The following is a 72,089-nucleotide window of genomic DNA, read 5'->3' on the forward strand; positions in this document are numbered from 1 at the left end:
GCTTTTATGCACGCATGATCGAAGATTCCAGCGTTATCAAGTTCCAGACTAAACTCAGCTACTCGTGTCCGCCATCTTATCCGAACATGCAAAAACGATAGTGAAAGTTCCCATGATATCTAGCTTGGTCTGCGCCGAATGACGGCATTTAGTTTTAGCACGTCACGCACGGTCACGATGAAAAGAAAACAAGTACTCGTAACAATATGACGGCGCCTCGTACACGACGCGCGTACCGTTTCCAGGTGCAGGCTTTGAAAAAAGGAACGAAGCTGCTAGGAGCGCAGCTTTATCTGCCTCCATAAGTGTCCACCAGTGGCGTACCAACTTGTTCGCGAGTGGCGGGCTGGCCTCCCTCACTCCGTCCGCCGCACAAACACACACACACACACACACACACACACACACACACACACACACACACACACACACACACACACACACACACACACACACACACACACACACACACACACACACACATATATATATATATATATATATATGTGTGTCTCTCTCTCTCTCTCTCTCTCTCTCTCTCTATATATATATATATATATATATATATATATATATATATATATATATAGAGAGAGAGAGAGAGAGAGAGAGAGAGAAAAGATATCTTCATTGGCACTAAATTTCGTGTGATTCTTCTCTACAGAGATAGAATTTGGTTTGCACTGTTCAATAACATCACATAAAAAGTACAGTCAGTTCTACGTAGCATACACTGGGGCAACCATACATGTATGTGCTACATGTAATAGTATTGCAAGCAACGCTTTTTATACAATACCAACACAACTTTATGCTTGATGGAAACTTCAGCGCAAACCAGGACGGACCACAAAGAATAGATGAGACAAGCACAGCGCCAGTGCTTGTCTAATCTATTCCTTGTGGTCCATCCGGGTTTGCGCTGATCGACGTTTTCATCTTAAAAAAAAGAGCTATGTACCAGCTAGGCCCGACAGAACTTTATGCATAAATACAATTATGCCGATGGCGGCCTCCCCTGTAGTATATATTTGTATCATTCAATGCAATTTCGTTAACGTACAGAAGCTGCTCACTAATAATTGCGTTTTTTAGTGTAGGCATTTTCTTTTCCGTCTGAACACTGAACTGAACTGAAACTGAACATTTTCTTTTCCGTCTTTAGTACTACACTTTCTTGCAGATATTGAGGTTCGCGTATCTTATATTTTGCCTTGTTTGCTCCTAGTCGAAATATTAATGAGCACTAACAGACAACAATGAGCACTAACAGACTTTCCTTGGCTTTATTGTCTGTTAGTGCTCATTAATATTGTGTATAAAAAAGAAAACGAGCCCTTAAAATTAACACTTCTTTCCTTCATTCCTAGTCCAAATAGTGTTTCTGGCGCATTGTTAGTATTAGTAATATTATTATATTACTATAAATGTTAACGTGTCAACCTCAAGTTCTTTTTAAGTAAGGTTTTGTGGCACTAGGGGCGTAGTACATTCTTTATACTAATCGTATTTGTATTTGCAGCTTTGCTTGGAGCGTGCGAACTTCATAGCAGAACACAGCGCATTAATAGAAGACAAGAAAAACCAAACAGGGCGCTGAACAGTACTGGTCCTGTTTGGTCTTTGTCTTCGTTGTATTGCGCTGTTTTCTACTTTGCTTGGAAGGCCCTCCGGCCCCTCCAAGTAAATACGCCTATGCAAACGATGTAAGCACAAATTTTACTTGAAAAAAAAAATGGGTGATTATAACGTAAAAATACCCTGCATTTTTTCTTTCGCATTATTCGTTAGCTGTTTATGATTGGTCGATATTTTCTGGGTCACACAGTGCACCTGCTCGTAACGCGATGCAACAAATGACCCCAAAATTGTCCTTTGCGCAATGACATATATAAGACGACTACATAAGAAATAAGAAAGTACGCTATTTTCAATACGGCATATTTTTGGTCATTGGTTTTTCGCCGTTCGTCAAAAATTTTCGGTGTGCGTTAAAATCGCGTGTTGCCCCGCCACGGTGGTCTCGTGTAATAAAGAAAAAATAAGAAAAAGTCACAGTTTCGCCGCAACGGCGAAGCAATGATTGCGATAGCAATAAATTGTAATGTAACGCGAAGAACGGAAAGCAGCTCAAAATTGCCAGCCCATCGCTCGAGACCAAAGGACGCACGAAAAGAACGCACACAGGACGAGCGCGAACTAATGCGTCACAGCTCGACACTTGAAGCGCACTGCTCAAACATAAAGCAGGACGCACGAAACAAACGAACAGGTACACACAAGACGAGCGTGAACTAATTGTCACAGTTGTTACTTATTTCTGTTTGAACAGCACGCTCCTTTCGCAAACGCGCCCGCTGCAGCGAGCGAAGCGAAGCACCCCACCGGCCGCCTCTTCTTTTCTTGAGATAAGCGCACGAAAGCGACGACGCCCTGTAGAGCGAACAGCAACGGCGTTCGCAGGGGCGGGGCGACGATCTTTAAAGCGCGCAACACGCGCGCACGTCGCGCCATCTATGTGGCCACTAAGAAAGCATGGTGAATTACATGGTGTATATAAATAGCTCGCCGTTAGCAGGCTGAGAGACGGTGCTGTCGTGGCCTAACGTCTAACGCGGCGGGCTGCAAAGCGAGAGGTCGCCCGTTCGATTCCGCGCGTCGGAAAGAATTTCTTAATTATTTTTCTTTGTGACCTTTATATATATATATATATATATATATATATATATATATATATATATATATACGGTGAATGACGGCGACGTGGACGGACATTTTCCAGCCGAGACTGCCCATATAATTGCTATCGCAATAAAAAAGCCACGGTGGTCTAGTGGTTATGGCGCTCGACTGCTGACCCGAAGGTCGCGGGATCGAATCTCGGCCGCGGCGGCTGAATTTTCGATGGAGGCGAAAATGTTTGAGGCCCGTGTGCCCAGATATAGCTGCACGTTAAAGAACCCCCGGTGGTCGAAATTTCCAGAGCCCTCAACTACGGCATCTCTCATAATCATATCGTGGTACTGAGGGGAACAGCGCAAAAAAAAAAAGAAAAAACGGGACGGAGAAAGATTGAACACACGACACTCCGTCCCGTTATTTTGCGCTGTTCCCCTCAGTATCATGTACCAACTGGCCCTTCAAGAAACCCTTCTGCATATCGTGGTCTTGGGACGTTAACCCTAGATATTATTATTATTATTATTTATTAAAATCGCGTGCTTGTTACGCGACGTCACAATCTGTGAAATCTCATGGCGTTAAAATGACGTGCGCACACTAAACAGCGCATTACTTATGCTGAACAATACCTAAATTTTTTTTGGAATAGCCGGACAGTGACTCATCCTGAATGTAACTCAAGAAGGCTGCCCGCCGATCACATTGGCAGCGGCTACTTATAGCAGCTGGCGACATGGATTCATATGAGTATAATAAATATTTTTTTTTGTAGTATGACCATGTTGAGTTTTCGTGCACGTGTACAATTCTGTGAACTCATCCTTGCTGAGAAAAAGGAAGAGAAGTAGAGAAATAAACAGCGTTGCGCGTGTGTACTTCTTTGCTGTCCGAGTTGTATTTTGCCTTGTACAAGTCAATTCGATATGATTCAAGACCAACTAGCCCGGCTCTCAATTCAGCCTCCTTAGTCCTGAAAAGCCAGGTCACGAGATCGAATCCCGGCTGCGGCGGCCGCACTTTCGATTGAGGTGAAAATGTTTGAGGCGCGTGTGCTTAAATTTAGGTGCACGTTAACGAACCCCATGTGGTCGAAATTACCAGAGCCCTGCACTACGGGGTCTTTCACAATGATATCGTTATTTTGAGACGTTAAATCCCAACAATTATTAGTCCAGGAAACCGTGGACCTTGAGCATTTCCCTGGTCGGTATATAGATCAAGGTGCAGGACAAGCTTGAAAACTGGGCTTCCCAATGTACTCGAGTCCACTGCCTTATTCCTCGCCTTGTTCCGAGCCGCCGCGATCGCTGCAAGCTACCATATGATAATGAAGGCCAAGGAAGGAAAAACTTTATTGGGCGAGTGAGTTTGGACGCTTTACGGACCCTGGGCCACCGCACGGCCATCACATTGCGCCTATGTGATTTTAGATTAATCTAAACCATGATCTAAACACGTAGGCAAGGCGAAGCAGATTAATCGGAAACTCAAGCGGAAACATTCTTTAGCTACTAAAACTGCGCTAAAAACACAAAGACAAAGACGAGGAAAACAGGACTCGCGCAGATGTCTTTGTGTTTTTAGCGCAGCTTTATCCGCCATAATGAATCTTAACCAACTAGCCCGATTTGGTGCTCTACTGCTAATTCTTTAGCTCCCCCAATGCGGCCCAAAAAATGCGGAACGCTTAAGCTCGCCTTTAATGGTTGAACGCGATAGCGATATCCGGCCCCATCCTCATCGCGCTCTGTTTCGCTTGTCATTATGTTCTCACACGCACACACACACGCACACACACACACACACACACACACACACACACACACACACACACACACACACACACACACACACACACACACACACACACACACACACACACACACACCTCTTCAACAGAACTTTTATTCATATACCCACTACGTGTGTGTAAGAGAGCGCGCACTAATGTGTGTTCCCTTTGTAATGTGTTCGTAAGGGAATATGCGCAGTAATGTGTGTGCCTTTTGTAATTAGTGGCCGGCTTTAAACCACCAACTCTTTATGCAATTCACATCCTGTTACTCCCGGTAGCAATGTAGTACGCTTTCAGCACGTTTTACTGCGATATTACATCTCGTACTGTGACGCCTGTACACAGGACGCGTAGGTTTGTGAAGCAGGAACGTCACTTTCAGTACAGTTCCAAGCAGTGGCGTGGTTCTATGTTGGAACACCTCTTTTGTCACGCCGATGACCGAGGTTCGATTCCACCTTGGTATATCATTTTTTTTATTATTTGCATCCATGGCGATTTTCTGGTCACGAACAATGATGTCTTTTCGCTCACAAGCAATGATGCAGAAGCCGACATCGAAATTTCTGCGACACCGGCTCTTTAACGCTATGGCGTTAAAACATTCAACAGTTCTACACACTCATCGACTCATAGCAAATTGGATATAGAGCAGCGGTGATGCTATTCCTTTCCTATGACTGAAAATGAATTTCACAGGAAGAACGTTTGATCGGTCCATGAAACGTCTACTGGTTCCTTCCCGTATTTGCGTCATCGATTATGTAAATTTCAGGCCAGGCAGAGCATAATAACGTCATGACAGAGTGCTCTAACGTTAAGAGCCCCTACTCAGCCTTCTCTGTAATGATGTAGCGCAAAGCGTCCCATAGGCGGCCTGCACCGCAGAGAACCTACAGTGCGTGGTCGTGACACACTGGCGACATTCTCCACAGCAGAAGCGCAGGACAAAATTCATTATATAATAAGTGATTGCTGTGTAGAAGTAAAAGTTTGCCTCAGGCCATGGTTTCCCAGTGTGCAGCCGACAGTGACCACTGTCGAAAGTGTGGAAGCTCCGCCCCCCTAACTTTTCTCAGTGGTGGGGCTTGCGCCCCCCTTGCCCCCCCCCCCCCCCCCCCCCCCCCCCCCCCGGTAGATACGCCTATGGCGTCCACGGTACTTGTGGGGCCAGAAAAATCTCTGGAGGACAGAACAATTTATTATTTTGGTCGTTTTTCAATGCTTTCGATTAATGCAGATCCAAGAAAAAGGCCGACAAGGAGCACAAGGTCATCTACTGTGTTGCACGCAGCTTATATTTGTTTTTTATTGAAATATATAGAAAACGAGGAGATGTAGTCATCTTATAATTATGCACTCACTTTCTTTCTGTTTCTCTGTGTTCCCGACTGGGGTCGTTGCCACGTGCGCTAGAGGAAGCGCGCTCGACGTCGTAATACACGCGCTGCGACTCTGCATGCGTATACGGCCGCGCTATGCGATCGAAGACGGCTTAGCGGCAACCGCTGCAGTCTTAACAGCCTGAAACCTTTCCGATGCCTCGGAACGACGCCCCTTGTATGGCTTCCTCCGGGTCGTTATAAGAGCTCGCGTATAGAGACGCCACAGAAAGCAGGTACCTGTCGAGGTCTAGCCGGTGCTGGTCTTTCCTGCGCTAACCCAGAGGTATACGGTCAGGTGCCGCGCAACAGTTGCTCGTAGTTTCTGCAAATAGTATTCAGTAGCCGCATTACGTGCGCCGATCCCGTGAGCAATTATCTAATGATTTTTCCGATTCACTTATACTTTTACGCTGCTATAATTCGATTCATCAGTTAGTTCTCAATTATTCAGATCACGTTGCCCATTGGCAAGTAAAAGTGACTTGTCGCTGTGAGTTTCTTCGTTTCTATTTCTTTTTTTTCCCTCAAACAATGCGCTATTTCTACGACTCTATAAAAATGTGAGTGTAGTGCCGTAGCGAAGCTGAATTAGAGGTGAAAAATACAACGACAAAACTATACTCAACTAGTAAGCAGTTTGCGAAAAATAATTATAGTCGCTAAGAATATTGGTAGCTGTACGGCCTCGGGTTAATGCCTTTTCCGTAGCCAAATTTGCTGTAGAGCACAAATGCTTGAAATAACCCAATGTCGCTCACGTCGCACATTTGTGCACTCAGTTTCTTATTCGGCCTTCCCACTGTACTGCACACTTAAATGACCAATATATAACCACTGAAACGACAATTAAAAGGCGTCTTTAACGCCAAAGTTGCTTTGCCTTTTATAGGAAACCCAGGGAAACGCGCGTAATCATGTCCTCTATCCCAGGTATGTGCGCAGCATGGACCTGTTTCACACGCTCAAGTGGATCATGTTGGTGATGATGTCAACGCTCTATTTTCTATGGATCCTACAATTTCTGAGTCCTTCGTTTTACGAGCGCTACAAGAGGTTCTACTGACGCTCGCAAGTACTGAATTATTCCTCTGCATGCTTTTGTAGTTACTACGATTTCGTTCTCGAACCAAATCTTCAATCACCAGGAAAATGACTTCATGGCACGGTATCGCCTCTTTTTCTCTCGCTCTATCTTTCGTTCTAAGTAACCTCGTTAGATAAACACGCTTGCTAAAGCACTCGTACGTGGGGCACTTTGATTAGGCCATCGCCCGTCGTATTCTCTTAATCAGCCGCCGACGTGTCTACACTCCTTGCATCGGTGTCTCAACTTAGGAGACGACGCCACTGCGTCCACTGGGGCCACACTCTGGGCACGGAGAACACACATCGCGTAGTATGCGTGCCTCGCTCAGGTTTGGCCAGCGGGTGGCGGCATGCTTAATTACGCTATGGTGACCAACCACCTGTAGTCTCGCGCGAAGAACCCGGTCTGCTCTCCACCTGCAATCAGCTCCCATTTTCTACCTATTGAACGTACGACCTTGCATTCTACGGGGAGCCACTATGTCCACTTCGCAGATCTTTATTAAAGAAGCCCCGGAGAGAACAAAGCTCGTAAATTGCTCGTCGCCGCCGGGGAACGCCCGCCGGCGGCTTCCTCCCGCTTTATCGCCCCAGCATTGAGCGAGGTTCACCGAAAACACGCTATCTTATCGTCCGCCGCGAAGAAGAATTCCCCCTGCCGGCAAGGTAGTTCTCTATACAGCGCCGCAGCGGTGCAGCGACGCCGACTGCCTGGGCCGAGCGCGCGATCGCTGCGCCGGGACTTGGCAGGTCGGCGGTGCGCGGATATCGTAGCGGCGCAGCCAGCGTTGCGGCGGCGGACGCACGCCGATGCTCGGGTATGTCATTGTCTCCTCTGCCGTCGCTTGCAGTCAGTAGCATTGTTCGCCCGGCCTTTGCACGGGAACTTCTCGTGCTCGCCTCGTCCGAGCTTCTTCGCAAGCGCGCATATGTGTATGTATATACCGTTAGGAGCGGCGGAGACGCACTCATTCGACTCGCCCCCTTGACACCCGTCCGTGGTGCCTTGTACTTGGTTTGATGTCGCGACGCGGCGACATTAAACTAAGGTATTAGCACCGTCATCCTGCCCCCCCCCCCCCAAAAAAAAAAAGTCTTCTATGTTCAGTCAGTTGAAGACTATACGTCAGCAGAGCGCGGCGCCTGCAGATTGAACGGTGTTGATCTGTTCTATTTCGCCGTGAGCCCAAAGTGAACTCGCGAGCGTGCTAGTATGGCGTCATGGAGGCTGCTTACATCGAAAGTTTGGCCTAGCGTAACTGTCATCATTTCAGGCCATCCAGCAGCAGCAGCAGCAGCCAGCGACGGATCCGCTACAGTTCGTGCTTCGCGCCGCAGGCGTCTGTGCTTCACGCGCGCGCATAGCACCGCTGCCAGAAATACAGAGCAAGGTTTAATTACACCAAGAGCTGCATTATAACTTATTTCATTTCGCCAGCACAAGTTTCGACAGCTAATGGGGGAAAAACGAAGAATGTTTTTACTTGGCGCCTCCGCACGTATTTACGCGTACGCAAAAGCTCTAGAAAAAAAAAAAGAAAAAAAGAAAGGGTGTCTTCGCAGTAGCTGCTTGTTCCTGTATCGTTTGATATCGGTTCATTCAGGCGCTACACGCAGGATTCTTTCAAATGGCGAAGTTTTGCTTTCTCTTAACCGCGTGTTCACCAGCTAAAACACAGTCACATATAGCTTGTTGCTTTATAAAACAATTTCTACGCAGAAATTACGTGAAACGGTTTAAAGTTGCTGCCAGAAATGCGCATCTGCATTTCGCAGGTTGGTATGGTTGAGATGTGACTCAACGTTTGCGAGCTGAACATATCGTGATGAAAGTTGCCACTTATGAGAATTGTTACAAACGCTGCGTTATCAGTGGGTATTATATAATATGACAGGCTGTCGCAAAGTGCTGTATCGGAGATTTCTGGCGCACAGGACCGCTCAGTTCTCGTCTTCCTCTCCGGCTCCCCAACCAGCCCGATTTTCGTCATCGTGTTCTGTGCGAACGATAGTTATGATAGCAGGCAGCTGCAATAAAACAAGCAAAATTTGACGTTCTCACCGTATTCGTCATTCGTCTGACTCATTTTCAGAAGTTTAGCTTCATTACTAGATCCCTCTGTTTTTTTTTTTGTTTTTTTTTTCTTAAATTTTTCTGCGGCAAGCTGCCGTTTTTCTCGTCCAATCGATTTAATTTGTGTCATCCGGCCAACAAACTGCAGCTCAGTGAGTTAATCTGCGCTAAGGTCAGATACTTGCATGACGTTATCGGCTCTTTTTATGGAGAGCAGTGGTCGATACAAGGTGATATGCTAGTCGCTGCTGCGAAGACTGCGAAGAGTCAAAGTTGACCTTTGACTGAGAAATTCACCGGTCCCTTATGCGTTCGTCTAAGACGACCCGTAAGGCGAAAGCCATGTTTTTCTTGTTCCTTTTCTTCTTTTACTTGTCAGTTGATTGCACTGATCACCACCCCCCCCCCCCCCACGCTCCCGCCCCCTCCTCCCCTGCCTCCAGACAATTTCATGCACATAAGGTGATTTTAGACTGCCTCCGGGATCGGAGGCGTAGAGCCTCCGGGATCCGCCCACCTTTTATCAAGCGACGATATCGTGTGAAGACGTCGTCAAATATGGCGTCACGTTATGGGACGTAACAGTGACGTCATAATGGCTTCATAATGACGTCACATCATGCGATGACGCCATGATGTCGTCATCGCATGATGTTGATTTTTTTGCATCACTTGGTGTTGACGCAGCTGTGTTGTTTGCATCACTTTGTGTTGAGTACACTGGGTGTTCAAATACTATCGTGCTTCAAGCAGCGTTCTTTTCTTCAAAAAAATATTTTAAAATAAAATAAATCATATATTTTTTAGCGCGAGCTTCAACACCCATTGTTCAAAACATGATTCATTCACAGAATCATTTCCAGGTGTATATATCTCGCTGTCTCACAGGCCCCAACTTTAGAAAATGCAATGTTTTTGTCAAAATGCAGTTAGTTAAAAACTTAATTAGTGAAATTCAGTAATTAGTCAACGGTGTATTTCGATTTCTCGTTCAAGCAGTGCTAATTGAGTATCTCACTGAGCTCATTCTGTGCCTCATTGAGCAGAATCCAGCTCGCGGGCTAGAATTATGTTATCTGCCCCAGATGGCGGACCTTAAACATTTTTTTTCCGCTTCCGAAAAAAAAAAAGAAAAGCCAATAGTACGTGAAGCTTGTAATACGAGCACACGGAGATAGGAGAATCATCGCTGCTTATTTGTCGCGGTTGTTAATCATCAGCAAACCGTCGTACTACATTCGTGTATTCCCGCGTATTCACATTTCTCTTTCGCCAAATCGCAAAATGCCGCGGAACGTATTCACGTCGAGTGCGGCACGCGACATCGCCTCCGAAACGAATGTCAAACGTAAGATGTTCTATGCAAAGGCGGCTTTTTGATCTATATTTTTTCTATGAACCAACTACACGACAATCGTCCACAAGAACCGAGGCGCTTTTTTTTATTTTTTCTGTAGTAGTTTTGGAGGCCCTGCAAAATCCTGTCCATGGCCGTCAACGTTCTCAGACTGTCCCGACATATGCGTACACAGGATTTTATTGGAGCGTGTTCTTTTTTTCTTTGTTTTTGCCGCGTCAAATAGAGAAGGTGCACAGCTTCATACACGAGACAAACGCTGATCCTGTGTACAGGGATTTGTCTTACGCATATCTCACTGCCGGGGGGCCTCTTGTTTCGCGCCGTATAAGAAACCATGTCGCTTATTTTCTTACACGGCGACTCGCCCACTTTACAGTGTCTTCATCGTATACGTATATACGAAAATTTATCTCCGCGCATCATTCCTAAGGTACCGTTCATGAACGCGGCCGCATTCTCGAAAACCACGGCTTCCCATGCATACGTACTACTTGGCCGAGGCTGGAGGATAGGCGAAAGTTCCATGCGCGGACGTAATGTTCTCTCTGCCGGCACCGGCTTCCTTCTTTTTTTCTTACATACGTCAGCTTCGATGCGATTTCGCTCGCGGCCCGTGGGGAGGCGGCGGCGCCGGAGGAGCCAGGCTTCAGCGCGAGCCCGGGCCGAGCGGGATATCGGTGGGCCGGAAGGAAATCCGACTAGCCCGGCCGCCGTCTTGGGACGCCGGCAGCGACAATGGCCGACGTGCGTCACACGCCGCCGGTCAGTCTGCTCGACCAAGTCGCCAGCGACAAGTGTAAGCTTGCTCAGTGTGCATGCGTGACTCAGTTTTCTTCTTCTTTCCCTATGACGTACTTGCACTATATACGATGTTGTTAAAAAAAGAGAAAATTCTGAACGATCACATTCGGCTCGAGGCGTTGTGCATTATAGCGCAGAAATGCTCGCGCGACGCGGCGCTCGCCGCTATACCTGCTTCTTCCAGCCTATATGATGCACGTCGCACCGTGTGTATGTGTGTGTGTTTGAACTTTCGAGAATGCTTCTCGGACATTATACGTACTACCTGCCTTAAAGAAGATGTTCCGCATACGCGCTGTACCACTTTGAAATCGCGTCCAGTCCGTATGCGATGCTAAATACCCCAGCGCAATAAATAGACAAGGACGGGCGCTGGACGAGAAATAGTTGAAGCCGAGCGCATCTCCAATCTTGGTGCGGGTCGCGTTAGTGTCGCCTCCATAACGCTTTCGGATAAAGAGCTGGCGTTCTTTACGCATGCGCTGAGGAGGACGTACTGTACCGGACAGCGAGCATATATGTGAGAATTACGAATAAATGTTGTTGGATGTTCAGCGCCCGTCCTTGTCGTCTCGTTTCGACCTTGTCTGTTAATTGCGCTGCAGTATTTTGAAATTATGTACCAACACGCTCAACTCGCCACTTTAATCCGTACCACGGTGTAAGATATATACACTTTAGGTGAGGACACTCGCCAGACGCCATCGACCAGATAAAGTAACAACGCTGAGCACCCGCCGGTCCGCTGACGGCTAGCGGATACCTATCGGCGGTATTACGCAACTTTAACACAAAAACGCGTTCCCGTAGCAACTGGCGCTTCGCGGGAAATCTGAATTTCTTAGTCAGCGAACGCGGCCATGGCACGCCAGCAAGTAAAGTTAGAAACGCATACCGCGTTTTTCGCGAGCTAAAAACGAGACATGCGGCCGACGCCGGCGTTCCCGCCGACCACGTTGGTTGCTATAGCAACGGTGCAGAAAGCATATTTTTTCCCTTAAGTTGCGTCTTCCCGCCGATAGATACCCGCTGCGGTCACCGGACCGACAGACGCGCGCCGTTGTTACTTTATCTGGTCGAACGCGCTCTGCATGCAAGCCGAGGAGTGTCCCCACCTAAAGAGTATATATCTTGCACCGTGATCCGTACACATTACTGAGCATAGTAGAGCGCAATGTCGTATGCGCAGCAGCTGTGAGCCATGAGCGCGGTGGCCACGAGCGAACTGCGCGCTATATAAACACCCTCACTCGGCTGTCTGCGCATGCGCGGCACATTCAAACTGGTGATGATGGTGTACGGACATCCGCTCGCCAGACATGAAAGATTCGAATTTCCTAATAATAATAATATCTGGGGTTTAACGTCCCAAAACCAAGATATGATTATGAGAGACGCCGTAGTGGAGGGCTCCGGAAATTTCGACCACCTGGGGTTCTTTAACGTGCACCCAAATCTAAGTACACGGGCCTCAAACATTTTCGCCTCCATCGAAAATGCAGCCGCCGCGGCCGGATTCGATCCCGCGACCCTCGGGTCAGCAGTCGAGCGCCATAACCACTATAGACCACCGTGGCGGGGCAGATTCGAATTTCCTGCGCTGGATGAATTTTTCTCGCGGCACTACAAAACTCTTACGTGCTAGCAGTATAACTTTTGATTTGCTGGATAATCAGAGAATAATAATTAAAGATGTTTTTAACATTGAAGCAAACTCCTTGTAGGTAATTTCTTATATTAGTAAAATGCTTTTTCACAATTCCAAAATCACCACGCTTGCCGCGAGAAGACGATTGTTAAGCGAGAAAACGGGCTAAAAGAAAATGCGGGCCGCGACGCCTTGAAATTCCCGCACCAAACGTGGTGACGTCATATATTTTGGCGGCATCTGCTAGGTTCTGCGTAGTTCCGAACCAGTAAAAATGGAAGTACATTATCCTCTGAGGGGGCCATAGCCTTAACATACCAAGTTTCAGGAAATTTCGTTAAGCGAACGTCACCAAAATACGAAAAATATACTTTGAAATACGTGACGTCACATGCGGCAATTTCGGCGCGAAATTTAAAAATGAAGCTTTGATCTTGATTTTTTACTCTATTGATAAACCTATGAATTGAAATTAACGACATTAGAGTTCCCAGAGCACAAGTTATCAATCTAAACCGATCCATTGTTTCACTTTAGTGTCCCTTTAACTTCTGATGGAAAGTTATGCATTCGTTAGAGCTTTCTCATTTAGTCGTTCTCAGGGCCCTGTCCAGCGGGCCTGTACCGTAACACGGAATACTATTCTATGTTGGTCCTTCCTGATTGGTCATTTCGAAATACGTCAGGGCCCCCCACATGCGCACCGCCGGCGGCGCGAAGCGTGACGACCCGGAGCAAACGGAAAAGTATTCCGTATTCCATGATGCGGTAAACCGCATAGGCCCGCTGTTCCTTTCTTTCGCGTTTTACTTGTAGTCCGCAAAATACGTGAAGCGCCCAGCGATTTACCCGCGCGGCGCAGCACCCTGGAGTTCCAAGTTAGATTTGACATGACTATAGATTCGCTGCTCGTTTGAGACAGCCGCAAAGTGGCTGAGCTGTGTGTGCTTGGCTTCCTCTGATCGCGAGCCCACGCAACGTCCAGGCTTTAAACGCTTGCCCGCTTTTTACCCCCCCCCCCCTTTTTTTTTCTTTTTTTTTACTGAGTATTATCAACCTTGCTTACTTCTATACGATGAAATAAAATAGTCTCAGCGTACATATAGATTACCTAAACTTACTGCAACCTTGTCCCCTTTACGCTAGTAATAATCCTATTGTGCTCGATGCCAACTAGCCACCCAACATTCCGCCTTAATTGATCTGTCTGTAATCCCTGGTATAAACTAGATCCAGCAGGTATGCACCACAAAGCAAGATGAGTGGCTTGCGTCGCCGAATAACCCAAGGTCTCATTTTATGCGTTGAGTTAGTGTAAGGGAATAAAAGGACACATCACATGCCTCCTAAATGCAGCGACAAGAGCAACAGAAAAAGAAATTCTGCCCTGTACTATAGGCTACAGAGAAGAAAGAAAATGTGGAAGTGACAAGAGGAAACATGGGGACGCGCACTGACGATTGCGCGCTCAAAGGCGGCCGCCGAGTCCAATCTTCCAAAGACGCGCTGTGCGACCTTCTATAGCTGTAGTTGGGATGGCGCATTAAGTCCAGATTAACAATATATAACTCGCGAAAGTTACATGGGGATCTGTCCGTCAAACCTATGTGTAGCAAAACAGAATGGCGTTTGTGGGCGCGATCACCGACCGAAGGTTGCCTCGCTGCAACTTAAGGCGGGAAGCAGTCAAAGGCGAACGAAATTTCCAAGGTGCATCGAAAGGAGTTGGCAAGCTTCGCCGAATTTCATCGTTTCCAGTGTAATGCGACCAAGTTTCCAGGCTGCATACGGTACCGCAGCACGCTGTAATAAAGCACGCTGCCGGGCAGAGCGCGCTGCTTCGTCGTAGCTGCCGATTGTGCAACCAGTGGCCCGGTTGTTACTGTAATCTGAAGGTGCGCACATTGTCAATAGCTGTGTGATAAGTGTTGTGGGAAACAGCTGTTCGCTTTGACTCTGTTGGGTTGGTCACATCGTTGCGACACAAAATGCGTGCTTATAGAAGCACACCTCGCCGAGGTAGTGTGAAGGAAAACCCACCGTGGTGGCTGCGGCTATATTGTGTTGAACGGTTCATGTTAAGCACGGGGGCGCGGGTTCGATGCCCGATCATGGCAGCCACATTTCGATGGAGGCGATATGCAGTAATGCCTTGTACTTAGATTTAGGTGCTCGTTAAAGAACCCCAGCTAGGCCGGAGTAAACTGCGGCGTGCCTCATAATCATATCGTGGTGGTTTTGGGACGAGTAGAATGACCCAAGAAGCGGTTCATAAGCACCGCGATGCAGGGCTGTTGGTAGACTTTGAAACGTCTCTCTGGAATCGAAAAATGCAGACCATCTTGTTGGCTCACTGTTGGATGTTAAAATTCTACGGGGTCTCTTACGCAATCGTTAACAAGACTTGACGGTGAAAGCCTTAGCGCAGATGCATTGAATCAACTATAGGCCGCACTTATTCCATTTACCTCTCAACCCATCGGGTGCCTGCTAACGGCCGTCTGCATACGCGGCTCCCCCCCCCCCTCGTTTTCTTTTATGCACAGGCCGGCGTCGCCTAACTTTTGAATACGTAATTCCGCAAACATCTGAATACGTGCACGCCTTTGGGCCTTTGGGAAAATTTTCCATAACGCGTACCGCGCCGCGGTCACGTGTCTGAGTTTGCGGCACCGACGGACGTCTGATTTTCCGCCTCATGAGCCATATAAGGCTTTCGCCTTAATAAACAGCGTCCGAATGAGCCAAACGTTTCGATCATGTTGGTATGGTCGTATGAGTGGCTAATTGAACCTGACAGGACGCTGATTTTAAGTGTAGTAGTAGCTAAATGTGGGGGAGTCGCCTTTCTCTTAGTCCCGTTTTATGTTGCAGTCATTAAAGCAGAAGCGCACTACATGTTGATAGCGCGCACCAGCACACGTGTAGCACATTTGAAACTGGCTGCATGCTCAAAGTCAGGTAATGTTCTCTCTCTCCCCCAACCCGCTTTTTTTTTTGTCAGACTTCGTAAACTTCTGAATACGTGCACGTCAGCGACACCTCATTTTGAAGGCTATAGCGTTAAAGTTGGAGGCGTGTCATGTTAAATTTCAAATGCGGATGTCGGTGTCAATTGACGTGTTAACCGCCCTTGTTGAAAAAAAAAGAAGGGCTCGAAATATCACCGTTTATGGCGTGCCAGGGCAAGCGTAATTAGTGTTCAGTGGCGGGGTTATCTTCATTGAGAACGGCTCAAGATTTCGAGAGGTATATGCTGACTGACTCATCTAAAATCCCTGTGACCAATTATATCACGTCAAGAACGCCTTCACAGGCAGCATTTTCACATAGGCTTTTTGCGCATCATTAAATCTTCGCTGTCTTAACGACTTTAATGATTTATTCTGGTGGAAATGGGGCAAGATTTATGCCATTTTAGACATTAAAGAGTGTGCCACCGCGCTCACAAAGAAGGCACTAAACTTGCCGCGATCCTTGTCTTATTTCTGTCTGATAATATACGTGCAACGCAGTCCATAGCGAGAAATATAGCCACGAGAAACAAGGTGTTTATATTTGCTTACGTGTCTTTTCCTTCGGAAATACCCCCTGATCTGTTCTTTGTGCAACATCGAACGTCTTATCTCTGACATTGTTCTCCGTATCCTTATCGACGATGGCGATTCCGGCTCGTTATTGTCGTGCGTCGGGGCATGCAGACCCCCCAAGTGCTACACCTGCGTGCGCGACGCGCTTCAGCAAATGAACACGTGCCCTTGTTGTCAAGCCTACATATCCATATATACGTAGCAGGAGCTTGCCAAGCTCGTTTCGCGAAGGCCACATAAACTTTACACGTGACGGCTATATAATATATACACAGAAACGTTCACGGTGCCTTCGTTCATGTCGAGCACTGCTTCCGGCATCTGTTACGAGATGAAACCGCGCGGCTTTGCGTCAAAGGCGACGTTTGGATGTATAGCAACTGCTGAGCCTAACCACGCGCGAGACCGAAACCGCCAGAACATCCGCGGCGCATTTCTGGGCACCCGACGCGGTGCGTGCTTGTGCGCGCGCGCTCTTCTGACCGACCGCCCTCTGTACCGAGCACGGCGTGCACGGTCTGCCGCCCACTGGATTCGACAGTGTTCCGGCAGTAGCCACGTCAAGCGTGTCGCACAGCTGTGCGGGAATGAACAGCCGGTGCGAAGTCAGTCAGTCAGTCGAATCGGATTTCGCGCCCTTGCAGGTCATATTTTTGAAGGAGAACGGCGGCACGTGAACATGTGAGCAGCTTCTGTCCTATATGCGGACGTGTTTTCGCGCGCGCCGATAGTAGTAATTCAGGAAGCTCCCGAGGCTCTTAGCGAAGCCACAGCACGCACACATTATGCGAAAGTTGTTTTTATCGAGAAGAATTTTATAGAAACGTTTTTGCTGTAACGTATTGTGTTTCGTTGAGGAAGGCAGGGGGGTTGCGAGTTGGGGTACATTTAGTAGACGTATCTCTCGTAAAGGGTGGTGGTATATACTGTCGAAGATTCTTCATAAATTCTGGGGTTTTAAGGTCAAAAATGCCCAAGGGCAGACTTTCGAAATTAAAAAGAAAATAATGAAACGATTATGAGGCACGCCATATTAAATTTGATTATCTGAGATCGCTTAACATTCTCTTACATCCACGTACGCGAGAGTTTTTGCATTTTCGCCTTCAGCGAAATGCGGCCGTGAACTAGTAAGCATGGTGGTATATAGTCTTGGTTATCCTGCTAGGCGAATATATTTCGTTATTATTCGGCTTCACTGCGGCACTCACAACGTCTGCTCTGTAGAGTTAACAAGGAAATAGTTGCCCCGCCACGGTGGTCTAGTGGTTATGGCGCTCGACTGCTGACCCGAAGGTCGCGGGATCGAATCCCGACCGCGGCAGCTGCATTTTCTATGGAGGCGGAAATGTTTGAGGCCCCTGTACTTAGATTTAGGTGCATGTTAGAGAACCCCAGGTGGTCGAAATTTCCGGAGCCCTCCACTACGGCGTCTCTCATAATCATATCGTGGTTTTGGGACGTTAAACCCCAGATATTATTATTAATGAGGAAATAGTTCATTCATGCAGCTCACTGAACATTTCGCTTTCTTTTGTCGAGTTATGTCTGCTTTTTTCCGGCATACCACCAGAAGAGACCGAAATAAACTGTTTATCGCACATGTGTCTCTTTCCCAAAGCCTGTTCGACAAAAAAAAAAAATGCGAGCAAAAGAAGAACATTATTTTGAGTAACTGCTATCTATATCGGGCACTACGTGTTATTCTTGGAGCTTTCTTATCGTGTTACACTGATTGCGCTTGAGCCCTTGGATACCGTCAGCTTCACGATAAGGGACACTAACCATCCAGAAAAAGCGACGAAGCGAAACCCTTGTGATCAAGCGAGAACTCCTGTAAGTTGTTTTCTAGACGTTCTACCGTTTTCATTGAATACTGACGTAAGCATGACGCGAACTTCATGGTACCATTCGCCAAATGAAAGCTCGCTATTCACATTGGTAGTCGGGCGGAACGTTGAAGTTTTGCCTTTATTTTTTTTTGAACTAAAAGAAAGAATGAATCGAATGAAACGCTTGCGAACGAAATTAACTCTCTCTCTCTCTGTATATATATATATATATATATATATATATATATATATATATATATATATATCTATACATAAGGAGGTAAGCTCTTGCTCAGGTATTATTGCACAAACAGAAACGTAAAAAACTAGTAGTAACATCGTCATTATCATCATTTTTCAGCCTCTTTAGGTCCACTTCAGGACGAAGGCATTTTCCAATGATCTCCGGTTCACTCTATCTTGTGCGAGCTGATTACAAGCGCGAAATTACAAAGCTGGCATTATGTTCCGGGTGTTTTTCCGAAGACTGCTGAGAATTCCCAAAAGCAGAGCATTTATACAGGATAAAACTGCACTTTTTAGCAACTGAATTCTAAAGCAACGGCGGGCGTCAGAAAACAGGAAAAGGAAGGAAAACGGGAGAGAGGAAAGACAGGGATAATAACCAGTTTGGCATAACCGGTATGCTACCCTGTACAGGGGGGAAGGGATGGGGGAGATTGAAAGAAGAGTAAAGAAAGAGAGAAAGAGAGGGGAACACACACGCACACACATAACTTCACAGCGCAGAGCGGCAGTCTTGTGCGGTATGCGGCATCATTAAAAAGTCTACAGCCGCTCGTGTAAGCCTGTTGTCCTTAGGAATTTGAGCAATGCCAAACAAATGTGTGTTTTAATTTATTGGTCATTAGCTAAATACGCTAATGAACATTCAATTAGCGTAGTTACGTGGCTACCGACGACTGAAAGTTTGTAGGTACTGTCAAGGTGTTCTATTATCAGATTTTCAAGTCAAGCAAGAAATAATTTTATATAAATGCTGGAGCACAACAAAGCTTCTCAATTTATTGCTGGAAAAGTGAAGTACGAGTTCCGCATCCTGCGATCATTTTACATATGTTCTTCTTCATTTAAACAATTTATCGAGTTAACTGCTGCACTGCAACGCAACAGTCATGCTATCAATACTCGTAATGTAGGAGGATGGCTCATACCGCGCTTTCGCACTGACTATAAACTGCAGTCATTGAAATATAACCTCCCATGTATTCTTAATAAGCATAAACATTTACATAAACCTGCGCTAAATACATTACGTGAAATATTTCTGAATTGCTAATGTATTCATACATTTCAATTATTTCTTAATGTTGTACTACATTTCACTGTATATTGTTGTATATGATTAGCTACCATGCTTTTCTATTATTATATTGTGTTGATATTATTGTTTCGTGTAGTTTACTGCCAGAATTACAGGTGTACTATTGCTGTTTTTTTTTCCTTGTACTTGTAGTATTATAATTTCTTTTCTGTAAACAAATGTGAGTTTTCTGTTAGTGTTGTTTGTTGTTAGAGATGTGTTTATTCAAAAATCATTCCCTGTTACGCTTACACGGGTATTGTTATATGCTTTGTTTTTGTAAATATTTTTTTGTACAATGTGTGATATATCTTGTAAATTTGGTGCAAATATTTTCACCGGTCACTTGTTGCCATGTCATTGGTCTTCTGCGCCCTAGTCAAGCTGTTTCATTACAGCTTTTAGCCCAGGAGACCATCCAGAATGTAATGTTTTCGTTTTATTCTGGAAAATAAAGAGAATGAATGAATGAATGAATGAATGAATGAATGAATGAATGAATGAATGAATGAATGAATGAATGAACGCTTTAGGAACACAGTAAACTACGTGAGTAAGAAGTGCCAGCCGCTGACACCTTCTGTCGTCACCCGGCCTGCTCACGCACGTCAACATCTTCACTCTGACCTAGAGATTAAAGCTCGATCGTAGCTACGTGTGCTCCTGCCTCACAAGCCATCGATGCTCTGAGTGACGCTTAGCCTGCTTAGTGACGCGTGGTTTTAACGCGACGTCTAGTGACGTCTTTTTAACGCGACGCGTAACTTGGCTAGGTTGGCGAAAGCGCGCAATCGGCTGGCATTCGCGAAAGCCGTGCCCGGAAAACACGTGACCTATCCCACCGGAACTGACGCCGGCACCAAAAACTGCTACCGCAACCACTTGCAGCCGCGGTGTAGGATAGGGGAAGTCCCGACTCGAAGGGAGCGCGCCCTTATCCGCCGTATCAGTTGGACTGCAACTTGTGTGGAGGCAGTGTCGCAGCAGCATGCACAGTGATTTTGCAACAAGTAGCTATAGTGAGTCCGATGTCGACATTGTAGGCTTAGCGTCGACATCGGCAGAATATTCGTCGACATTGCAATGCTTACTGCCTCGACGATGAAAGAGAAAAAATATAATGCACAGGGGTTATTGGGTGGGCTTGTTGGTTCATGAACATTATGGCAGAAGTTGATAGTCAGCGTTGCGTCCTGTGTGTTTCACTGTCCCGCATTTTGCGCTGTTCTGCCATAATGAAATAGAAGAGGACGTGTACAGTGTTGTCGACATCACTTCATTGTGCCAAATCATCTAAGTAAACACAATTCGCCCTAGCATTGCCTCACTCTTTATAACAAGACTCGGCAACGTCACCTTGTAGCACCCCTCCGTAATAACAACCTAGCCAAAAAAAAAGATACGCTTTCGTATTCTCATCTCATATGCTTAGGGATCCCCTGCAACATTTTTTTAAAGACAAAAGATTAACTGCATTCTCTTTCGCATGCACCAGCCGCTCCTTACCATAAGTTATGATCGCGCTATTTGTGACCCTTTGCGTTCACATTTAGCTTTCACGTCAGTCACAGTATGCTTGGTCTGTAGCACCTCGAGCCAATTCCAGATATGCTTTCAATCCGCGATTTAGCGCTGATGTACGGTCACGCCAAAAGAAATGAGGCTACCGCACTATGGAGCCTACCCTGAGCAACGGAACCGTGCGTAAAGCGAAACTGCGGCTAGCTACATGTCACACGCACACGCGCACAAAGTTCCCTTCACAGGTTACCTCGGGGCTGCGAGTTAGAGCATGATCACTGCGCCGAAAAGCCTTGTATCAAAGTGGACAGTCCATAGTGCACCCATAGCGATACGAAGTTGACAATGGGTCAATGTTTCTGACTGCTGACGTTAGAGTGGTGCAGAGATCACGTCAAAATAGGGGATATGGTTCAGCACACCTATAATAATTGCTGGGGTTTTACGTCCCAAAACCACGACATGATTACGAGTGGACGGCTCCGGAAATTTGACCATACGGTGTTCTTTAACGTGCGCCTAAATCTAAGCACACGGGCCTCAAGCATTTCGCCTCCATCGAAATGCGGTCAGCAGCCGAACACCATAACCACTAGACCACCGTGGCGGGTATGGTTCAGCATAATTGAACATGCCGGCAGCAGTCAGAGGATGCCAGCAGATGGCATTTCTTGCACAAGTCGTTTCCTGCGCTCTTCAAGAACTTAATCTGTTTCCTAGCAAAAAAGAAAGTGAGAAACGTCGCCGTGATGCAGGGAATAGAATAAGGACTTTATTGCACGATTTGGAAATTGATATATAATCTTCTTGGCAGCACCTACATTTTCAAGTTGTCAGTAGTCAGCTAACTACGCTAATTAAAGTAGCTATTTAGCGTATTTAGCAAAGCATCCAGAAATAAAAAAATGCAGTGCTCTGACGTAGACTCGTCATCTTTATTAGAGGGAACAGGCGAGCGCGTGGCAGATAGCCTCGAAGCCCACATGCAACGCGCCACAGGAACGACGTGTGAAAATTAAAGGAGAGAGCCACTGGCGTAGCAGTTCCCTCCACCTCCCCCTCCCCCCCTCGAAAAAAAAATGTCTAGCTAGGCCCCCGAGAGTGCGGTGCCGTTCGAACATTTTCAAGTTGTCAGTAGTCAGCTAACTACGCTAATTAAAGTAGCTATTTAGCGTATTTAGCAAAGCATCCAGAAATAAAAAAATGCAGTGCTCTGACGTAGACTCGTCATCTTTATTAGAGGGAACAGGCGAGCGCGTGGCAGATAGCCTCGAAGCCCACATGCAACGCGCCACAGGAACGACGTGTGAAAATTAAAGGAGAGAGCCACTGGCGTAGCAATTCCCTCCACCTCCCCCTCCCCCCCTCGAAAAAAAAATGTCTAGCTAGGCCCCCGAGAGTGCGGTGCCGTTCGTTCTACTGCCTGCACTCCCATCGCTAATGCGTTTATCTTTTTTACGCTTTACTTTTGATGTACACCTTTGGTTGGGACATTTCTGCAAACAAGGATTCTCTTCGCTAAGGATTGTTGCTATGACAGCTTCGGAGGCATTTGGGGAAACGGAAAGCGTAACAAATTTTGCAACGAGGGATGCATGCAGCCAATGGAAAGGATGGCATCGCTCTCTTCTTTTTCGTTGCACAGAAACCAAAACCATGCCATCGGCGGGGCACGAAACTCAAGTACAGCGATACCGATGACGATTGTTTCAGAGCACGCGCTTGCTGCGGCAACGCTTTTCATCATATCAGAGGTCGTGCTGTGCGCTCACGGCCCGCGCACTCCAGCTGTATGCGAATGTCAGCTGTGTAAGTGCTATATAAGCGCTTATCGTGAAAGGCGGTGGACGACGTTTGCGCTATAGAGCGTCGAAGCATCAAGTGCGGTCATAGTGGGCCGCAGCTGTCAACACGTTACCGGCTGCGTGCTTGTGCTATAATGGCGTGTAAACCGCAGATACTGTGTCACATTTCGCGGATGTATATGTCGCGGAACTGGCACACAAGCACGCAAAGCGGAATGGTGCTCACTCTGTGTCTTGTGTCACCGACATATCTTACTCGGCATGTCTCCAATCCTCATATTTGCATAGAAAAATTGGTTGTGTACTTGCACGCATGCATTTATACCTCCGTGCTAAAAGCGCAGGTTTATGCAATGCACTTCGTGCCATCACTCGCAAAACAGCCACATACCATTAAATAATCACCAACAGAGCATGTATTCAAGAACCAAGCTAAGAAATATTTTATGCAACAACCATCTTCATCCTAACAACTGACTTTTGTGATCGTAATAATAATAATTGATGCAGCAATACTACTACATCTTACATTGCTTCCATGCTTTCAAATGTTACCTGACGTGGCTTGTTCTTTGCAGAAGTCTTCTTTGCCATTTTTGTCTTACTAAACAGCTGTATATTGTCTTGCGCACAGTTCTTTACTTTTTGAAATCATATGTATAGTTACCGTGACCACTGATTGATGTCTATATAACCTTTTTTTCCATTCAGATCATGTATGAGAGTTCCCCTGACACTTGTTAACTTAGGGGCTCCCTGTTTTGCAGTAATAAAGAAAATCCCCAACGAACACGAAACATCATCCCGTGTGCGCTGGGGATTCTAGAAACTCGCATATTAATTTTAGTTATTGGCAAACAGCAAAAACTTGGAGGATGCTTGAGCTTAGCTTTCGAGAGTAGAACGCTATAGCGTAATTGGACCGTGTTCGTGTCGCCTTCCCAATCGCTAGCCTAGCTTCGCTTCTCGGTGGACACCTAAACCGTGCCGTAAGGAAAGCTTAAGTGCGGACGCCCTCCAGCTCTTATATCCATGCTTGCGGAGCGACGAATCACAGCCGGGCCGATGTCGTTTGAAGCGCGCCTGTGGGCCCTTTGCGCCATCTCGCGGGTGATAGTCAAGCCTCTGCCACGCTGAAGCACCTCCGAGATGTGCGTACCACTAACGGTAAATGGTGTATATGAATGACTTGGCGTTAGTATGCTAAAGGATGTATGCGTAATGGTCGAGCAATTAAATGCATCGCCCCACGGAGCGAGTGGTCGCAGGTTCGAATCCCCGGTCCCACTCGAACCGAATATTTTTATTTTTTTGCTTTCATCCAGTCTGAATGTTAGATCATGGACAACGCTGACTTTTCGCTCACAACCAACGACGCCGGCACAGAGACCGATACCGGAATTCTTGCGAAACGAGCTTGTTCACGCTATCGCGTTAATAACTGTGACTGCACCGAACCGCGTCTCTATTGAAACGTGCCCTGCGATTGTCTAATTGCTGTCTCCCTTGGCCCTTCGTGTTTCCTGGCGACGTTTGCGCGCCGTGAAAAACCATCTAGCCGAACAGCACGCTCTGCCTTGGTACTTGTGTTTATTCTTGAACACCATGGTGATTTATCTGCGCGTATCGCCATGTCAAAGGGTTCGCGCCGCGATTTCAATGCATGGGCATCATGCCTACGCCCTGTGCAGCCAAGGTGTTCACGGTGGCGCTGCGCAAGGCTCCGGGCGGCGGCCTGGGCCTCGGCATCCTGAAGGACTGCAGCGGTCCTGCTGAGACTGGCTACGTGCGGGTCCACGAACTTTATCCAGGTCAGCCGGCGCAGCTCTGCGGTCGCCTACGAACGGGCGACGTCATCCTCAAAGTGAATGGCGTCCGCTTGCTCGGCAAAAGCACTGCGGTTGGTATAAAAACTTTATCGTGCACGCGCTATAGTTTAGCGTGAGCTGTTCATATGATGCTGTTTAGCATGGGATCCTGCTGTTCATATCAGCGCCGGTCTCGTTTTATGCCTCATGCAACTTCCTTTTGGAGCGCAGCTCTTGGGCGCCCGTTCTTGTGCTGAACGGCGTCGCCGTCGGCGTAACCGATAGGGCGAACGAGGACGAAAGAGAGCCACTGACCTCTAACTTCGCTTTCTTCCTCCGTCACGCGCGCTGGCCCGTCACGCGCGCTGGCCCCTCGGTCGGAGCTCGTACGCATGCAGGGCTGGCACGTGCACTTGCGGCTGGCTTCGCTTGTCGCAACGGGGCTGTCAGTGTTTCGCTTGGTTCGCGACGCCTGCAATGCACAGGGTGGTGTGCGTAGCACTAGAGCGCTGGCAGTTTCCGTGGCAATATGTAACGAATATTGCATTGCTACAACTGCGGATAGTTAGAACTTCAAACACAGTTCACGTGGTCCCAACATGAAGCTGCACTCATAATTCGCATTAGGCAGTATCGTAATCGTCGGTCAATTTTTCTTCTGGCTGCTTGACTGACACATGCGCGCTTATGCGTGTGTGCGCGCGTGCGCGTGTTTGTTTTGCCTTTGCTCGTGTGTGCGCGTGTGTGCGTGCGTGCAGGGTAGACGTGCCATACGCGACTGTATGCATGTGTTCTTAAACAACCTTGAAGCCTTGCGTTTAGCTCGACGTTTATTGTGCGCTGTGTTACGCGAGGTAAAATTTGTAGAGAAGCCTTCCGCGGTGGTGCAGTGATTGCGGTTCTCGGCTGCTGGCCCGAAGGTCGTGGTTTCGATCCCGGCCGCGGCGGCCGCATTTTGATGAAGGTGAAATGCCACAGGCCCACTTACTTAGATTGAGGCGCACATTAAAGAACTACAGATGGTGGAAATTTCCGGAACCCTCCACTACGGCGTGCCTCATAATGATATTACGTACAACCTCAGCAGCTATTATTCCTATATTTCTAGAGGACATTGTTGTTTGAGAGTGTGAAAATGTTCTTGTTTTTAAATATTTTGCAGCAAGCTCTAGAGATACTGAGGGCTGCGTCGGGCTTGGTGACACTTACGGTCTACAGGCAGCAGTCTGAGCCAAATAGTGATTCCTCGGTGAGTAACGCATTTTAGCCAGTGTAAATGGGAGCTGAAATATTTTCCGCCTCGGTGGTACAGTGGTTATGTTGCTCGGCTGCTGACCCGAAGGTCACGGCTTCGATCCCGGCTGTGGCGGTCACATTTCGATGGAGGCGAAATGCTAGAGGCACGTGCACTGTGCATGCGATGTCGGTGCACGTTAAGGAACACCAGGTGGTCGAAATTTCCGGAGCCCTCCAGTACGCCGTGCCTCATAATCTTATCGTCGTTTTGGCTCGTAAAACCTTAGATATTATTACCAGAGTTGCAATGTGCAAACCGAAGCGTACGCGAGCTTTCTGGTAAAATTTTCTGTAGCAGTTTATTCAGGAAATGAGGGTCGGGTCACGCATATAGCGCTATCTTGTATTCCAGCTTTGTCCACAACAACACAAGAAACGGTCGTAGTTCTTCGCACATAATTCTGAGAAAAGGACGACCACAACAAGTGAACTACTCGCGCGTTATGCTCTTTTCTTCTGTTATGATACTTGTTCCTCCAGGCACAAGCCGCCAAAGTGAATGTCCGGTGTTATGTTTTCCTGTGTGGACACCCGTAATGCTTTAGCGTGCTGTGCGCTTGCAAATGGGCGTCGTTGGATAACCCTTCTTAGCAGTGGCGAAGCCAATATAGCCGCATTCTGGCTCACTAACGGTACCGACGTCTCGTACGTCTTCTGTGAGATCGCGGAGCAGTCACCTTGGAGACACACTTATTCCTTCGGGAGCGGCGCGCAGAAGACGCAGAGGCAAAACACATGGGCCGCGGAATAGGTGCGTGTTTAACATGTGCCACACATGAAAAGAACCCCAGGTGCTAGCTTCCTGGTTAGCTCAACTGGTCGAGCAACCGCCCCGGAATAGCGTTGGTCCCGGGTTCGAACCCCGGACCAGGACAAATTTTTCGGCAACTAAGATTTCTGAGAAATCCATATGAATTTCCTTGTGGCTTCAAGCTACAAACGGGTGGTTGTCTATTTTCCCTTTCTTAACCCTTCCGCCACCTTGCGGGATTCCGCAGAACTCATTTGCAGTGTAACCTAACCTAACGAAACCAACAGATATAACGAAGCCATAGGAAGGTACAGGGGACGTTCTTTGTAGTGTTTAACTGTAATGTAGTAATTATGACATAAATGGAAAGGAATTAAGGTACTTGCCGCCGGTAGGGACCGCATATACACTTTAAGTGGACGGGACCGAAAGTGGACGGGAGAGCGACCGCCGTCGCAGCTAGAGCATCGGACGCGTCATCCTAATGTTGTAGGTTCGGCCACTACCCGACGGCAAGTTGCTTCTTCGTCCACTTTAATTTCTTTACATTCATGCCATAATTGCTACGCTACAGTTAAAGACCACAAATATTGTCCATTTACCTTGCTTTGCTTTGGTTGGCAGGGAAACGAAAAAAAAAAAAAGAAACGCATTATCCCGAAGAACGTATAACGTGGAATCTCACCAACGAGAGTCCACTGTATATTGTACCAGATATGGAAAAGACAAGCTGTATAATAATCAAAAAGAAAAAAAAAACGCTCGCTTTCCAAAGTACATGTTCCACAGCGCACAGCACCTTCAAATGTCGATTCTCGAAGATTCAACAAAATTTTTGCGACATTTTAAGCAAATTATATCAATGCGTCCGTACTTATTTCCTCTTAATTTTTAGAACTTATCTGGGTTGAGTTTTTCGACGAGAGAAGTGGACTTGTGTTTAATGAAATGAACAGCTCCACGCTTCAGAGAAGAGACAGAAACTACGAAAACTAAGTACACCCGCCTTGCTGTCTTGGATTTCTCTTATTTCGTAGCCATTCCATGAACTATACAGAAGTTTTCCTGTCAAGAAAAACAAACGACTTTGGTGGAGTTTAAACAACGTTTGCAGCTTGCAGCCACGGTAAGTGTACAGGAAATTGCACCGCGAGCAGGGCTGTATTTATCACGTCTGGGCGGAAGCGTTGCGCTTATACGTTTTTATGCCGCTACAGCCAATGAACGTTCCAATGGAGACAGACTAAAAAGAAAATAATGAAAAGGTTGTGCGTGTTGAGATTTATTTGCGCTTCAGAAAAAAAAGAGGCTGGCTATACGGCCTAATTTAACATTGATGAGATTTCGAGTGGGGTGTATTTCTTATAGGCAGTATTGACATGAAAACCGTACGTATTTAAACTTATTTTATTGCTTTTGTTTCGCTAGAATAGCCGGCACGTTGATGATTGTCGCTTTGAATGCGTCTCTAGCCACAATTAGGTGTGCGTTGTGCAGCATGTGTGTATCTACATCTCGAAAGTATGTCGGAAAGCACCACACGCTTATTGGCTTTTTTTACTTCGCTCGGTTTATGCCAGGTCGCCATAGCTTGGGACATGTCCTAAGCCGCGTACGATGTACGCAACGACATTTTTGTAGTTGGGCACGCGGCTAGTTTGACTCGGACATTGCAGACGACACCTCTTATTTATAATGCCAGCTTTTACAACCTAAACAGCTTTCCACAGCCTCGCTCTACCCTTTTCCGCTCGTATCACCGGCCAAGTCATCAGATTTCTAACGTAGCTTCTGGCATTTCTCGAGCATTAAAAATACAGCTGAGTGGTGTCGCAGCGTAAAACTGATAACTCTACCTCAATCAAACACGTTTGTATTAACGAACGATGCCCAGGCCTGTAGGTACGAGTACAGCATTTCCTTAGCTAACGTCAGCCACGACCCACACGTGGCCTCGTATTTGACAACGTGCTATGGCGTGAGTATACACCCGTTCCGCTGTCTTGGCTTTCGCTCGTTCGTTGCGCACTTTCGCGATTGCCTCACTTGCATTTCCGCTCCTCTTTGCCGCGTTTATGCCATGGGCTTGCCGGGTGTTCATTTCAGGAGAGCCGGGACGAGTTGAATCACGGCTGTCGGGCGGGCAACTCTGAGATCTCGCCGAATAATGGAGGCTACGACCACACGGGGCCAACCATCGTTGCGCGGGCTTGCTCGTCCTCTCAGGACTCGAGTGGACTGAGCGACTCGGCCCTGCTGCCGCCAAAGTCCTCACCTCTCGACTCGAAGCTCCAGCTAGTCTGTCCTCTGCCCAGGCCCAGACTGCGCAAGAAGAACCAAACCGAGCCTCAGCAAGACGCCACTACTGCCCGCGGCCTGGCGGGACACTGTAACTTCGACGTGGTCACCGACGGAAGTGTGTTTGGTGACTTGTACAACGGTACGTTGCACGAGGACAAGACGTCGCGTGACGATGCCGCTGCGGTCGGTGCTGCTCAGTGCCGGCGCCACAAGTCCGTGGGCGCGCTCACGGCGGCCGTCAGGCCTTCGGACAACGACAGCGTGTCGACTCTGGGCGATGATGTCCTGAACGGATTCACGAGGCACGGATCTACCGCAGAGGTGCGCTCGTGCTTCAATAGGGTCATGTTCGCGGACGGCTTCGGAGATGAAGACGTTGGCCTCGCACGCTGGAGAGACTCGGTGCTCACGGAGGAGTCTGACGACTCCGAAGTGCCCCACCGCAGCCGAGCTCAGGCCACGGAGGCGGGTGAGGCCAAGCTTATCGACGCACCGTCGTTAGAGGTGCGTATATGGCTCTGTCTTCGATATGAGGTGAATGTCGCGAGCTTACCGCTTTCTTGTGCCTGCGTGTAGTACCATGCATGAGCCTGGTGACACGTTATTAAGCATTCGTCGATTGAATAATTCCGCAGACAAATTACTTTGACGCCTCGAGCATGATGTCGTTGTGCTAATGAGGCGAAAACGTTTTCAGTTCAAAAATATTGATGGGGGCAGGGGGGAGGGACTCGAAAGGATGGGACGGCTCTTCAAATATTCATTACACCGCTTTAGCGCTTCTGCCACCAGAGCTGTCTTGCTCTAAAAGGTGTTGCCAAGTTATCGCAGAAAGCGTCAACCCTCTTAACTCCTTTGATGCCTAGTTAAATCGTAAACGCGAGAAGAGGCCGGTAGGACCAGCTTCAAACAAAACTAGCCTTGCAAAGGCGCGCCGGAAATGTATCTATCCATTGTGTACAGAACGCTTACCTAGTTTGTTCAAGTTGGAAGTACTTCTTTGGTTACAGGTTTGCCGCTCTGACCATTTAAGAGGACGACCCGACGCAGAACGCAGCCAGTATAGGGACGATGGGAATGAAGGAAGTTTGGCTATCGTTTTAGCAGTTTGGCTGACATCAGATTGCGTGAATTCTACATTTACTGTTGGTGAAAGGCGACCAAGGCCTCGAACTTCTCTACTGTCAAATCCTGCTATTATTCTTCACAAGAGTGGCTTGCTGGGCGAGTTGGTACTGCATCATCGTAGAAAGCATCGTTTGTGCTGTATACATGTGGTTCTTTCATGGTCTGCGTTTTTTTGTGCTGCTTTCTACGATCATTTTTCACTGATACTTAAAGAGGCCCTGCACTCAAATTTTACCCTCAGAGTTCTGCATTACAAGGAGTTCTCCGTATCGTCCCGAGATGAACTCAGAAAGAATTTTGGGATTGACTTGGACAAACAAAAGTTATTCAACTTACCAATTCAGTATAAAGTATGACTACAGAAATTCGCACGCCATTTCGCATTTCACTCACCCGGTGAAGTTGCATGTTGGTTCCAATCAAAACGCGGCTTACATCTCGCAGTAGCGGAACTTTTCCGCACATTGTGGCATTCCTACCGCAAGCCGCCGGGCTTCGTTACCACAGGTTACAATAACCACATGGGCCGTTAGGCCGACAGCGCAAAACTACAACAGCTTCACCAAATAGCAGAGCTTGACAGAGAGTGCAGCGAAATCGGGAGCTTTGCCACAGAGAAATAAGTGGTTGTACCCTGATGCAGATATTAAAAGTACGATATATTGGTGAATACAGAACTTTGTGTAGGCCATTGGACAGTGCTTCCTGTGTCAAATGCATACAAAATGAAATAATAAAGCACAATTAAAGCACAGCGTTGCTTGATTAAAGCACAAATTTATCTCTTTCGTAATCATAACAGGCACAAAGCATGTTTCTATTTTTAAAGTCCTCGCAATGAATACATCGTAAGCATGCGAATTATGTTTTATATTCCAAACAGATCAACTCGTATTGCACGTGCCTTCGCGTCACATCCGCTCTCAGACATTGTTGGTGTAACACGCTGCAGTCGGTGCGGGAACCGATTTCAGGGCCAAATCAAGTCCCATAGTAAGCAAACGTACAATAAAACAACATTCGTAATTTGGGCTGCAGGGCCCCTTTAAACACGTACTTCTATAGTAATCTATGGCATGGTTCCAGGGGCACTTGCTACTTAAGGGTGGCCGCTGAGATACGTAAGGCGTAGTGCCTATGCCTTTTGCACGATAAGCTAGTTACGTTATGAAATAATTCGAGGACAGCTGAAAACACAAACTCTTTGGTAACCGTTCCTGTAAAATCTGCTGCACACTGAAAGGCACACAGTTTCTTTAAAATACGTTGCTTTTATCACAGTGTCGAGCTTTGAAGGTGACGTTTCTTTTTTTTTTAATAGTTTTTGTCATCATGATTGCAACCTGTAGACGATCAGCCACCTGAATGGACTTGTAGGCGTGCGTTCGTCAACGTTCTGAATCCTTGGTCACGCCCATAAGCATGATCATCCTACACACACTTGTATCGAATCTTGCAAAAAAAATCAAGATGATTTCATCAGAGTTTGGAACGATTGGATCTCCATCGGTTATGAGGACGCTACCTTCCAATCATTAGTTTGCCTCGAAAAGGTTCACGTATACCAAAAGTACGAAGAGTCGGGCATGTTAGTTATTTATAACAATTTATTTATAAGAAATTAGTTGTTTATAACTGTACGATTGGTACAGCTAGCGCAAAGCAGACACGACGGGATGATTACGCCTGTCCGTCTTATCTCATTGATACCGCCCCCCCTCCCCCCTTCTTATGACAGTAAACCGGGTGCATGCCTGGCTGTCCTCCTCGTCTTCTATTGTCACTTTTTTTAGCTTCTCATTGAGTAGTAGTGCGGCAGCACTTGTGTTCAAACGATCACTTTGCATGTCTGTGGAATCAGTTAGAAGGGAATGAAACTTTAAAAATTTATTTGAACTTTAAGGAGACTAATATAGTCGAAATTGAATCAAATCGGCTAATCATAGAAATCATAGAAATCTGGCTCGTAAAAAAAAGAACGATAAATTATTTTAATTACCAAGTAGGTCGCGAAAGACATGTAGGAGGCTGGTTGTCCCTGAAGCAGTCGGCGTCAACTTTTTTTGTATTTGCTAAAGAAGACGGTAGTATTAGCTCAAAATTTGCAGATACTAATGTGGTTATGCCATCACAGGTATTAGTCGTTCTGCTGTGCACAATTTCACAGCGGACGCGTAAGCAATGTTACTTAAGGCTGCAGTCATTTCACTTTCTTGTTTCCGTTTTGCAAGGGCTGTACTGAACTTTAATGTATGTTTGTTTTTGTCTCGTTCTTTAGTTTTGTCAAAGTGTTCGTTTTTTTTTTTACTTTTCCAACTTCTTTCCTGTTTCTCTCCTCCTACCTTCCTTTCCTAACTCTTCCCTCCTCCCGTAAGTGTAGGCAGGTGTTGTGCCCCTCTAGGTGGCAGCTACCAGCCTGCTCTCTCCCTATTTCCTCTGTGTCCTGGTGCATTTGTATATTCATATCAAATAATAAGAATTATTATCATTCAGCGACTTTGTCGATAACACGAGTACACCACTATACTCCATGTATACTTTATTTCTATTGTGAGCGGAATTAAAGAGATAACAGCGTGAATCCGGTCCGATTGTGTGATTAGGTTTGGATATCTCGACTACTGCGCGTCGTGAGACTTTGTGCATGATGTCATTTTAAACAGGACATGAGGCCAACAGATAATTAAACGTTGGCCTCATTATCTGTTGGCTTCATGTGATTGTGCCTAACAAAAAAACAACAAAAAACATGCTTGATCCTTCCGTCATAGGAATCGGTATAACACGAAACTGAAACGTGTCCTCGCAGAAGTAATTTTTTTTTGTTTACTATGCATTGATATACGAGAGCTTGGACAATGTATATTGGTGTTTGGCAGCTATAGCATCGCTTGATGTGGACGCACCCAAGTTGTCGCCTGGTGGCACATCTCCATCCCGACGAATAACGTCCGTGAACATGATTAAACATTTGTGATAGCTGTAGTAGTTAACATGCACGTGGACACATCATATGGTGAATTCCGCGCAAATATGGCTTCAACATGCACATAATTCGCAACTTTCAGCAACTATAGGGGGCGCCACAAGATATCCAACATGGCTGTCGATCCGGTGATCGCCCGCACGCACGGAGTCATCGTCGCATGTGTTTGTCGTTGGTTGCTGCCGCTTGCCGGCTAGGATAATTTTCCACCGCATTCAACTTCCGATGCCGGAAGTAGCTCACGCTTGAGCGCATAAACTGTGAGACACACAGCACGATTTTAATGTGATTTGACGTCCTACGCGCTGAACGGTGATGTTTCGCCGTACTCGGTCGCCGCATCGGGCGTCCGGCGTGCGGCAAACTCGGCAGATTTTTCTCATCCGCCCGGTATGGCGATTGCACGGCCGTATAGCCATAGTGGTAAGCAGCACGGGAGACAGGCAACGTCGTGCCGCTGGTCGGTTCCTTACCACTCCCTTCATCATGTCCGAGGATGCCGAAGTATTTGCCGGTATCGCCGCTATCGGTGGCATGAAAAAAATGTGCTACAATTATTTTATCATGCAAACCATTTCCTAATTCAATAACGCGGTGCTTCCAGTGTGGCACTCATCTAAAAAAGCGCCGGCGTCCAAGCCACTCGCGAGATCGGGAACCACGATGCGAAGGCACCTGCGATGGGATCGCAGATAAACAGCGACAATGCAGGCCATCTCACCCAACCGGCTTGCTTCGTTTCCACCTTGCTCTTCATATTGAGGGTGTCGAGAAAGCTGATTGCGTATTTCGACGCCTGACATAAGAATACAATCTCAATCGTGTTGCCAAAATTGGAGCACTCTACGGCGTGCTCGCGCTCGATCGCGGACGGCAGCGGCGTCTGCCCAGCCGCCGCTCGCCGGTGTCAGTTGCGGCAGGCTGTTGCGATGTGCTTTTCCGCTCGCGAAGGCATATTTTTATTGACCGTCGTCTTGTAAATGAAAAAAAAAAAAGAGCACTCGCCTGCTGGTAGCACAGCCCGTAAGGTGTCGCGATGCATGTTGACGCGGGTTCGATTCCCGGCCGCGGCGGCCGCATTTTGATGGAGGAAAAATGCAAAAGAACACCTGCGTGCATAGATTTAGGAGCACACTAAAGAACCACAGGTGGTCGAAATTAATCCGGAGCTCCTCACTGCAGCGTGTCCCATAATCGTATCGTGGTATTGGCACGTAAATCCCGAGCAATTCGGTTGCGTCCCAGAAGTCAGCCGACTTGAAATGCGCGATGCAAACCATCATTTTCTGTGCGACAAGCTTCCCGATGCGCACGTGGATATCCCATTCACTTTTCTGCCGCCGGTCCAAGGGAAAACTAACCACGTTTACGACGCCTTTCACGGTATACGGTTTGAGCATTTTGGCGCGCACACGCGATTTATCTTGTGCTATTTACCCGTAACTTGACCGCAAAGGTTCCACGACGTTGGACCAACAAAATCCATCGTAATTCACTGGCCACACGAACAACAAGTTGCAGAAAACACCGACGACGAAGCACAGCCCACATGTTGTCGCCAGGCAAGTTTTCGTTCTATCACCGGATCCCGGCTTTCACCGGTTGCCGCGTGGCGGTGCCACCGTAGCTGAAAGTTGCGAATAAACACTAACTCGACATTGTTGCGACCGGCCTTTGGAGGCACCAGAGACTCCGGAGGAAGAGGCTGGAGGAAGGCAAACTTAACAGAGGTTTTATTTACATGGGCGAGCAGATTGTTTCTACATGACGATTTCGTCCTACAGGACGAGGATTTCGTGTCTGCATGACGATGATTGCGCGTCGAATGAGCCCGCGGGTTCGCGGGGGCTCGTTTTAAAGGGTCTCTTTCCCCAGATCCCTAGATGGGGGAATTTATGCAAGTTGGGACGGTCCAATCGCGTCCCACACAACACTAATGAGGGTGCCAGCCACACTCGCCCAGGTCAGCGTCGTCGACTCTGCTGCTGTTGCACCAAAGGGTGCAACATGTGGTCCCCGCCATGTGAAGGCCGTAGGGCGATGGGTCCCACGCTCGGACAGCCGGGCGCAACAAAAGGTCCGCAGCTCCGAAACACCTCGTCTATCAATTAGTGGGGCTGGTTGTCATCCGCGCGGACGCCGCTGTCTCGTCAAGGTAGATTTGGCGACAGGAAACCATTACGGTCGTCTCGCCGTACCCGGATGGGCAGGACTGCAAGGCGCCTCACGTCCCATCTCGGGAGGACAATTCAAGCGCTTAGACCATGGTCAAGGCAAGCAGCGCTTCGGCGCCCGGTTCGAAGAACAGGGGACGCCGCTTCCTAGTCGGCGCAGGGGCCGATCGTAACAACGTGCACTCTTTCAAAGCGTCGTCATTTGAGGAGACAAACGGCAAGGTGTGCGCTCCCTAGGAGTCAGTGCCAGTGCACTCTAAGCAGCAGGCAGCGGAAAAACACCATTGGTCCATTTGTAAGCGGCCCTATACGCTGGCGAGGAGGCGTCACACGCTGACGCGAAAGGTGAATCGCGTAACTGCGTTGTCACCGAATCGAATCACCGTGGACGCCTCATTTCACCGACCATAGAGTTTTCTACATATTGAAGCGAAAGCCTCTGCCGCGCTGAGACTACCGAAACACTCGGAGTCGGTGCTCGTTAGTGTGATGATGAAAGTCTCGTGGCCTCCGAGATTGGCTCCGGCAACTCGCCGTTGCTAGTGTTGCTCAGGCCGTTCCATTCGCACGGGGAGATCGTAAGCAGAGAAAGTCGTGTGACAGCCAGAAGAGCGTCGGTTATTGGACGCAGCGCTCCTTTACTGAGCTTGGGCTAAGGTCGCCATCCCGCGCAACTTTAAAGAGTTCACAGAAAGATCACACCACGGCCGGGCTGGAAATGCGACGGGAAACGCGACGCGCGTCGTATCTCCCTGGAACGCGGTGTAACAGCTAGGCGAGCGTCGCAGAGCTATTTTAGATATGAAGCATCTCTTGCTCGGGGGTATGTCCCGCGGTGGGCTAGTCCGCACTCAGGCGAACCGGCCAAGCGGGTTTCCTCTGGTCTGCTGTCCGAAGGAGAGTCGGCGGGGGAGCAGGAAGGAGGCGCGGTGCGCTTCCAGGAGGGGGGGGGACGTCTGAGGCGGGGGGGACCCGCGGCTGCTTGACTCACTCTCCTGCTGTGGGTGTGTGAGCGGGTTTTAAAGATGATAGTCTTCCTTGAGGAACTTAAACGCAGAAATTTTGGTCTGTCTGTCACCCGATTCAGCCACCCGGCCAAAGTTGAACCCCTTTCCGAACGCCCAGCCATCTTGAACTGGTGGCTAGGCTCATACTTGTGTACATTGTCGATCAAAAAGCAAACATTACTCATATCTGAGGCGCAACATCACTAGGTAAGTATTAGGTGGTGTGTTCCTTTTAATAGAAAATACATAGATAAATAATTCTAAAGACCCTAGTTTCTTAAGCTGCGCTGAAAATAGGGCTGTGCTGAAAATGCCACGCTATGCACACCGACGAAAGCCCTCTGCCACGGAGAAAGGAGAGAACCTCCTCCGTGCTCTCTGCACAACACGGCCTCCGAGATGGCGGGCGCGAAACTCGCCGCGCGCCCGCCATCTCGGAGGCCATGTGCGCAAACTCGTGTTTCCCGACGTATTGCCAGATGGCGCCCATATCTCACGCAGCTCTAATCTATCGTCTTTCGGCGACATTTGCAGCGAAGCACGCAGATACGCGGCCAATTTTCTGTCCTGCTGTCAAGGGCGTCCGCAGAACTTTGTTCAGGGGGGGGGGGGCAACCGCTGGGTGGGGGGGGGGGGGGGGTATTGGTGGGTTAGCACTAAAAAGGCACTATTTATGGTCTGAGTTACGCACGTGCGAAAAAAAAACGAAACAACGAATCATTGGATTGGAAAATACATTTGACTTTTGTTAATGAACAAATAACTAAACGTAATAAGCAAAATGCGTAAACATAGCACCGCTCTCAACGTGTTAATTGTGGCGCAAAGCTAGAAACATGAAAAATCCCGTAGCTGTGTCGGTGGGTCTGACGAGAGGCTTGCCTTGGCACAGATATCACTATGTTTAAGCGATTGGCTGCCTCACTTGCTGTTCTCATGATGTCAGAAAACTGCTGTTCAGCGTTAGTCCGGTGGTCGCGAAATATATTCTGCAGCTCAGTGATGTGGTCGTGTAGAGGATGAAAGTTCATGGTTACACTCTGCAGAACGTTCGTAACAGGTTCCAGTCGTGCGCTGTACTTCGCTACGATGTGCAAGCAGACAATGGAAGATGAGCTTGTCGTTGCACAGTAGAGGATGTGAGCTCGTTGCCTAGCTGCAGCATTCGAGGTTGATTCCATTGATGCGAGCTCCTCGAGGGCTTCAACTATGGCCACGTAATGTTGAGAGAAGATCCTAATTGACTTGTATTTTGCAGACTACCTTGTTTCACACAGCATCGGAATGTTGGGCACCAATTTCCTTCGAAGTACGCTCTCACTGAAGCAGTTTATGGTTTGCTTGATGATCCCTGTTGTGTTGCGAATTTCAGAGTCTTCGTTCAAATCGTTGATCACGAGATTCAGTTTGTAGCTTGCGCAGTGGAAAAATAATGCCTTTGGAAGCTCTTTCTGTATTATTCTGTTAACTCCAGATTCTCTTCCAGCCATTGTGGAGCATCCATCGTACCCCTGTCCAACGAGGTTCAAAAGAATCAGCCCAGCATCCTTTAAAAACTTCAAGATTGAGGCGGCGATGCAAGCTGAGTTCAGCTGATTCAACTCTACAAATCCCATAAAATGCTCTCGAACGCAGGCATCCGTTCCTCTCTTGTCAACGAAGCGAATGCCTATAGACATCTGCTCTGTTCCTACAATATCTGGAGTTTCGTCCGCAAGGACGGAAAAAGCAAATGCTGTGTTAACTTCAGCCACTATTTCCTCCCTCAGGATGTCGCCACAGATTGTGATGATCTCGTTCTGCACTCGGGCGGAAGTGTACTTTGCATTACCAGGAGAAGATGCAAAGTGTTCTTGAAGCCGGGTATCTCCAGCTTCTACCCGAAAGTCAAGGAGATCATTGAAAACTCCACTGTCAGACTGCTTCCCGCATACTGGCAAGTCATGCGTTGCACAAAATATAATGGTGGAAATGATCGGAAATAGTTTCTGGCGGTTCCTTTCAACTTGCTCGTGCAGGGCTTTGTTTAGCTGCTGTACAACGAGTAATTTCTTGCCTGACATCACACCCATAAAGTTCTGTGAGGCGGCCATTGCTTCCTGGTGCCATTGGGATTTCCCATGATCCCTGCACGCCTCGTGCATTTTTTTGTAGTTACTGAAAGTGCGCCCGATAAAGCTACCTTGAGTACCCCGATGAACATTTGGAGGAAAGTTGACGCAGAAACGACAAAGGGCGCCTTTCAGTGTCGCTGAGTACGCAAGCCAAGGGGCGTAATCTGCCAGCCATTGGTAGCGAAAAGTCCTCTTGCCAGGTGTTACATCTTTGTTAAAGTCATATAGCATTTGACGACCATGGATTAGTCAGAAGGCGTAACTTCAAATTGTCTGGGATGCCCGCGAGTTTAGCTTTGTCTAGAAACTCTCCCAAATCATGTTCTTGAGAAATGTTAGTTGCTTGCTTGCTGTTGTCACTGTTATTTAATCCCAAGCAAGGAGAAGTATCATCGTGGCTTACTGTGTCGTGGTAGCTCACTGATGGTGGAACCTCTTCCTTGGTAGCGACGACCTCAGGCACTGTCCGTTGGTGAAAGTCTGCATCACTAGGCTGGTCAACTTCTGCAAAATCGTCACACGCAACACTAGAATCGTCCGCCGGACAGCTCAGTGACACTCAGTCAGACATCCGTGGACGCTTGAAGAAGCGTCGGATATCCATAATTGGGGATCGGACGAGGCAAAGCGAGTTCCTGGTGGTTGACCACTAGAAAATATACGCACATTGACTGGAAGGATAATTATTCAAATGCTCACGTTAAAAACACGAAGCATCATATTTACAAGGAAATCTTATTTACAGGCTAATACACACGCTCACAAATTCATTCGTCTAGCTCAATCTCGCTCGCGCACCCGCACAGTCGAGCGACCGGGCCATGCACTGCTTGCCGCTCGTTGCTCTCTCGTCCAGTGTCCTGGTTGTTTCATCTCCGCACAGCCATGCACTTAAACACACTGAACCACACAAAGAGAGGCGCACGGGTGCAGGCGCTTACTGTCGAAAAAACGGAACCATGTGGCCGTGTCGGCTCCCCTTGTAGACAGGGAATTGCGCGCACCACAAAGTGGGAAGATGGCTGGAATCGTTTACTCGCTGTCGCCGCTCTGGCGAGGTTCCCCGTGATGGATAGCGCAAACAAGACGCAGGGCTGGCCATCATAAATATATTCCGACTCGCCGAATTTGCTACCTTGTTGAGGTCCCCCCACACTGGAGGTGCACTCAACAAGATGCGTGCTCACAAGGGTTGCCGGCTCGGGCGTACCAGCGTATTCCGGACACAGTGAGCAACGAAGGCGAAAACACAATGCCCTGTACGGTGTCTCTTTTCGTGCCGCTATCTCTCTACAGAGCTGAACAACAGAAACCTTCCCTGAACAAATGTTGGAACACATGTGTACCTGCACTGCTACCACCGGACTTGGAGGCGCCCGGCGCCTGAACGTGTCGAAATGATTAGAACAGATCGCCCTTCAGCCCTTTTTAACGATGACACCTTTCGAAGACGGCAAAACGACACGTGCCCATAAAACCTATCGACACGCGACAGTCCAGAGGTGTCACCCAAAGCGTGAAAGTGGGGGCTGCTTTCACCCGTTTCGCAGGGTGCGTCGCCGGCCCATTCGTGGCGGCTCTTTTCCTTTCGTCGTTGACAACCATCAGCCACGGTTTAAGTGTTTAAGCATAGACGCGTTGCCATTAGGCTGTAATCATCGCGCGGATGGGCACGGCTGCACGGATGTGTGTCGGGGGCCAAAAAAGACTCCCATAGGAAGAAGGCTTGATTGTGCTTTCAAGGGGGACGAATAAAGCTATTGATTTTGCTTTGCTCTGTGTTGTTGGTCGGGCCTTAAACTGGGCCTAAACTTTAAGGTGGTGGTCACCTTTAATGATATTTGATTGGCTGATCTTCTGATGGCATTTTTGAATAACCGTCGCAACTGGCTTGTTAACTAAGTGAGTGAGTGAAACAACTGTATTGATGCTTGTTAACCAAGCTTTTCTTTTTTTTTAACGCGAGCAAAATCTCGATAGCCAGTACAGTCTGAGCTGAAGCTCCAGGCAAACCCTGTACCACGGCTATACTTAGGCTCTAACCAAATGAACAATGAGTACAGTAGGTACTGCAAAGTTTGTCCTCGTCAGTGTCGTCACTTCCTACGAGTACTCATCATGTCGCATTCGTACACGCTCTACTTCACGATTCTTTTTTCAGGGTTTGGACACATTCCTAAAAAACTAACATCCACATGCAGTAGTATTTTATTTTGAGATGCGTATGACATTGCCGCAACATTAACTAAACATGTAAGCAACATAAATACATGACTCCCGAAAATGGCAAGGTGATTTAATTTGCATGAGCATGAAGGCCCGCTGTTGTGAAGGTATAATTGACGCCTTATAAGGACCAACAACAAGGGCAAATTGAGCTCCACAACAAAGCACAGCATGCAACTTGTACAAGCCCACAAGCTTTCTGAGTGACCGATATAAAAGCATTGTTGGGAGCTTGGGTGGTGAGAGGCGCGACGCCATGGGATATTGTTACAGTCTTTTAACGAAGTGTAGCGGTAATGATTTCTTGCTAAATGTAGCCGTCAATTTTGTGAGAACTGAAGTTCTTGTGTCAGACTGCGTAAATCTCTTAGTTCGAGAAAAGAAAACATGAAACTTGTATCTCAGAATTATTCGCTATCTTCAATAGCCATCGCAGGCAGTCTCACTGCCATGACTTGACGTCTAGATTTGTCACAGTCTGTAATGTGCAAAATTGGTTCGCAATCCTGAAAGTTGTTCCATACGGATATGCGAGACCGAAGTGTGTTATCAAGCTTTGCAGCTTTTCGCTAGTGCAAAAAATTATCCCCATATATATTATATATATATATATATATTATATATATATATATAATATATATATATATATATATATATATATATATATATATATATATATATATATAAAGAACGAGGAAGGGAAAGAACAGCGGTAGGAAAGACAGAGAGCCGCCGGAGGCGGGCGAGGCGGGCGGTTTATCCCTGTCTTATCTTCGTGGGGTAGATAAAAAGGCGGCCTGAGCAAGCGACCAAGGAAAAGGGGAAAAGAGAATTGTCGCTTCTACACATCACACACATGGTCCAAGTTCAGATGGTACCACAGTTAGCCCGCGGCGCCGGGCCGTACACACACGAGAAGAGATACATACGACCCGCTCTAGCTTTGGGAAAACTTTGGCCACGATACAAGGCTAAAAGTACCCCCCTCTCTTTCATATATATATATCCCGAATTCCAGGGGGGGGCAGGTGCCCCCCCTTGCCCCCCCCTTGCGGACGCCCATGCCTGCTGTGTACAGCGTTCCTCCCGGTTGCTGCTGCTTGCCGGCTCCATAAGCGGGTTTTGAGGAGAGGGTTTCGGGCTCTCTGGGTGCTTTTGCGACGAGGGTGGCGGCGAGGTGGCCGCGGTTGTCTGCTGGGCCGACTTTTCTGACAGGGATGAAGGAGGGGTAGTGGGGAGTGTTGTCATGGCGCTCGCCTGACCCTTCCTGGCTTTGCCTGGCTGTGGTGCCTTCTTCGGTGTGGTCAGAGCTCTGGCGGCCTTTCGGGTGCGTGTGCGGTACGCATGCGCAACTATCCTCCTTCCCTCTCTCCAACAGTTGCGCGTTACTCTCTCCACTTCTCTACAAGCCCTTGCTTGCGCTTCCCCTGCGTTCTCGCTTCTGCTCTCGCGGCTCAAGCGCTACTCTCCTCCTCTGAGCGGGTAAAGCGCAGCGCGAATTTCAAAATCCACCCACTGCACCGCTGAAGTGAACCTCACGGTTCACTTCAGCGACCACAAAGCCATCTTCATCAAAGCAAAGTTCACACAAGTACTACACGCTGCTCAATAAAGACCTTCGTTAACCGTTTCACCTCCGTCTACAACGTTAATAACACCGTTAATAACGATCCGAGGTCGGTAGCATGCCCAACGAGCGCCAACAGAACGCGACCGTGCAAGTACTCCGGCTTCGCATCGCCTCATGGTCCCCTTTAGCAGGAGATGGTGTAATTTTTTTAATATGGATGGATGCTATGAACGAGGTTTCGAGACTTGGGCTAAAGCCGCCACCTCGCGGTGTAAGGCGCTGACAAAATTAAACTTCTTTTGGAAACATGCCGAATGGGGCGGCCGTAGCAACGGTGCAACGGCGCGTTGCCGGAGCTAATCGTGGAAGCGATGCATTACCTCATTCTACCGCTCCCAGACGGCGACACCACCCTGCGAATCCAAGAGCAACGTGAGAGGAAAGTGTACGAGGTAAAAGGCGCGTTCGCGAAACCTCCTGCATGCGTGACCGTGGTGCACTGGTTAGAGCGTTCGTACCCTATTTTTCGGATCGCGAAGTCGTGGGTTCAACTCCCGTCTACGGAAATTTATTTCTAGTTTTTTTTTTCTTTGCTATCGAATCGTGTGTATTTTGCTGACATATTTTCGTGACAGAAATACGTCATGAAAATCTTGGTGAACCCCGGCATAAAACACTTTCGTGTAAAGAAAAAACGCACCCCTCGATCCCATTTCTCTTTCGTTCATTTGGAGCACCATGACGTTCATATATGATGTGTAAGAACAGTATACTTCGAGATAACCTGATTTGCGGATGCAGTCACGCACACGTAAGCAAGCACTCACTCACTCACTCACTCACTCACTCACTCACTCACTCACTCACTCACTCACTCACTCACTCACTCACTCACTCACTCACTCACTCACTCACTCACTCACTCACTCACTCACTCACTCACTCACTCACTCACTCACTCACTCACTCACTCACTCGAGCGCGCGAAGGAGCGTTGAGGCCTTTGTCTTTAATGTAATATTTTTAGTGCACTGTGTAATGTTTTCGTTTTATTCTGGAAAATAAAGAGAATGAATGAATGAATGAATGAATGAATGAATGAAAAAAAAAAAGGAAAACACGAGCAACGCTTTCCGGTTGCGGGTAGCGCTGATGTGACGGGAGACCAACAAAGTAAACAGGACAGCAGTACCCGTCATGCTTCGTTTGTCTGCCTTCCCACCTGCACTATCCTAAGTTTAGGATACCTACCAAATAGCCTGATGATCGCAATGCTTCCTGGATATATGGGAGTCGCCAGGCAGGCTTCCGACCAATTTTTTAGAGGTCTGCTGCTCTTTCTCGCTTTCTTGAAGACTCAACGTTAGATGCAAAACGAAAACGTGATGTTCAGTTAGGTGACTAATGAAGTTCTGCCGCCTACATTTATCACTTCAGTGTGCGTGTCGAAATTGCTTAGCTGAAGCCGGAAGCTAGTAACTAAGGTCAAGCACGTGGTAGAAATAATAAGAGCTAGCACTGTGCACCCGATTCGAGCTTTCTAACAATGTGCTAACGATCGACATAAGTTTTGAAAACGAAAATATATTAAGAAAAGAGGAATAAGTAGAAAAGAAAGTGTTCTCTTCTGTCCCCGCTCGTCGAGGCAGCCAGTTTTTTTCCCTGTTCAACTCTTCTTTCCTCTCCAGCGTCCAAAGTCATTCCGGCATAATGGATCCCGTGCCGCACGTTTTTATAAGACAATAGCGGCAGCGGCTTCTCGCGCAGCTCCGCTTCTCAGCTTGCAGAATTAACGGTCTTGACTCAGCAAGGACACCGTACTCCAGCTAAAATTCCTTCGGCTTGCGTAGACGGCCTTCGTGTTTCGACGCCTCCTCACGCTTAATTACTGCGTCTCAGTAATCGTCGTGCCGTAAAGCAGGACAGCGCAGTCGATTACCAGCGTGGTTTAAAGCGTTTGAATTGTTGGGTATAGCGCCTGGAAACGTCCGAGTTATGATAAACTCCATACATATAGTGGAGGGCCTCCGTAACAATTTTGACCACAGTTTAATAAAGTTTGACCAACCAACCAGCATCTAGTCTACGCGGGCGTTCTAGCATTCTGTCTTCAGGAGAAGGCGGCCACTGTGGCGGGTCATCAAATACGCGACCTCATGCTCAGCAGCACGAAGCTATCGCCACATCGCCGCTGCGACGACTCAGTTGGATGAAAAAGTAAAAAAAAAACTACTCGAAGCAAAATTTGCAACAAACAAGTGCTTGAAATCGATGGTTTGACGAAGCATCGTCTGGTGGGGAAGGAGCATGAAGAAGAAACGAAATGAAATAACGCCGACCAAATGAAAGGTTTTATAAACGTTAAAAAAGGACGTTTCGGCTACCGTACGGTAGCCTTTTTTAATGTTTATAAAACATCGTTTTTTAATGTTTATAAAGCTTTCATTTTCTTTCTTCTTTCTTTCTTTCTTTCTTTCTTTCTTTCTTTCTTTCTTTCTTTCTTTCTTTCTTTCTTTCTTTCTTTCTTTCTTTCTTTCTTTCTTTCTTTCTTTCTTTCTTTCTTTCTTTCTTTCTTTCTTTCTTTCTTTACGCAGTGTGGCTTAATGAAGATAGTGTCATGCTCGTTCACAGCGTCCGGGTCCTTACCGTATAGAACGGGGAAGTTTACCGACCGAAGTTTACTTTTCCTCGTTACTGGAGAGCGCGCACTGACGACGGAGACATAGAAGAACACGACACAAGCGCCTGTGTCGTGTTCTTCTCTTTTTGTCTCCGTCGTCAGTGCGCGCTCAGTAACGATGAATGCATACCAACTCGCCCAGTATTCTGTTTTGTTACTTTTAGTTTCCAGGCTGTTTGCAACAAAGCACATTTCTGATGGATGTTTACTTCTGGCTTTCGGCATTGTGATTAGCTCGGAGTGACATCGACTTCGGAAAGTTTTTAGCGAGCATACTATAAAAAGAATTTTTGGATTGGCTAATGTCTCTGTAAACTCGAGCCAATCACAGCTTATTTGAAATAGAGAGAGAGAAAGGCGGGCCAACAAAGTGTAACATGGACATTCCTTTTGCTTTCCGTGGGTTTGAAATCTCAACATGCAGTGCGAATCTTGTTGGTAATGAGCCTTTGTGTCAAATCATTATTTACGGCGTATGTTAGCGTAGAGAAAAAAAAAAAACTTTATTATCGACTTGAAATCTAATGCAGCGCGCAAACTCCGGCGAATGCGGCCTTATTCACTAGATAAAATAGGCTCTTGCATGGCTAAACTTCTTGTGGACGACTGGAGTACAAATATTACTGGGCTCTATTTCTTTTATAAAATTCTTGCAGCCGACACACCGGCTGACACATCTTGAGGACATGTATCCGTGGTGGTGCGCACTAAATGGAGCCGCGATTACCACGTGAACGCTATTCTTTTAGCATTCACCGATTCAGGGTAACGCACCTCTCTGTCATGTGTACAGCTGTTTTTCAATCTCGCGTATGTGTCAGTTCAAGAATATATGATTAAGAGGAATTGCTCCACGTAAGCTGGTTCACGTATCACGTCAACATAAAACGCAAGACAAGCGCGACACAAGACGATACACGTTTTACGCACAGCAGTATAAACGCGATGTGCGTTGTTAAAGTACACTACACAGGATTTCAAAATTCCATGTAGTGTACTTTGTAGTGCGCAAAACGCCGAAATTATAAACACTAGCTGCTTGCGATTATAAAACTACACTAATTCGGGTAAAAAAGGCTGCTATTAAGATTAGATAATGATCATATTACGCAATATTAGATGTAATTTTGTGACACCGTGAAGTGTAAATGGTGGTGCGGACCGGCAGACACATCCAAGTCACCTTCCATTTTTACGATGCTCGGGTGTGAATTTTCTGAAACGGTTGCTTTACGTTCAAAAGTGCTCGGATGATCGTGAAATGTGGAAGCGTAAAGGCGGGTTTCAGGAGGCACGCGTGAACGAGAGATGATTGTAGATTTGTGAAGAAAAGGAAAACGAGCACACTTACGGCATCGTGGCAATTCCGGCAATATAAGTACGCTATAATTTTTAAGGCGGTGGAGACTGCCAGTGTAATGTTTTTCTCCTAAACAATTGAAGTGTATGACATGGTTTGTGAACGAATCAACGCTGTCAGTGAAGTAAGCATGACCTGCATGCGGGCCGATATGGGCGTGGTAGTTTGGTGACCATATACAGTTTCACTGCTCAGAATGATGTTTTATGGTCGATTCCCTGGGCGTATAATGTGAAAAACACTCGCGTACCACTCATACGCAGCTCCATATACAGAACGCAGTAGATGTTCAAAATGAATCTGAAGCTATCCACTGTACGCCTTTTCAAGTAGCTAGTGTGCTCACTTTTCTACTTCAGACATGTATACTGCGTTTCTTTTATTGCCACAGCAATTATATGGACGCTCTCGACGGGTCTTTGCCGCCGCCGTCGCCGTCACGTTGCGTATAAAGTCCAAATAGATAACAACGCCCCGCACGTCGTATGTTTTACCCGCGAGTAAATGCGCGCCGAGCGCTGGCGACGAACGCGGCTGAAACAGAGATGAAACGAGCCGGCCATCTCCGTGGCACGGAGGGCGCATGGGATAACATCATCCCGCGTGCGATCCCTGTCGTCGATTGCTCCACAAGCAGAGAGGAAATACCCCGCCCGTCCTTCCTTGGGCGAATGAACATGTACGCCGGGGGATAAGGGCGCGGTCGCGATCGCTGGAGCGCGTGCTATCGCGGCAGACATCACCAAACGGCTCGTATACCCTTCTACGTGCTGTACACCGGCTGCACAACAGACTGCACGAAAACCGCTTCTCTCACTCGAGCGGCCGTATTCCCTTACACCGAGCGTTTTACAGCGGAGCTGTTAAAGCCTAGCTGAAATGGGCGGAGTATCGTCCGCAGCCTAGCGAAGGAGTGTGAGGAGGAGGGAAGAGAGTAAAGCATAGCATAGCGATGTATAGTATAGTATAACAAGGTGGTGGGAAAGGGAAGTCAGGGTGAGGAGGATAGGAAGCAGGAAGGGAGAGGGTAAATCATAGCATAGCCGTGTATGGTATAGTATAGCAAGGGGTGGGAGGGGAGCGAGGGCGAGGAGGATAGGAAGCAGGAAGGGAGAGGGTAAATCATAGCATAGCCGTGTATGGTATAGTATAGCAAGGGGTGGGAGGGGAGCGAGGGCGAGGAAGAGGGAGAGGAGGAGGGAGAGAGTAGCATAATATAGCGGAGGCGATTGGGTGAGGGAGGCGAGTTGGGGGGGGGGAGGTGATTCTTAAAAGGAAGAAGGAAATGAAAATGGAAATTGGGTGTGGAGTGCACGATAACTGTCTCTCAAGTGAGGACACCTCAACCGATACACTCACGGGGGATTGGGGATTAAAGGGACAGTGAGAGTGAAAAGAGTATGGTAAAAGAAGAAAAAGAAAGGTATGAGTGAAAAAAAAACAGTGAGGGGGTGGGGGGGGGGGCAGGAGAACGGGCGTCCGAGTCACCGAGGCGAGTTGGATGTTCGAGACATGCAGGTGGTCAAGCGGAGAGGGGGTTCCTTCAGTGCTAAACCATAAGTTTGCATTTCATCGCTGATGCCTCCTCTCAGCTCCGCGTTACATAAGCCTTTACGACGTTAAGTCAGTTAAAGCCATGCATAAATTGTAGAGTTACACGAGATCGCATCCAGAAGGGTTAGCTGCTAGCCTTATTTCGTATAACATTAGAATTCGCTGCTATCGCATTCAATGCTTCGCCCTTGCGGCGAAACTGTGATGTTGTTCTTTTTTTACCATTGTATAATAATGACCATAGTACTCATAAGACTACGGTCGTTAATAACGACCGTAGTATTATTGATGCCTTTGCACCCCCCCCCCCTCCCACCTCTTTCTATGTATTACCGTGAAAGGGGTACTTAAGGAAAAAATAAATGTTGACAACGATGTACGTTAGCGTCATAATCAGTCGACATTTTTACATATTTCTTCTCATGGCGTTGTTGCTTAGCAACTGTATACGGCCTATTTATCACGTCACCAGAACTCATTACCGCCTATTCTGCAAGTTGAATCTCACGAACTGTGGCAACGTGCCTACGCGAGGAATTTCGTTAGCGAAGTGGTTGCTTTGGCTAGTCGGTGAGACAGCTGCGAGGGTGCACAGTGCAACCGTAGCAACAGGGACAAAACAGACGCTCGTAGTAGAACACGTCGCTCTGTGTTGTACCCGTTGTTGCCATTGATCTGTGCACCTTTTCGTAAGCCGCGCATATCTACGCGTCACCCCTTCGGATATTTATTCATGAAAAGCTTGAGTTTTACGTTTTTTTTTGTTTTAATGGCGTATTAGGTTCAGAACGAAAGTCTTGTATTCATATCGCGAATGTTATCTTTTAAAGAGGCGCACCAAACAGAGAATCAATCCTCTTGGAGTGCCAGCGGAGCGTTTTGCAATACGGGGATATTACAAGGTCTTTCGTAACCATCCTTGCATGCAAACGACCGGCACGAACATGCTGTATCTCCGTAGCATTGGCAACATGGCATGTACGGATGCCGTGTAGTGAACTCCGCCAAGCGCCATAAAGAACGGATGTTTCCCTAGAAAGACGCATGCGAAAAAAAAGATCAACCAAAACACAGTGATTCTTGTTTCTGTTTCCCAGCCGCCTATGTGAACCACGACCCTCACTGTCGTCTCGTGAAGGCCAGTGCTGACACGTGGTATATCTGCTGTTTCCTCGAGAGAGGGAGGGAGCTAGAGAGACGTGCTTTTCAGCTTTCGTGTCTGCGCTGTTTATGATGCAAGACGCGAGCCGGAGGAAGACACGCCAAAAGCTCGCGTAAACTGCGCGTGCATGGATTTAATGAGTTTGCTCTCCGCGCGCGGCCGCTGTGTGTGCAGCAATCCAGATGTCAAGAGCACACAGACCGCGGCAGCGTCGGCCTTTCACCCCCGTCAAGGTCACCCGCAGCAATGGCTTGGTGCAATTAACGCTTAAGCTCTAACACTGAGCCTTAATGAAACTTCTGGTGAATTTATTGCGTAGTGCCTGTTCTGTAGCAAAAAAAAAAAAAAAAAACTGATGAATCGTGTGTTCCCGGCAGGGGCACTATGAGAAAGGAAACCGCGCATACGTGTTTTGTATGTAACCCCTGTGATTAAGAAGCGGATTGTGACTTGTGATGCTGGGCTACTAAGCACGAGGTCTTGGGTTCGATCCCCGGTGGCAGCAGTCTCATCTCGATGGTACCAAAATGAAAAAGAAAAACCACTCACGTATGCTTCGATTTAGAGGCCTGCACGGTAAGAGACCAAGGTGGTAAAACCGAGCACGGAGTCCCCCATGCATACGTCGTGCTTAATCACGAGATCGGGGCATTGAAGCGTAAAATACCGCAGTTCACTTTGAAATAACGACCATGTCGGCGTGAGCAGCGTGATCAGTGAGGTGTCCGTAACTCGATCGAATGCGCAGATTGAGTGCGTGTCTGTGAAGCTGCACCGCGGCTGGCACACCAAGCTGGGCTTCAGCATCCGAGACTGCGATCCTGACGCCCGGGACACGCCCAATGCGCCAGTCGTCAAGGCCGTCTACCCGGGGAGTCTGGCCTCGAGGGATGGCCGGATCCGCACCGGCGACTTCCTCGTACAGGTATGCATACACGCGCCGCGAGATAAAAAAGCGCGAAGAGTAAGTTGTTTGTCGATGACGCATCCCTCACCTAAGATAAGTGAAAAAGAAAAGGGCAAGAAAGTAACTAAACGCCCCATTGTGGAGATGCTGACAGCGAAGGTCGCTTTATACAAAGCTATGTGTGCGGCGAGAACGTTTGTGATCGTACCAGGCATTTTAATGATAAAGGAACTTGCTTGACATTTGCCGCGTGATCAAGTGAATTTCAGACTATATACTTCAAAATTAACAAGGGCGCGCGATTGGTTCGTTTATCGTGTGCGTTTTACGTTTTTCATAAATTTAGTAACGCGAGAGCATTTATAGGAATTCGCTTGACACAAAACCAGCGGTAACATTGGAACTGTAGCACAACTGTAGCACAACTGTAGCACGAGTCTGCAGTGCTTGCCTGATAACTTCTGGATTTGATTACTGTCGCTCGATCGCTTGAAGATTCGTAAGTATAACAGGCGCGGAAAATACTTAATTGCAATTTATTTATTTGATTAAATACGCTAACTTATCATGATTCCCATGCCTTTAGTGAGGAGGGGCGAATAACCTATATATTGCTGGATCAAAAAAAAAAAGTACATGTTGCATTGTCGTTAAGAATTACTCGAATTTTACTTCGCTATATGCAGCTGGCTTGTAGATACACAGAACGATAGAAGAACTCGGGAGCCTCGCAATTTAGACTGGGAAATTCTTACGAGAAGCAAAACTCAGAGTTGGAAAACAAACCAGAGTTTTGACGTTACGACTTGTCTTAGGCAGCCTTTAAACTTCGGTACAATTCTCACTAATTTGCACCTTTTTATAATTGTTTTCGCGAAGTCTCAATCCTCGTAAGATTACAGTTTCAGCGTGTAAAGCAAAGTAATGCATCTAGCCGAAAACTTATGGCCCCCTCTGAATTGTTCATAATAATGGTAGAGCGCTGTACAGTTTCGTGGCATCGAAAACAATTAATGTACTGGTGCTTCCTGAATACCGGACGAAAATTTGTGATGACTGTGAAGGGGGCATAAAAAATAAAAGATTATTATTACGCCGTGTGTCGTCGTCGTCATCCGCATCATTATTATCATCACACTTTATTCCTTCAATAAAACTCTGGAGAAGGTAACGGCTTGAAAAAATAAAAACAATGCAGATATTTACTTGAAAAGTTTCGTGCCCCCGCTTACTTGACTTTATTCGCTAACGCGTTAGGTATTTTGTGCTAATCGCCAATTCAGTAATCTAATCAAGTTATATCCTTAGTACATTTAACGCAAGTTAGAAGTATCGGAATATTAATTTCGCATTTTTTTAGAACTGAAGCCAGTCACTGGGCAAGTTACGTTGAACTACGAAATTCTGAGCGTAAATTGTGAATTTGAGTATGCGCTGAGGCGAATCACGGCGTCATGCATTTGTTGCTGGAATGCTTGCTTCGTGCCCAGGAAGCAAAGAAGCTCCGCCCCATATTTGGGAGTACTGGAAAATAGCTCTTTATACATTTTTACCACATTTGGGAAGTGTACTTTTTTAGAGGGGGGGGGGGGGGGATGGAGGAATACAGGGCGTTTAATGCGTTGGCAAGCTTGATGAGACGGGACATGCTGTAGCAGCGCATATTATGCGTTTAGTTTCGCTTGCCTACTTCTTGCACCTTTCGATATGTAAGTGTTGATGTTGGATAACATCCTTTTCCATAAAAGTAGGGTTGTTCGGAAAGCAAAATTATGGAATCGAATGCGAATATTTTAAGAAAGCGACCTTCGAACATTATATTAAGTGCGATATTATTTTTTTTTCTAAAGTGAAATGTTAACGGTAAAGTCCGTTCGGTAAAAAAAAGTTAGGGGGCTTAATTACATCATTTGGCACACGTTATGCAGTTGACAACATGAGTTACGGTCAAGTGAGGAGCTTGTAAATGAGAAACATCGGAAAGGTTACCGTATCTGGGGCCTCACAGCAATGATCGGGGTTTTACGTCCGAAAACAACGATATGATTATGAGAGACGCCGTAGTGGAGGACTCCTAAAATTTCGACCACCTGGGGTTCTTTAACGTGCATCTAAATCTAAGCACATGGTCCTCTGGCATTTTGCCTTCATCTAAATGCGGCCGCCGCGGCCGTGATTCGATAACGCGACAATCGGTTCCAGGGGCGTAGCCAAGGGGGGGGGGGGGGTTTGGGGGGGGGGGTTCAAACCCCCCCGAAATTTTTCAGTTTTGCTTGCGTATATAGGCATGCACACATACAAACGCACGCACGAACACACATAAAGTATGGTTGAACCTCCCCCGAAAAAAATTTCTGGCTACGCCCCTGATCGGTTCAGCAGTCAAGCACCATAACCACAAGACCACCGCTGCGGGTAGTGGTAATTAAGCATGCCAAGATAGATGAAGTGATGAAATGCTTTGCCTAAATTTAGAAAACAAGTTGGCGGGCTGCCTGAGGGCGAGCCATCCTAATCTTTTAGCAGGAAAACATCGAGCACAAGCTAGCTTTGTTCTGTGCGGTCACTCAAGAACTGGTGCGTCTAGCCACCGTGGCTCGGAATGGTAACCACTTCGATCTGGATTTCGCCGTATGGACTCTTACGAAGTGTCGTTATCTCTTCGTAAGACTCTACACCGCGGACTCTTTAGAATGAGTACTCGACAACTTCGAATGAATTGTGGAACGGCGATTGAAACGGCAAAAGCTATTTTGGCGGCCGTGAAGTTTGTCGGGGCTTTCTTGAGAGACAGAGAAGTTGGTGCGCCACTCTAAAAAGTGTTTCTAGTTTTTGTCTCATTCTTCACATTCGTGTGCATTGTGTATTTTATTCACTGAGTGACGTAATCATCTTCTGCCTTTACACTTTTCTTCCGGTATACCGTTATCTCAGTGCTGAATGGCTGGCTAGAGCACAGTGTCGACCCTCTCAGCTCTTCCCTTACAATCTGCTAGTTTCGAGAAGATAAATTGGGCGAGGTCAAGAAAGTCAGGTGTAGTGGAGAAGCACATTCGTATTGTGGCTGGCAACGTTGTCGAGCTAAAAAAAAAGGCCTGCATGTTATCAAATTTTCTACGTTTCATTTTCTTGGTGCATTTCGCCGTTCAATTCAGTTCCATTAAACCTTGTTCACCATCTGCATATCTCACATGTTGCTCCTTCATTCTGTATGCTTTACAGTACGAAAAAAGAATACCATGAAGGCTCAGTGATTGTGGAATTATGTTTCTTGTCTCGGAGGTCGCGAGGTTCAATCCAGGCTACGGTGGTCGCCATTCGATGCGGGTTATGTTAAGGAAAAAAAAAGGTCGTTGTATAATTCGACTTAGACGCGCGTTAAGTAATCCCAGCTGATCAAAATTGTTATTCTAGAGCATTTTCGCTACGGCGACATGTATATGCTGGACATTCAAACAGCGCAAGAAACCGCGGACAAAAGGAAAAACAAATGGACACAACACAAGCGCAACACAGTGCGCAGCACTAATGGAGAAGCACAAGGCGATAGCACTTTCGTGCGTTCATCTTCATTTTTGTGATTGAAAATAAGTGTTTATGAGTAGGCATTTGCATTATAGCAGTGTTACGGTCGAGCCCATAGACACAACAAGAGTCCTCACCAATATGAGCTCCAAATGGCGACAAAAGTTCGTTTAGAGAACCTTAGAAACTAGTACAGTAAATTTTGAGAGAGAGAGAGAGAGAGCAACAAAGGGAAACACGGAAAGGTTAGCCCGATTGCAATATTCGATATGCTACTCTGCTGTAGATAACGGGGGAGGAGAGGATAAATGGAGTATAGGAAAGTGTACAAGACTTTAAGGGAGTTCACAACACAAACGCAAAAATGGAACTAACAACACGCTGTAGGGTGTAGTCGTTCGCCAAAACAGTTGTCCGAAAGAAGTGCATGATCTTCCGTGCTGACAATGGGTGAGGGAACTTCTGAATTTTCTGGGCATGAAATGATGGTTCTTCGTGGATCATTCTTCCGCTCAAGTGATTTAAGCAGCGCACTCAGTGTGGTACATAGATCGCACTTTGACCAGGCGTTGTGAGCTGGCTGTTTAGGAGTCCACGGATGACTTTCATTAATGACCGCAGCATTTATATGACTTGTTGATCTGCATTCGGTGCCTACTCAGCAGGTGTAGTGCATGTCAGAGTAGAAACAGCACACTGCGACAAAGGCCTCTCCGGCTTTTGTCTCCAGTGTGTTTGGGATGTGTTTGACGCCGGCTTATAGACGAGATTTAGATTGGAGAGTCTCCTCTACAGCAGCCGTATAGTCTGTCTGGAAGGTCAGTAGCGGTGACGTCAGCGGTGCCAAGCAAATTTTCTGATAAACTCCCTTAAGTTAGCGGACTCGTTCCTAACTTGAAAATATTTGGAAGTGGTGTCCTGAGAACCTTGGTAATGCGAGCACTTGCAGATGGTTGCACGACGTGTCTCCATTACGTGGCTAACCGCACACCAGGCGCCCACCGCGGAGCCTGTAATCATGGCCTTGAAATGTCCAATCTTGAGCAGTTGTGGTATGTTGAGGTTCTTGAATAAATGGCCGAGCTGTCTACTAGAAGTGGCGTACCTTAAAGGGACCCTGCAACACTTTTTCAGCATGGTCAGAAAACGCTGCCGATCGCTAGTCGAGGCTCACGAGAACACGCGAGCCAAACATTATAGCGCAGCACGCGGCCTGGAACTCACAATTAATTCTCAAAGTCGGCTAGAAATCGTTCCATCTTCTTTCCACAAATGATGCCATATACCCAAATGACCGCACTATATACCCAAATTCACGGTCATTGGCTGATTTAAGCATCGTGGGCTGCATAGTTACTGCGGCCGCCGCGGGAGGCCGCCTCGTGCCCACGCGCGCGCGCGGTCACGATCGCACTAAAAGTAAGCCGCGCGTTCGAAGAAATAAAAAAAAAAGTGTTCATGGTAATGACGCGCGCGCGACGTAACTTCTTTCCTCCACGCCATCTCTCTCTGCTGAAAACAATTACAGCGTGCGACTAATCTCTAACTCCGCTCGTACTTGACGGATTCTAAACATTTTTACGGCGGTCGATTTGTGAGGCAATAAAGTGTTGCTGGACCCCTTTAACATATGCAATAATGGAATCACGATTAAATATAGCCTTGACACATCAGCCGCCGTGGTGGTACAGTAGTTACGGTGCTCGCTCGCCTGCTGACCCGAAAGTCGTGGGTTCGGTCCCGGCCGCGGCGGTCGCATTTCAATGGAGGCGAAATGCCCCACGTATTATTATAACCTCGACACGGCATGTGTTCATGAGCCGACCTTTCCGCACAATAGTAAGACCTTTGGTGGTAGTCTTATAATTATTGGAAGACTAATATCAACGTCAGTATTACCGATGATGCCAGCTGTGGTGACACTATGCACAGGCGTATAACACTGGACTTTGATGGTCCCCAGCTGTGTTATGTGCTGCATGGTACCCAGTGCGGATCTGTTGATAATATCAATGGCCAGAATCTTTCTTCTCGTGTTTCCTTAGTATGATGCTGAGCCATGCTTTCTGGTAACAATGATAGTGTTTGCTTTTTCATGCAGGACAAGAAGATTACTTGTTGAGTTCTCTGAAAAATAATATAGTATACGGTTGGCATTTAGGCATGGTCTTAAGAGTAGGCGCACTCAATGCCAAGGATACCGTGCCTTACGCATTCTTTTGGCCCTTTGACTTACGACGGCAAACGTACAGATAAGTGGTCAATGAGGCGAGTAGCGCGTCGGGCGCCGCGGCCTCCTTGTCTGAAAGACAGTCTGCTTTGGTTTGTAACTGTTAAAGGTTCGCACAACTCTGTGGGGCGTTTTTTTTTTTCTTTTTAAATTGACCCTTCGCAGGTGAACGGTTGCGACTTCATCGGCTGCTTCGCTAAGGACGCCGTGGACTATATTAGGAAGTGCAGTGGCATGCTTCAGCTACTCTTTGTCAGGTACGGTCCGCGAAATGGTCTCTCAGCCCCGTTATCCGTGGCCGATTCTCGGCCGTGTCTTCCCTGTCGCTGCGCTACATGTTTATCTGCTTGCCACTGTTTCCAGGGTGCACAAGTCGCACGCCGCACCTGATCAGAAATGACGAAGACACCGCAAGAAGGACGCATCCGGCCCCATCACCCTCTCGTACTCCCATTACCTTGTTATACACATATTTATAAACATGTTGCTGAATTACCCCTGTTGTGTGGCTTGTATACTTTACTCTGTGCATCTATATTTTTGGCAAAAATTGTTGGATGCTGGAGTAGTCCGCGGAGGATTCCTGCACGAACGGTAAACGACTACATAGTCCATAATGAAAAACAGCGCGACGTAGACAGAGACTAGACTACAAAGTGCATAGAGAGCTTAAGTAGCATTTCTTTTCAACCCCTTTCCTTCACGCAGGGCAGTTAACCAGAGGTTCGTCTGGTTGACCTGCCTCTCCTCCGCTCGTATTTCGACTCTAGGTCAGACGTTCAACGGACAGACGTTGAATGTTGAGCGAACTCTTCATCGCGCGAAGTTGACGTTGTAACGGTTATATAACGGCCGAATATGGGTGTGCAGTCAGTGAAGGTATTGAATAGGAATCAAATGGCCTCTGCTTTTTGCCTCGTATTCTGTTGTACCATTCATTGTCTAAAATTGTCGAATATTAGTTTCTATCGGCTGTAAAGAATTGCGACACTCTCTAAGCCTCGTGATAGCGAAAACAATGAAAGGGAAGGCCGCTTCAAAGGAATGTGCATGCCGGCAAGGCTGCTGTGCGCAGAGGCACCAATTTCAGACCGAGCGGACGGCCAAGATAACGTCTACGGAACATTTTCCACTTATTCAATAAGGATGGCATTCTTCGATAATCCGCAGTAATTTGTTCTTTGCTTTATACTTCTTAAAAAAAAAAACGCGAGACAAAAAAAAAACAAAAGCACACACGCCAGTGCACTTGGTAACTTGCTGTTCCCTAATTGTTCCATTACCGATATTGTTACCGGCCGCTGTAGCCCAGTGGCTAGGGCGTTATGGCGCTGGTCGTGAGGTCGCGCGTTCGATCTCGCTGGTGGCGGTCGCAGTTAATTAGATGGGGGCGAAGTGCGAAAAATACTCGTGCACTTGTATTGAGTTGCACCGCTAAAGAATACGATGTGGTAAAAATTATTTCGAAGTGCCTCCAGGCACAAGGATTCTGAATTGACTTTTCGATCTCGCTAGTGGCGCTAGCAACGAGTGACAGTCTTGTTTCTCCTCCAAGCACTTCCGGTCGACCAATTACTTCCGGTTTTTCGAATATTCAGAAAACGTGTTTTAAAAAATAAAACTAGTACGAATTGATGGTTCTGGTTCAAATTAAAGAGTTATATTGGATACATATGATATCGGAGCACAAGTTTACTGAAGATAAGGGCGAATTAGCTGTCAGGATGATTAATGAAAATCCGCCATGATGGTCTAGCGGTTATGGTGCTAGACTACTGCAGACCCGAAGGTCGCGAGATTGAATACCGGCCGCGGCAGCCGCATTTTCGATAGAGGCTAAAATGCTAGACCCCCGTGTACTTAGACTTAGGTGCACGTTAAAGAACCCCGGGTGGTCGAAATTTCCGGAGCCCTTCACTACGGCGTCCCTCATGATCATATCGGGGTTTTGGGTCGTTAAACCCCAATAATTATAATAGTATTGATTAAAGAAAATTAATCGAATTAGTTCATTGAAAGAGCAGACGCTTTTCTCTTGAGCAACGGGGGAATGTTGCGGCACCTGGAGGAGCAGGCCTCAACAACGCGCTCCTTGCCACGTGGTTTCCTAGATCCGCTTCGGCAGTGCGACGAAACACAGTTAACACTATGCGAATACACCAGTGCTCACGAACGCCGACATGTGAGTGCCACTGTCAAGACACTTAATTGAAGGATTACGGTAGCCTCCAATTTTTCTCTGTTGTTTTACTGACATTTTCATGGTCACCGTATAACCGAAGGCCGTCTTTTTTCTCAATGACAGGTTCCTTAGTTCGGACGTCACAATTGGAACGAAATTACGCACACGTGTGAGATTATGTACATAAACTTTTTTGTTTTAGCAAATACACTGAGCACAACCTTCATATTTCGGTTTGTTTAGAAATAAAAGAATTTCGCGTGAATATTTATATGCAGATTATCGTAAATATTCGTACTATCCGGACAGCTATAATTGCTTATAGTTATACATTTTTTTGTAGCATGCATGGCGTAGCCGAAATACGTTCTACTCCAATATTTCCCCACCAACCCATGTAAAAGTGAACAGAACTTCAGCTAGCAGAACAAGCATCTGGTGTTGCGTAGCTGGGCTGGTCTATTCATACTTGCTGGGGAAACAGTGCAAAAACTGAACCAGCCTTCGTTGGGTGTATCGCCACCCCAAAACGTTTAGTAAATACGGATGTCAAGAAAACACACACACACACACACACACACACACACACACACACACACACACACACACACACACACACACACACACACACACACACACACACACACACACACACACACACACACACACACACACACACACACACACACACACACACACACACACACACACACACACACACACACACACACACACACACACACACACACTCGATCGATCGATCGATACACACTTTTTATTGAAAGTATTGTATTTTCGATGCGAATTTTGGTACGCAAGGTGACTTCTCGGCACTACTCACGATCATAGGTCGGCAAAAAATTTGGCACTCACTCAGACTCACTCAAGAAATATATTTTACTGTGAGAGCTCACTCGGACTCAGATTCACTGAAATTTTCCTCAACCGAACTCACTCGGACTCAGACTCACTAAACGTTTTCTCAACCGGACTCACCCGACTCACTCAGACTCGCGGCTTCATCTGAGCCTGAATGGGCCTGAGTGAGTCAACTTGTGAGTCCGCTGGCATTGTGTTAACTATTCCGATCATGGTGTAAATGCTCTTGAATGCCAATATCTCAAATAATGGGTGCTCTACGATACGCCTTTGGGTCTTGTATCTTCAAATACTATATTTCGGGGGTTTAAATCTAGTAAGGACGTTTTTATAGAATATGCGACTCACACGACATATTTCTCTTAAGAAAGTCCCTTGAAAGAGTTGGGAGGTCATAGCACCTCGCCCCCCGCCCCCTTACTCACGCCTCTGATTAATAAACATTGAGGTGGTGCATGAATGCTAGTGCGTTGAGGTGTGTGGGAATAGATCTGGGTATAAACGTAAGCCGATATAAGGCTGATAGTAATGCAGGTAGCTGAGTGTATAGGATCATAGGTTGGCAATTAAAGGTGGAGCTCACTCAGACTCACTCATGAAATATATTTTGCGTTTAGGGCTCACTCGGACTCGCATTCACCAATATTTTCTTCAACCGGTCTCAATCGGACTCGGACTCACGCAAAGTTTCTTCAACCGGACTCACTCGGGCTCACACTCACCAAAATATTACTCACCCGGACTCACTCAGACTCACAGCTCGATCTGAGTGTAAGTGAGTCGACTCATGAGTGAGTTTGCCAACCTATGCTCCCGATAACGCAAAAAAAAAAGAAAAAGAAAGACGTCTTCATGACAATATGTGCTTTTTTAATTTTGTAGTTTTCCGCTGTTTGAAGTTGGGGATGCGGGGCTGTATGCAGGGGCGGGTTACACACGAGAAAATGCAGTATCGATCTAACTCCAATAATTAAAAGTTAATTAATTTAACTTTCTTTATTACTGTTACAAATGATGTCTTTAATCATCTTAAGATGCCTGCTGCTACAGAAAAAGCAATTGTGCAGGCAGCGAGCAAATATCGCATGTTCCTGATTTTTGACGATTTTGGACACATTTCTTGAAACACCCGGTATATCATATATGAATGAGACCATTAGGATGTATGTCACTTGCATCTGTTCCGTGTTTGTTAATCTGTTAACAAAGTTGTCATAGACAAAGACTTCTATGTACAAGACCCATTTCTCTTCTTTGCCGTTTATGGGTGAAGTTATGCACAAATTTTCATGTTTAGTGTAATTCGAACAATATTAGATGAGATAAGAAAAAAAATGCAAGTTGTTGTAGAGATAAAAAGAAAAGTATGACAGCCGAAGCGCGCGTCAGTTCTAGTCGCATCACGCCACCAAGTACAATCGGAGCATTCTCGACTTATCGAAAAGCTGACGCAACGGAGAACGCCAGTCAAGTGTTTCGAATTGCGCCTCAAGGACGTAATTGGAAACGTAGACAGGCAGGGTGCAGCCCATGGCGCGGTGGCTCGACTTTTTTCCTTGCGGCATTTTTCTTTAAAGGTCCTTTGTCAATTGGTTTCACAGTATGAGGGGTCAATTGTTTTACCCGGGACGCTGCCGAGAAATAAGGGGCGACAGTTACGTAAGGCGCGCCAACAGCTGAGTAAATCCATTTTCTTCGTACTCTTTTGCTTGTTTGTGTCGTCCATTGCACCCTTCTTAAATAATAGCGGGAAAACGCATTTTATTTTTGTGAGAAGAGGCTCGCGGGCTATTTCAAGCTGCCATCCCGTGGGAAATGGAGTCTCGGTCGACATCTTTGGCGAGATGAACGAAAGACGCTTCTCGAACCACTGGATAAAGTAATCAGCTTGAGCTCAAATTTCGCGGAGGACCGATCTCGTGTACTTACTTCGCACTATATTGTAGGCATTGCTTTGTTTATTTTTCTTTTGACAAAGACGTCTCTAAATCGGTCTCTTTCTCTCTCGCCTGCATCTTTCGAGAAAGATTTATTCTGTCCCCAGAATAGCACTCGAAAGCAGTCTATGACGTGGGCGATGCCGCAATCCTTTTGCGTCGTCTTTAATACGTCTGTCTGAACGGTTCACTGAAACCGCTGGAAGCGAATTCTCCAGTGCTTCCGACGCCCCAGCTAAACGGGCCACAACCTAAGCAAGACGGGAGGGCTATACGCCTACGCAGTATGTATAGAAGCGAGATCAGCAAATCGTTCTGGTGCACAGTGTATCGACTCACGATGCATGGCAGGTGAAAAAAAATGACTACCTCCACAGCACCCACTTCAACGATGACAGAAGCGTTGCCACGCAGTAACGGCGTGTCACGCGCAACCAATTCCATTTGTACCTATTGAAATGTTCAGGTGCACATCTTCCAACACACCACCTAGTATGTGCATGAACTACGGTATACGCACCAGGTACGCGAAAGGAGGCTTATTCTGTTGCGTGACTCCAGGTTTGTGAGAACTGTGGAGTGAGTGAATAAATCTTATTTAAAACTGGTCCGACGGTTTTCTGTCGGTCGAGGCGGGGGGAATAGGGGATTAACCCCTGCCCCGCCCCACCCTCCGTCTACGATGATAGCAATGGAGGTGAATCAGGTGACGGCTCGAAGTCTTTGGACCCGGGCGGCATCTTCGGCTTGCCGCACGGCCTAAAGCTGGTCGGCGAGCGCGTCGCTCGTGAGTGCCACCTTCCAGTGGCAGCGACGTCGACGGAGGTGATCCGCAGCAGCGACCGCAGTCGCAACGGCGGCCGGCCCCGGCGCGGCGGCAGCGTCGACGATTGTGCTTGGAGTTTGTCCCTGCCTGACGTGCGTCGCAGAGTGAGCGGCGGCAGTGATATTAACTTTCCCGGCACATTCCCAAAGCATGTGGAGAACTGCGGAATGAAAATTATTAAGGGGAAATTACAGCTGCCGAACGTTCGTGCACTATCCCACGTGCTCCAGCAGAACAAACGCTTCCTTGAAGCAAATTCCACCCGCCGCGGTGGCAAGTGCTTATGGTGCTCGACTGCTGACAGGAAGGTCGCGGGATCGAATCCTGGCCGCGTAAGCCGCATTTCGATCGAGGCGAAATGCTAGAGGCCGGTGTACTTGGATTTAGGTGCACGTTAGAGAACCCCAGGTAGTCGTAATTTCGTTCCTCGTAATCATATCGCGGTTTTGGGATGTAAAACCCCAACAATTATTATTATAGTATATAGTAAATTCAGTTAGCCGACGAGGACACATTTGGCCCGCTCCTGCAATTCACTCTTGCTCAATTTGCGTGCATCTATCGTTTGCTTGGTTGATAAATTGACCGAGTGATATTTAGTTCAGTAGCTTAAGTAAACAAGGGCGCAGTGAGACGTGTGCTTTCAGTGGAAACATATTAGCTGCCCAGCACCACATGCCACAGTATGCGTAACATATGATTGATTGTCTAGGTTTTTCATGATAACGTAGATTGTTGTCGCTTAATTTTTGTTACCTTTTTTTTTCTTCGGGCCATGCATTTGCAATATGCCTTTAGAGCAATCTCGCGAGAGTTGCCCGCGTCCTGTCGCTGTCGAAAGAAAGGACACAGACACCGCAGCTCATATCACACACTAATACACCTTGCTTTATTGTTTACCTCGTTGCACCTTTCGTCGGATGCTCACGGCATTTTTCAACGGTACCGTAAGTAGACCCTTTGCACGATGAAACATTACTATCACATTATCTGAATAACACTTACACGCACACACACGCACACACATCTAAGACATGATTGTCAAGGTTGATTGATATTGCTGTCTGCGCATTTCGTTTACAGGCGCACATTGTGCTCTCCTTGCCCCGAGCAAGGTCTAAGACAACAAGATACGCTTTGTCCCCGTGAAATCTCCACCATTTCCAGCAGCTGAAAGTTAAGCCCATTTCTATTCTCACTCACAAGGGCCACCAGAAAAGAAAAAAAAAGACTTCCCGTGTGCTTGAGCTAGATACGCACAGACACACGGGGACATCACGTGGCAACGTAAGCTACACGAGTGTTAATGCAAAGAACTGCACAAGACTCGAGCTCTTTGCCGAAAGATACAACAATGCGCACGAACGAAATAACAAGCAAGCGCCGTTCAAGGGTTACGGATTAATATTCAAGCAACTCCGCACATGGAACTTCATTCGCCAGGGAAAATACTGGTTCCATGAGGAAAGTCATACTTTCAAAACTGTTGGTGAAATAAACCGCTACTCTTCACTTGAAGCAAAACCTTGTGACCTTTGATTTTAGCCAAAACGTGTGTATTTCCGTCCGGTCACACGTGCTCGCAGTGCCCCATAGTCAAAGTTTAACGTTTCGCGTTTTTTTTTAGTAATTTATTTTACACGCGAGCGTTTAATTAGCGTCTTAAGCGTATTTATCTAATGCTGGAAAGACAACGCATTGATGTGTAAAGTATGCTAGTTGTATAACCCGCGCTAAATCGAATGCCTTCTATAAGTGGACTAGATATTTTGGCGGTATGGCGTCAGAAAAAGAAACGATACAGGTGCTTGCATTTTTCCATTATACGTTTTCTTCTACGAGAGGCTGAGGCGTTACAAGTATACTGCAATAAGAAAAAAAAAAAAGCTGATTCTTTCTTAATTTGTGAATCGTTCGGCTGTTTCGATTTTCATGAGTCGCTTGTGACAATAAATTCCCACGATGTGCTCATAACACGAGTAATACGCGAAGCGAACAAAACAAAGGAGGGCTGGGACGGCACTCAGCATCACAACACCCGCCATCATGAGAACAGCGTCAGTTATTTTATAGTCTTCTGGGAATAACAATATGCATGTATTAATTAACTGCACAATTTGTGACATTTTATTAAGCACGTAAAAAGCTTGCAGGTAGTGACTACGCATCATTCTGGCAGGCGGTCAACGCGCACCAGTGACAGCGTATCTTCGATGTTGTGACTTAAATGATTCCGTTACAATGAACGTCGTATGGTTTGAAGTGGCGAACTACAAAGTTCAAACCCCGAAATTGTCAGGAAGGGCAGTAAACATCTGCGTGATTATTCGCACAAGCGTTTCGATAATTGTAACCGAGTGGTTTCGGTATGTGGCCCCTGTAGCAGCTGGGTTTGCTCGTAAACGCGAAGCCGCGGGACAACAGAGCAGTAAAATTTCGCGTCAAGTAACTGCTCGCAGTGGCTTTCCAAGAAACGTTTCTAACCAACTGCACTGTCCGCTTTGACAGACCACGACATGTTCGCGTCTAATTGGTCGAATGCGGCTCTTCTGTGTGAGTCACTTAGTATAGGCTTTTAAGCTGCGGGGGATGACGCTTGCACTTTTAAGCGAAGAACAAAGAAGCGCTGCCGCAGATTCTGATTGAAAGGCAACGTGCACATTTCTGACAGCTTTGACAATGCTTCTGGTAAACTTCTTTTTTTTTTTCTTTTCCTTTCAGTCTGTCTTTAAAGGCAGCCTCTCTAACAACAACAAATTACATTGGCGAACTTCAGTTGCCCGTATGCTGCCACTATAAAGTATAATTCACGACGCTATCCACGTTTGCCTTTGCTCGAAATTTCGTGTCTGGTCAGTTTGCGGCAGCATTTGGCGAAAACAATCCCGATAACTTTTCGTGGTAAACTCTCGCTGTGATAAACGTGTGCCGGATGGGACAACCTTCAACTATCTGCCGATTTATCGGTAGTCCCACCATCACGCTTATTCTATTCTGAACTGCAACGAACGGCAGCTCAGGCTTCCGAAAACCGGCGCTAAGCTTCGCAGGTAGACGGGATCACAACGGTCCGTACTGTCTGCGAGAACTCGCGCTGAGAGACGGGCGCATAACCTCAAACCATCCTTGTGCCCCTTTCAACTTGATTTTCAACCTTACGTAAGGGCACGTAATTGCACTTAAAGATCTCAAAACATGGCTGCACACGTTGTCTCGATTTTCTTTGGTGCGATGTCATAATACAAGATGCGGCTTGATTGTCAACAGCTAAAGAGGTTGGTTCACAACGGGTAACACCTGACACGGCTTACAGCGACACAACGAAATAACAATACAGTCGGAGCACGGCTTACACTGATGACGAAAAATTGTAAAATAACGCCTATAGATACGTCAAGCATTAACATCAACCAACGCCTAGCCTACTACGGCCTAGATATGTTTTCTCTCGAAACAACGTGGGGACAGTCATTCTTGCCTTCTCGCAGTCCAAGAAAGGATTCCGCTACAGGCGAGTGCATCCTTGAACAAAGTGTATAAGTACGAGGGCTCTGTCGATATGCGAAAATATTGCTCAGCAATCAAGTCTCTAACAGGTTCAAAAAGCAGTGACGATAAATAATACATATGTACATATATATAAGTTATTCGCAGCACCTGCAACACATTGGTTTGCTCGTGCAACTAACACATTCAAACAGCTGAACAGAGCACGCTACAGGGCAGTGCGCTGAATATTTAGCGTACGAAGAGGAATGCGAAGTGTGAAACGATATATTCGATAACTGGAATAATCATATTCACTGCTCAACAAGTCACATAAACAAACGGCGTGGGCATGCATGCAAAAAAAAAAAAATATGCAATTTTACAGAAACGCCATGTCACGACAAAACAATGATAAAAAAGAACATCAACACGAATGTTTGCGGCGAGTAAGGAGTGGCACTCTTTTGTTCAAGCATCACAAAGTAGGCAAATGCGCTAATCGTGACCTCCACTCAAACGGTCGAAATCAGCCGCGTATTTGACCTCCAGTGTACTGTTTACAATCTCAGAACCTGACACGTGAACATCAACGTTTGCGACATAATTCATCATTTATTTGTTTCGAAGATGTCCACTGCTACATTTTCCTTTCATTATTTGCTTGCTTAATTAGGTTCGCGCGAGACAGACCGCATTCGTAAGCGCACAGCGTGCGCGCTGCACGCATTTGGCGTAAATGCCGCCCTAGTTTTGGAATTTCCGCTCCGTGTGCAGGGCGGATTGCATGCACTGTTTTGCCTTCACGTGCGCCGTAGACGCCCTCTACTTCTGACTACGCAGTTAAAATTCAAGTGTGAGGTCAAAAAATGGCACATTCACCTACTAGGTTTTGGTGTTTCACCGTGTACCACGGAGGCGGGCAGCTTTCGAACCCAAGATGCAGCTGCGTCATCGCGAGTACGTTCCTCAAGTTCATCGTAAATGCTTTGCTGCTGTATAGTAGAGGATTGTCCAGACCCTGTGCCATCAGGCCTTTCGGACGTAGTTCGCACCACGTCCGTGATTATTGATTGTCACCCAACAAAAAAGAAAAAAAAAGGAGACGAATGAAAACATGCGTATATATATGTATATCACTCCAAAGAAGGGTACCACGATCACAGTGCACTTTAAACTTGATTGTCATCGCGCTTACAACATTGAGTTATCGACCACAACAAGTATTGGGTATAGCTTCCCCGCGATAAACGTTCCCAAAAAATACCGACGGCTCTATGCTGACGCGCTGTATAACGTGATTGTCACAACATGTCTGCTTTGACACAACGACCTCGCGGTGCGTCTCACAGATGTCAATACTCTACAGTATAGAAGCCACCCTGTTGCGCGCCGGGTAGGAGCCGGGAGTGCACGTCGCTGGCACGGGAGAAGAGAGCAAAAAAAAAAAAAAAATCTTTCCGTATGGCAAGATGGATGCAGCATGCCATCTCCAGTTAATGTAGACAGATGGAACGCTAAAGCGATGGTTCTCAGCCGTCTGCGCTTAAGGCATGTAGCCTGCAAAAACGCTCGAAAAAGTTAACGTATCACCTTCTATAGCGCTGCTAACGACGGCATTCATTTTGCCTATCAGCGATTAAAACACGGTTCACACGACGGACGCCTCGACTCCCGAGGTTTGAACACGAGCTGCACTTATGTGGTGGCTGTCTGCTCAGAAACGCAAGAAAGGGGCCCATCTTTAGCTCTTCTGAACCTGCATTACGTCACGCGCTGCTGCACGTGTGACTAAGTTGGTATAACGAAGGTAGTTAAACCATTAAACTACGATTGGTTAGCTGGTATAACTAATTTGAGCGGAGGTGAAGGGAAGAGCATAAAAGGAAGACAATTCACAATAAAACACAGGGGGCAGACACTCCTCTTAACCCGAAACGCGTTGGACCCCTCCACTGCGAAGCAGTACTCATCAAATCGAGGGTCACGCTGTCTGCCCGTTACTGGAGCTGGATTCGATAATATTGAAAACCAATGAAGGTACAACTTCGCATGGAAATTGCCTCTATGACTCGGCAGGAATGCATGCGCTCTCATTGCTGGATTCGTTTAGATTTTAGTGCGCAGCCGAAGTACACCAAGGATAATATCACACTCCAAAAATCTGTAATTATGAAAAGACAGAATTTGCTCATCCACCCTAACAAGACAATGCTTGTTTGTTACTTGATTCGCATAAAGCGACCAACTTGACGAGCACTTGCACTCTACACGAATGGGCCCCTTCGCTGTGCTGCATGGTAATTCCGGCTGCCAAAATAAGTACGCATACTTCACAGCTGAAAGTAACTTGTCATGATGACTCATGTTTCTGGCGCCAGTAGAGTTTGCGAGGAGTAAAGCATATATCATTCGGGCGGCAACGAGGTGGCATTGAACTGATAAAGAGAGAGAACAAATTCTGCAACAAACGAAGTATTCGGTGCATCAAACCTTATCGGCTGAAGACAGCGACTGCAGGCTGCACATCATCTAACCTCATTATGCAATTCTTAAAATCTTAACAAGAACGGTGTTGCTCTCACTTGTAATGGCTAGCTGTAGTCCCTGGTCACTGAAACATCAGTGCGTAATGGGATACATAAGCAAGCACAAAGTCAGGCTTGTCTTATGCGCAAGTTTGTCACGTGCAAATTTCGCGGCTCCACTATGCTTTTGGCTATAACAGTGTGTCTTTTGGAAAGTAGAGAGCACGGCGAATGTTTGATCCAAGAAAGCGTGCTTTCAGAGGCGCGGTCACGGGAATCGTAGCACTGTTTCTGCCCGACGATCTTTCCCAACACTGCATAATGGCACGTATTTTCTAAGAACATTAGGCGAACGCTTAACGTTTGCTGCTAGCGGACTTGTAAACATACCGCTAACTGATAGACTTCAATTTGCTAGGATGTCTCTGCGTTAGCCGTTCCAAAATTCACTCGTCAATGTGCCGTTCTATTTAAGTGCTCGCCATGACCATATACAGTCGCCATATTTTAGCATTGACGTCCTTGGCAGATGATTGTCGACATCGCAATGATTTCGTTTGAGTCGTTGACGAGGCGCAAGACTGATCATGGTTTTCTGTCCTTACTACGCTGACCTCAGGAGGACAGCCTGACGACTTAGGGCAGCGTAACGCGGGAACATCAAATCCCGTTTCCTGCATCAGTGCTTGTATTAGAGAACTGCTGAATCGCCTTCCCAATGTTCCTGCTAGTCGCCCCACTAACTGCTATTTAAGCAACAACTTTGCCACGCACTCTCACTGTCAGTAAATGCCCTAAAAATGACGCGTACAATTCGTCATTTTCAGCGAGAGAACTGCTAGCGGGGTAATATCGGGCGTTACCCGCACGTTCGCTATACCGGCGTCATCTGAGAAGCGACTGAGGGCAGCTCCATACCACAGTATACGCCAATCGGCCAATGGCGCGGACAGGACAATCACGCACACACACGAGAAACACGGGCGAGACACGGGGAACGTGGGTGGCGAGTGGGGGACCGGCTCACGCGCGCCAGTGGACAGAGGAGAGGGGCTGGGCGACAGGGGGGCCGCCCGAAGCGGGGGCGAACTATGGGACCCGTGCGACTCCAGGGCTCGTCCGAACCCTGCCAAGCCTAGAGCTTGGTAGTGTCTTCAGATGAGAGCGCGTCACCCCTGTCGCCCAGCGGCGGCGGCGGCGGCTGCGCTGCAGTGGTGGAGAGCGGCCCGCCGCCAAACGGAGACAGCGGGTCGGCTCCAATGGCAGCGGATGGCTTGACCTGGAACCCCTCGACGTCTTCCTCGGGGTGCAGGTTTAGCGCCGGGTTGACGCGGCCGTTCATCTCGGTCTGGTAGCTTTTGACGAGGCCGCCCGCGTTGAGCACCGTCATCTCGCCCTCGTGGGGCTCCTGTACCTTCATGATGTCCTCCGGAATGTTGACGACGCAGTGGAACACGTCGAACCGCGCCGGAACGGTGCCGCTCTCGAAGAGCCAGCGCGTTAGCGACGAGATGCTAAGGATGCTCGCCAGGCTGGTAAGCATGGCAAGCGTCCGGAATGGGAAAAGCTGGCCGTCCTCCTCATTGTAGAATGGGTACCTGGGCAGGAAATAAGGGCACATGTTACGGCACATATGCACCGTATGCAGAAGACTTGCTCGCACCTATATGCACACTCTAAGAAAAAAAAGAGTATGCGTGACTCTTTTCGGAGAGTTCTGACTTGCCACGTATAGGACTCTCTTTAAATAGTCACGGTGACTCTCTTGGTGGGTCAGGGTCGGCTCGCTCTAGGAGAGTCCCCTGACCCTCTAGGAAGAGTGGAAAGACTCTCATCCGAAGGATCACGTTAATACTTATAGGGAGTCAGACGACTCTTGCCGGTAACACTCCTACGGGGGTCAAGTGAGCCACACCGAAGCGTCAAGCGACTCCCCAAGTATTTTAAGCTACTCTTTTGACCCTTGCTCTACTTTTGCGCGACTACTGTTGAAAATAGTGGAGTATTCATTTTAAGCAAGTGCAATAATACTTGCCGTTCTGCCCAGCGACTGCAAAAGAAGAATAGTTCAATTTTAGCATTATTTTAATAAAACTCGTCAAAACAACACATATTTTCTAGCAAAGTTATATAGAAAGCGCGAAAAGATGGTCAGTGATTTCCAAGTAAGAAGTTAAGGTATTCCTCATTTACGTGCTTGTATGAGTATAGCCAACTAAAATGTGTGACTGTGATGTGCACAGTGTCATATGGTGCTAAATAAACAGCAGAAATTGGCATCATGTTTCCATATTTATTCTTATGATTAAGAATAAATCAAGAAGTGGTGACGGCTGGAGACATCAGACTTGTGGCTTGCTAGGTTGTCGCTCCTGTTCAGCGTGAGCACCATGAAAAACGGTATCTGAAAATAAGAACGTGATATTATGATGAGAAAATGAAATTGCAGTGAAGGTTTGCAACACCTACACAATAAGTGGTTCACACAGACATAATAAAGGTTAACAACAAAACAACAAATGCAAACAGGCATGGTCAGGAACGAAGTTTTTTGACGTCGAGATCAGACATGTCATATGCTAGAATTACCGCACATAGCTCCCACAATCACGCACACTCACTCGATTCTGTAATAACGCCCAACGTCATCGCAGTGTATGCAAATCACGAAAACAGCAAACAGAAACGAGGGAAGAGTGCACGGCCGCGGCCGCACCAACGCGCGCCGTCGAAATTCGTCTAGAGCTTTTATTGCGATAGCAATTATATGGGACAGTCTCGGCTGGATTTTGCCGTCGCCGTCGTCATGCACCGTATATGTAAAAGTATGTATATATATATAAAGGCCCCAAAGAAAAATAACTCAGAAAAATGCTTCCGAAGCGCGGAATCGAACCAGGGACCTCTTGCTCCGCAGCGAGCGGCGCTATCCACTACGCCACGAAACGCAGATCCTCCACGTAGCTAACGGCGAGCGTTATATACACACCATTTAGCGCTGGACGGACTCAGAGACAGAAGGCGATAATAAGCGTTTCTTCATTACCAGCGAGGTGGCGCTAGGAGCCCGACGGGCGCATTTAAAAGTCGTCGGCGAGCTCGCTCGCTTCTTATATTTGCGCATGGGAGAAGCTTGCCCTTCCGCTGTCTGCTCGCGCGGTTTTCTCGTGGCGCGGGGTAGAGGAATGTTTCACGCTTTCACCGTGATGTCCGCGCTCATGTTACGGCGCGTACGAATGTCACTCGAGCTCAGGGACGCCGCTAAACGAACAAACAGAAGATGAGCGCGAACTATCAAGTGTCACAGCTCGACACTTGAAGCACGCTAGTTTCCTTCGCTGCTTCGGCCGCCTTTGCAACAGAAGCGCTGTTCAAACTGAGAGTATCCATTGGCGAGCCTCACTTCGTATAGCATTAGTTCCTTGCTATCGCATTCATTGCTTCGCCCTTGCGGCGAAACTGTTGACTTTTTTCACTTTACCGGTGAATCGTGTCCAACTTGAATGACTACCGCGTACGTTCTGGAAGCACCGTACTATATCTGCACCTCAAACTACCGTCTTTAAGCCAACAAAACCCATTATATATAGTGCGTCTGAGCGTTCTGTACACAGGCATTTTTTTTTTCACGTTCCCACGCGCCGAAGCACGCTACACACTCAAGGTCGATGGAAATGTTATGAAGTAGACTAAAGTGCATCTCAAAACGACATCTTGCACATTCAGTAGCGCAGACACAACGTGCGATCAGCAAAAAATGACCCTTGATAATTGTTTGCATCGCTCACTATAAGGGAGCTTGCACAGCAACGCGCATAGCGGTGGCAACTCGTTAACTGACAGCTTTAGTTGGGCATCCCCAACAGCCCTGCGGACACAGGCTGCTGTTGGAAATGGCTGGCAGATAACTTCCGCAGAGCTGCTGCAGACGCCCAGCTAAAGCTCTATAATTAGTACCTACGAAAGCAGTACACTCACCGTCAACTGGCGCCCGTTGTTCCTGTCCGCAGCTCCAGGAATATTCCGTCCTCCAAGCGTCACCGCGTCACTTCGTGCACGGAGCCGGCGTCAACACCAACACCACCGAAGACGCGCATGAACAGACACACAACCCGCGCAACCAACACGCAACGCATTCCAATAGACGAGGAGACAGAGAGGAAAACATAAGCGGCACGCCACCCCGGCGCCGTTGGTTGTGGCGCGTTGCCTCGCCTCCGTCGTCGAGCCAACGCGCCACAACGGCGCCAAAGGACAAGCGCGCGATATGTATGGCGTATATGGCGGCGCCGCCAATCGAAACGCGCTTCAGGAGAGTCCCGTGACTCCAGTCGAATTGCGAACTCTCTTTCTCTGCCTGTACCTTCCAAAAGGGGTCAAATGGACACCCGAAGAGAGTCACGCGGCCGTGACCCTCTTTTGACTCTTTTTTTTCTTAGAGTGCAGAGCACATGCAGATTTGCCTTTCGAAACTTTCCGTCAAGTTGTAGCAGACGCAAGAAGTCTATTAGTGAAGATGCATCATTTGCAAACCGTTCATCAAAAGGTAAGTTCCAAAAGCAGTGATTA

The 72,089-nt window shown here is 47.2% G+C and overlaps 2 protein-coding genes across 3 annotated transcripts in view; one reads left to right on the plus strand and one right to left on the minus strand.

Annotated features, from left to right (window-relative positions):
• Positions 1 to 7,609: 7,609 nt before the first annotated feature.
• Positions 7,610 to 56,177, plus strand: LOC119397658 (uncharacterized). Its single transcript, XM_037665085.2, has 8 exons — positions 7,610 to 7,766; positions 10,970 to 11,178; positions 24,595 to 24,803; positions 25,874 to 25,960; positions 28,865 to 29,563; positions 49,769 to 49,945; positions 55,848 to 55,939; positions 56,046 to 56,177. Exons 2-8 carry the CDS (start codon positions 11,118 to 11,120, stop codon positions 56,080 to 56,082), a joined length of 1,362 nt encoding a protein of 453 aa, XP_037521013.1. The 5' UTR covers positions 7,610 to 7,766; positions 10,970 to 11,117; the 3' UTR covers positions 56,083 to 56,177.
• Positions 56,178 to 66,114: 9,937 nt separating this feature from the next.
• Positions 66,115 to 72,089, minus strand: part of LOC119397669 (high-affinity choline transporter 1) — a 98,292-nt gene continuing 92,317 nt past the window's right edge. For both annotated transcript variants that reach the window (XM_037665095.2, XM_037665101.2), the window contains exon 10: positions 66,115 to 69,118. In XM_037665095.2, coding sequence (XP_037521023.1) covers positions 68,656 to 69,118 — 463 coding nt within the window. In that variant the 3' untranslated portion in view covers positions 66,115 to 68,655. The remainder of the gene's footprint in view (positions 69,119 to 72,089) is intronic.

The sequence above is a fragment of the Rhipicephalus sanguineus genome, chromosome 1 (genome assembly GCF_013339695.2).
Source record: "Rhipicephalus sanguineus isolate Rsan-2018 chromosome 1, BIME_Rsan_1.4, whole genome shotgun sequence".
In the NCBI taxonomy this organism is placed as follows: domain Eukaryota; kingdom Metazoa; phylum Arthropoda; class Arachnida; order Ixodida; family Ixodidae; genus Rhipicephalus; species Rhipicephalus sanguineus.

Bases quoted from the DNA above. Each gene is read 5' to 3' on its own strand.
- LOC119397658 (XM_037665085.2), top strand. From the start codon at position 11,118: ATGGCCGACGTGCGTCACACGCCGCCGGTCAGTCTGCTCGACCAAGTC. The intron at 24,804-25,873 runs GTTGGTATAAAA...AATATTTTGCAG, and splicing joins TGCTCGGCAAAAGCACTGCG to CAAGCTCTAGAGATACTGAG. The intron at 25,961-28,864 runs GTGAGTAACGCA...TGTTCATTTCAG, and splicing joins AGCCAAATAGTGATTCCTCG to GAGAGCCGGGACGAGTTGAA.